The 72,089-nt window shown below is 37.4% G+C and overlaps 2 protein-coding genes and 1 pseudogene across 4 annotated transcripts; 2 read left to right on the top strand and 1 right to left on the bottom strand.

Annotated features, from left to right (window-relative positions):
• Positions 1-7,403: 7,403 nt before the first annotated feature.
• LOC125268191 (uncharacterized protein C14orf132) lies at positions 7,404-10,718 on the top strand. The gene is made up of 2 exons (XM_048190279.1): positions 7,404-7,407; positions 9,740-10,718. The coding sequence occupies exons 1-2, from the start codon at positions 7,404-7,406 to the stop codon at positions 10,006-10,008; spliced, it is 273 nt and encodes a 90-aa protein (XP_048046236.1). The 3' UTR covers positions 10,009-10,718.
• Positions 10,719-17,012: 6,294 nt separating this feature from the next.
• Positions 17,013-21,674, top strand: LOC125268190 (annotated as a pseudogene).
• A 1,363-nt stretch (positions 21,675-23,037) lies between these two features.
• Positions 23,038-63,403, bottom strand: LOC125269389 (cytolytic toxin-alpha-like). 3 transcript variants are annotated; one of them, XM_048192344.1, is made up of 5 exons: positions 63,277-63,403; positions 62,186-62,278; positions 57,387-59,093; positions 55,753-55,847; positions 23,038-24,080 (listed from the first exon to the last, which is right to left on the bottom strand). In XM_048192344.1, the coding sequence occupies exons 2-5, from the start codon at positions 62,274-62,276 to the stop codon at positions 23,757-23,759; spliced, it is 2,217 nt and encodes a 738-aa protein (XP_048048301.1). In that variant the 5' UTR covers positions 62,277-62,278; positions 63,277-63,403; the 3' UTR covers positions 23,038-23,756. The 3 variants fall into 3 exon arrangements, with proteins under 3 accessions (XP_048048301.1, XP_048048299.1, XP_048048300.1); XM_048192342.1 differs by lacking the exons at positions 55,753-55,847; positions 57,387-59,093; positions 62,186-62,278; positions 63,277-63,403 and adding exons at positions 24,189-24,283; positions 26,203-27,921; positions 33,421-33,515; positions 34,266-34,421; XM_048192343.1 differs by lacking the exon at positions 23,038-24,080 and adding an exon at positions 54,546-55,640 and having other exon boundaries at positions 55,749-55,847.
• Positions 63,404-72,089: the final 8,686 nt, after the last annotated feature.

Below are 72,089 nucleotides of genomic sequence, written 5' to 3'. Positions count from 1 at the left end.
CTATTACAGTTTGTATTACCATTTTGAATTAGATTTTATTTTTATATTTTCAGTTTCATTATAATTTTTTAGTAATTTATGTGATTTTGTCATTTTTTTAAATAATATTTACATTCAAAGTTACATTAATTTTTATTTCAGTTTTAATTTTGATTTATTTCCAGTTAGTAATTTTATTGCTTCATCTTCAACTTATTTCATTTATTTAGGTTGAAATTAATTTTTATTTAAGCTTAAATTCTGATTTCCAGTTAGTAATTTTGCTGCTTCAAAATATGCATATTTCATTTATTTATAGGTTACATTTATGTTTATTTCAGCTTTAATTTTTGTTTATTTCCAGTTAGTAATTTTAGTGCTTCAACTTAAACTTATTTAATTTATTTATAAGTTAAATGTATTTTTTTTTATTTCAGCTTTAATTCTGATTTATGTCCAGTTAGTAATTTTACTGCTTCAGCATAAAATTATTTCATTTATGTAGGATAAATTTATTTTTATTTCAGCTTTAATTTTTATTCATTTCCAGTCATTTTACTGCTTCAACTTCAACTTATTAGTTTATTTATAGGTAATTTTTATTTCAGCTTTAATTTTAATTTATATCCACTCAGTAATTTTACTGCTTCAACTTAAACCTATTTAATTTATTTATAGGTTAAATTTATTTTTATTTCAGCTTTAATTTTTATTCATTTCCAGTAATTTTACTGCTTCAACTTATTTAATTTATTTATAGGTAATTTTTATTTCAGCTTTGATTTTAATTTATATCCACTTAGTAATTTTACTGCTTCAACTTAAACTTATTTCATTAAGTTGCAAAGGCAACATTTCTATTTTTCCTTTAGTTCATTTTTTTAATCTAATTTTTATATTTTATTTTATTTCAATTTTATTTCAATACCAAAAATAGTTTATTTTTTAGTAAACTATAATAATGTGAAGATGCATTTAGTTCATGAAGTATCTGGACACTTATAAATATATAAATTTGTATAAACTACATCTATTGTTTTAGCCTGTTTCAATTGCAAAGTGTGTCTGTGCAAATTATCTAATGCAATGGCATTTATATATTTTTAATACATTTTGTGGTCACTGTACAGTGCACAGTACTGTGGGGGTCATGTAAACTGATGCATTTCATGCTGTCAGGTTTATTTATGACCTAGTCATGAATCCAGTACTTGAAAAATGAGAACGGAGCGCTATGAGAACAGGAATTGCTTGCATTAGTAATTTATGAATTGTATTTCAGTGGCGTGCTGTTTGGAGACGCCGCCGCGCCGTAGGGCTGGTTATACTGATGCTTCAGACACACGTTCTGCTCCCTGTGGAGTTTCTCTCATGGAGCTTCGTGTCTTTTTTGTGGATTCAGAACATCTGACGTGACCTTCCTCGGAGCTACAAGAAACCCCATGCGCTGTGACACCATGAACCGTTATAAACACAAGCTCCTGTGAAAGAGCTTGTGTTGAAGTTACCTAAACTATCAATAGGCCTATATTTAGAACTACGTCCGCATACATTACATAGGCACTCAAGCCTCATCATTTATACTTGCTTGAAGCTTGTATCATAAAGACAAAGTTGAATGAAGATCTTTTTGATGAAATCTGAGAGATTTCTGTCCCTTCATTGACTGCCTTTGCAACGACCATTTTGATGCTACAAAAATTTAATAAAGAGATCGTAAATCTAATCCATATGAAATCAAGAGGTTTAGTCCAAATATTCTGATGAAACTCAATCACTTTTTTTTTTTTCATCAGGAGCTCAACCAAACATGAATGACGCACAAGAACAAACCTCTTCAAGCTCAAACGTGCTGCGTAACCATTGAGGTTCATTCTCGTGAGCTGAACACAAAAGTAGCTCCCCTCCACTATAATATGGAAACAACTATTTTATAATTTATAATTTACTGATCACACTGCACAAAAGTGCTGTTCTTCCTTTGTATTTTTGTCTTGTTTTTTCGGTGCAAATGTCTTAAATCAAGATGCATTTGCTGGAGATGCAAAATGGCATAAAATAAGAAGTCTTGTTTTCTGTGAAATTGATCAGTATGAAGCGAGTTTGTGATTAAAACAAGAACAAATCCCTGTCAATGGGCTCAAAAAAAGCAGCTTAATTAAAAGGGAAGATTTCATAACTCATAATTTCATAATTAACATTTTTGTTAAATTTTTTTAGGACACCATTTTATATTTGCACCTCAAGTTAATGTATGTTGATTTAAAGATGTTTAGATATTTGTACTGGAAAATAAAACAAAAATACTGAGGAAGATATTCTTTTTTTTTTTTTTTTTTTTTTTTTTCCCAATTCATGCAACATTTAATGCCATAACTTTGTGAATTTAAGACTTTCTGCTCTAAGACCCTAATTTGTGTAAGGGGCGAATTAAGACTTTTTAGGACCTGCAGAAACCCTGTTTCTAATGTTTAATGTTTATATTATTAAAATATTTTTTATATTTATCCTTTTTTTATTATTTTTATGAAAATTAAGCATATTTACACCTAAATTCTCATTAATGTAATGCAAAAATGTAAACATATAAATACACTTTAAATCTTTATCATGATAGTATTTGTTTCACTACATTTAATTTATACTAATTTTAATAACCTTATATATAGAGTATATAGAGTATAGAGCTATAAAATTAATTAGGAGAGCAGCTTTGATCATTTAATGAGAAATATTTGAGCTCATATTGAGACTTCTGACTTTTCTTGAGCTAATCTGAGCCAAAGTCCCTTTAAGACAAGTCATTTCACTCGGCGGCCATCTTTGAAACGCCTCTCGGGCATCCTGGGCATCATGCAATCTCTTTGAATGGGGAAACATCAAATTCTCCAAAACTGTTCGCCAACCTTACGATTAAATTTCATATTTGAAATCGCCAATGAAATCTAACAACAACCGGCTCATAAATTTCTAAACGCTCGAATCATGACAAAAAATATTATATATTTCTATAGAAACCGGTGATTCTAACGGCCGCTGAAGTGACGCGATGACTTTACCAGTCGGCGATTGGCTCTTATTTAAGAAGGCGGGACTTATTCCGCCATATTGCGCGTTACACTTTCTCCCATTCAAAACAATAAGAGTGACACATCTTATGTTATTCTATAGTCTTTGTCTGAGCTTTGAGACATTACTTAGATCTCATCTGAAGAGTGGTAAATTGAGCAGTAAATTACTTGCTGCACTAACATCCGTACAAACAGCCCGTATAGCAAACTATTGAGTCACAGCGACAAACTGAAGGACAAAACATCCGATTCACAGCAGACCTTCCCACACGACATGCATGAATAATAGATTGAAAATTAATATTTATGAACTTCACAGGTTCTTCTTGTTGAGTCATGTGTCAGTCTAGTTCAGCAATCATCTAATCTTTCCTTTTTTAGACTTTTCTACTTGCCATAGAGACACTTTTCACTATCCTATAAACTTCTGTTCCTACATGTTTCTCATTCAATATTCTTTTTCAATGGGATATAAAAAAAGAAATTCATGAAAACATAAGCATAATAAACAAGCAAGATTATCAGAACAGATCTCTGGCATATTCAAAGGATAAACCACATCTGCATGAAACTCTGAAATTGATATTATTCCTTAGAAATATTCCTGATGCTTCACAGATGTGCCGCCTGCCCTCCGTCTGACTGAGCTGATGTGCGTTCAAGAAAATATCACTTTTACCCTCAAACCTCGTTTTTTCTTCTAGTGGAAGTCGGTCATGTTGTTGCTTGAGGTCTGTTTCCATCTCTTCCTCTTCTCCGCTCTAGTTTCCTGTCAAAAACATCACAACGCCTCACTGGAGATCCTGCTGTTGATCAAGTGAGGTTGAAAACTACACCTTCTGCAAATGAAATTGCCGTAATAATTGTTAAAAAAGGCTTTTCAATCACAGATGATGAAAAAGATGACCCAGACATGCTCTTATTTTCTCTGAAGAGAAAGACTACAATTAAAATGTACAAAGTTTAATCAACTTTCCTGAACTCCCTGAAACGCCTCCATTGTAGTCTTGAGTTTTCTTCGGGAACGAACACGTCACAATATTCCTCATTTAAATAATTCATATGCAGAATAAAGGGGCGGGGCCTGGTTGAGTTAGTTAGTAGAGTGTTGAAACTGGCGGTTATGGTAAGGAGCGGGGTATTTCCCAAACACTCTCGAAGCGCTTGACCAATCACAACACACTGCTCCAGCCGACCAATCAGAGCACATTGTGCTTTTCAGAAGGAGGGGCTTCATAGAGACAGGAACTAAACAGAGTGTTACTGACAGACTGGGAAGAGAGGAGCTGCAACAATGGAGAATTTGGGGAAAATAATGTATTTTTGAACATTCAAGCATGAAAACCTGTTTTAGTAGAGCTCAAAAACAAAATCAAAACTTTGTAAAAGGGTATAATAGATCTATAATAGATTAAGCAGTATGCTAGTATTCTACCCAAACACAGCCGCAGTGTTATACACTCCATGGTATCGCTGCCCTAAAATGACCCTGTTTCTCCCTGAAACAAACCCTCAGTCGTATCTGAGCATGACATGGGAATCAGTTTTAGTGTGTGTGCGTTCGCTAAGAGCTCGTGCAGGGGAACACGACACCTGCTCAGGGCTTTCCAGCACATCCGTGGCCGTCCGTCTGGAAACACATCTTTCCGCCACAGGCTAATGTTCTTCTGAAAGGAAAGCTCTTTTATAAAGTCACAGCAGCATCTTGGTCAAAACACATTAGAGAAGATTCGAGATTTAAACTCATATAAACATTTTACTTCAGTAAAGTCATGTGTAGGCATGATGTAACATACAGTGGCCTCTTCAACACTTTCTTTGATATTTTTCTAATTCATTCAGACATTAAATGTGACTTCATTGTCCAAATACTTTCAGGGCCGCTGTATTTTCACTTGAGTAATTCAGCACAGAAGTAGGTCAATTATATTAGAAAAGCTCATTAGCATGATGAAGAGCTGAATGGTGTGTGGATTTAATTCACATTAAGACCAGAATAGTGACGGCGTCTCTGAAGAAATGCATTTTTCATACGGCTGTAATGAAGCTTTTGTTTAAAGCTCTTTCCACTGTCGTCCGTCCCTTCATGCGCAAGTTACATTTCTATTCCAGCTTTAAAGGCTTAAATATTGAAATGACATTATAAAACTGTGAGTGGGTGTGTTTTATAAAGAACAAGTTTTAATGTTGAATTTTTCCATATCTCCATGAGTTCAGACTGTTCCTTACAACTGTGCATAAATAAAATATTGTTGTTTTTATTAATAATGCATGATAAGGAAGGACAGACGGACAGATAGACAGTTAAATAGATAAACAGATAAATATGGATGGATGAATGGATGGATGGATAGAAAAACATAAATAGGGATGGATGGATGGATGGATGGATGGATGGATGGATGGATGGATGGATGGATGGATGGATGGATGGATGGAAAAATAGAGATTGATGAATGGATGGATAGATGGATGGATGGACAAATAGAGATTGATGAATGGATGGATAGATGATAGACAGATAGTTAAATAGAAAAACAAATGAATAGGGATGGATGTATAGATGCAAGATGGATGGATGGATGGATGGATGGATGGATGGATGGATGGATGGATGGATGGATGACAAAGAGAGATGGATGGATAGATGGATGGATGAATGGATGGATGGATGGATGGATGGATGGATGGATGGATGGATGGATGGATGGATGGATGGATGACAAATAGAGATATGGATGGATGATAGATGATAGATAGTTAAATAGATAAACAGGTAAATAGGGATGGATGGATGGATGGATGGATGGATGGATGGATGGATGGATGGATGGATGGATGACAAATAGAGATATGGATGGATGATAGATGATAGATGATAGATAGTTAAATAGATAAACAGGTAAATAGGGATGGATGATGGATGGATAGAAAAACTTAAATAGGGATGGATGATGGACTGATGGACAAATAAAGAGATGGATGGATGGATGGATAGATGATAGACAGATAGTTAAATAGAAAAACAAATGAATAGGGATGGATGTATAGATGCAAGATAGATAGTTAATTAGAAAAACAGATAAATATAGGGATGGATGGATGGATGGATGGATGGATGGATGACAAATAGAGAGATGGATGGATAATAGATGATAGATAGTTAAATAGATAAACAGGTAAATAGGGATGGATGATGGATGGATAGAAAAACTTAAATAGGGATGGATGATGGACTGATGGACAAATAAAGAGATTGATGGATGGACAAATAGAGATTGATGAATGGATGGATAGATGATAGACAGATAGTTAAATAGAAAAACAAATGAATAGGGATGGATGTATAGATGCAAGATAGATAGTTAAATAGAAAAAACAGATAAATATAGGGATGGATGGATGGATGGATGGATGGATGATGGATGGATGGATGGATGGATGACAAAGAGAGATGGATGGATGGATGACAAATAGAGAGATGGATGGATGATAGATGATAGATAGTTAAATAGATAAACAGGTAAATAGGGATGGATGATGGATGGATAGAAAAACATAAATAGGGATGGATGATGGACTGATGGACAAATAAAGAGATGGATGGATGGTTACATAAAAAAGGGAAATAGGGATAGATAGATAGATAGATAGATAGATAGATAGATAGATAGATAGATAGATAGATAGATAGATAGATAGATAGATAGATAGATAGACAGACCTCAGCAGCTTCCGTCCTTCATGAGTAAAGCGATAATGTTCGGCTTTATCCAACACTCTACAACCCGTTTTACTCCTGCATTTACTAGATTGCCTGGCAGAATCAATAAAGTACAGTGCCGTGATCAGCGAGGTGAACGGTTCACGTCCTCTGTATTGTGTAAACACAGAAGCGTCTCATCATTAGCATGAGATAAACGAGCAGAGTTAGTGTCTCACTCATCAATACTACACTGCTAAAGTCTGACCTCTCAAGAGAGTGCATTAGTGTCTGCCCACTTTTTCACCAGCGTTGGTTCTGAAAGTATTTTTTCCATTCATTTCTCCCATAGGGATTTTTTTTAAAGTCTTCGTTAAAGTGCATTAAAGTGCAAAATTAAGCCATGAACCAAACCAACAAGCAATGAGGAGACTCATTAGAACATTACAAACTTTAATCTGAAGCAAAAAAATATTTGAAAGAACTACAATCCCATGAAGCATTGCAAATGACAAAAAATATTCATGTACATTTCTTGATTATAGAAACTTTTTTTTAAGATTATTGCAAAATATGCACATATAGACAGCTCTTTTAAAGCAATTTCCTTGACTGTTGGAATTTTCTGTACATGCATCAGTACATGCATCATGGGTAATGTAGTTTTTCCTCTGTTAAACACTAATATTTTAAAAATAAGTTGATTTAATGCAAACAGACTGCTTTAACAAAGGCAAATACTATCAATTAACAACCTATATCTTTCAGAAAGACTGTCTTTAAAGGTTTATGCGTTCTCATTAAAAATCTACTTCCCTATTCCTTCCCGAAACCGAATGTTGGCTATTTAATATTGACATGCTTAGCAAATGTTTACATCATTAAAAAGTTTCACCCCTAATAAAATGAATATTACTTTTCAAAAATGCATTTAAATATTCCTGCTTAAAACCACATATAGTTACAGCAATCTACCAGCAGGAGACATACTAATCAGCCAAAGGGCTGCAAACTCTCTATAGCATGTGGTAATAGTGTCTGTGATATGATAATTTGAATGTGAATGAGTGTGAATGATAGTTTATTTAGCCAAGGAAGAAAAGGCTTTCTGGGTTATTTAAAAAAATATCATGATTTACATTTATGCATTTGGCAGATGGTTACACCGCATTCAAGGCACATATTTACATTTTATCAGGGAAAGCAAGAAGTCTTTCTCAGAGGCATCATACTGTATGTACAGTAGAAATGGAACAAGGCTTTTTATTGCTCCAGCAACCTGTGCTGTTGGGCTTTGATTGTCTCAACCAACAAATCACTCTCACTTCCCACTTCCTAAATATTTATGGCATTAATTCAGCCCCAGTTCCCTCTGCAGGCCTCACGCGCATGTGTGGGGAAACACGCTTCTCGTGTCTAACAATTGTCATGAGACAGTTCTCCTTTAACTGTACTATTCAAAACAGATATGAAGATGCTCTGGGAAATATTTTCTGGCAGAACAACAACATTCGTGAGATGTGGTCTGCTCGAATTCAGTTTTCGTGTTGATGTGCTTTGATGATTCAACACATGGTTTTACTCCTCAGTGCCTGCAGCAGGATTTGTTCAGGCTATATAAAGGTATTCCTCAAATGCAATGCATGAAATAAAACTACAAACCCAACAATGTTATTTGTGGTGTTTGCTAAGGCAAGTATCACTATCATTATTACTCATTTAAGTTTAGTGATGTGATCAGTGATGCACCGATACTAAATTTCTCTGCCGATAATCGATTATTAAGTTGGCTTGAGAAAGCTATTTAAAAATGAAATGTTATTTAAACTTACTTCTGAGACTACAATTTCTGACTCTAACTCCTCCTAGAGCTTTGAAGCTAGAACCTCCAAACCTTGGTCAGACCTTCAGACTGTTTTGACATTATCGTTTCTAACTGATCCGACTTATGGTTCTGTCTGATATGTCTGTCTGTCTCAGCTAGCTTTGAAAACTACTAAACTAAATCGAAAATCTATTACAATCTGAAAACCTTCATACTTCAAGCTTTTAAAACTTCTTCAAACTTTCTGGTCAGGCTTTCTCAAGCCAACTTTAAAGTTTGTCTCGACTGACTTTTTTTTATCTAGTTCAGAATGATATCTACCGATATAGTTTGATTTTCTTAAAGAAGAAAAAAAATCTCTCCAAAATAATGCAGTAAACTATACAGGGGACCCTTTCATTTGGTACATTACTATATTATCAGAGTTTAAAATCAAATTCAAATAAATCAAATAAAAATGAAATGTTTTTCTTGTCCCCTTTTGATTGACAGTACCGTGGCTGTTTTTAAACAATTGGCCGATGACCAAAAGTGAAAATAATTGCTTTTATCGGTTGATACCGATTATTGGCCGATACATTGGTGCATCTCTAGATCAAACCTCAAAAAAATTTGAAAAAAAAAAATCCTATGCCTTGCATTAACCTGTTAACAAAGTTATTTGTGGTGTTTGCTAAGGCAAGTATCACTATCATTATTACTCACATTAGTGATGTGTTCAAACTAGACATGCACCGATAATAAATTTATTGCCGATACCGATAACCGATTATTCAGAATGAATAACTTGGGAACATAGGAACACAAAAGCAACTGCATAGCAACCACCCAAAACACCCTAGCAACCACTCAGACCACCCTAACAACCAATTAGAATATCCAGCCAACATATAGCAACATCCTAGCAACCACCCAGACTACACTCTAAAAAATTCTGGGTTGTTTCAACCCAACCCAACCCAACCTTTGGGTTCAAAAAAATTGAGTTAAAAAATTGAAACCAACCTGTTGGGTTTGTCCATATTTTACCCATTAGACTTGTAGCTACCCAGGCTACCCTAGCAACCACCCTGACCACCCAAGCAACTGCATAGCAATGCTCTAGCATAGTTTAAAAATGTACATAAAAATCTAGTTTAAAATCTTGCACAGCATAACCAGTGAAAAGTGACATTGTTGAACTCTCTATCCTTCAGCTTCCAATGATGAGCGGCGCTTTCATGGACGCGTCTCCCATGGACGACTGCAGCACAGAGCACTCGCTCTTCAACTCGTCTGCCAGTGTGAACGCAGCGCCCCCTGCCTCAGCACCGGCACAACAGGAGGAGCAGCAGCACATGTCCAGCGACGCCGTCTGGCTGTGGATAGCCATCATCGCCACCATCGGGAACATCGTAGTCGTTGGAGTCGTTTATGCTTTTACTTTCTAAGGACAGAAGGATCAATAGAAGACTTATGGTGAAGATGCAGTTTCAGTTTTTTTTACTTTTTTTTATGTTCGTATCACCATCCTGAGACCTAGAGCCCTACATGCACGTGGGGGACGAACAGTAGCCGCATTTGCTGTTTTACCCGTTTCACTTGAAATGGGCCTCGCAACAGAAGGGGTCTCTGTTTGTGCTGGAAAAAGAGCCCTGACCCCACTATCACACAGCGAACACATGCCAGGGTCAGAAAATGAAGGGGGCTCGGGCCAAAAATGCCACCAAAATTAATAAAAATGCACCATGATATGGTGAAAAAAATGGTGAAAAACAAAAGTGCTGTTTTCCCAAATATCAGCACATTAGCAAATGTGATATTGATTTTATACAACAATTCAACAAACAATAAGTTGACTTACATTTAAGACACAATATTGTCAATATTGTCTGTTTTTCCTCTATTTTGCCAACAAAAATAGTTCCAAACACTAGAGCCATTGCGCATCTCTGAGCAACACAGTATCAGTTTCGCTTCTGAATGAATCCGCGTTTTTGAACGAATCGCTCTAATGAATGATTCAACAACTCACTCACTTCTGTTCTGTCCTTGAATGAATCAGCCATTTTGAATGAATCGTTTCACTAATGATTCCATGACTAACTTGTTAAAGGGATAGTTCACACAAAAATGAAATTCTTTAATCATTTACTTACCCTCAAGTTGTTCCAAACCTGTATGAGTTTCTTTCTTCTGTTGAACACAAAAGAAGATATTTTAAAGAATGTTGGTAATCAAACAGTTGGCGGTAGCCATTGACTTCCATAGTAGGAGAAAAGGTATGATGGAAGTCAATGGCTACCGCCAACTGTTTGATTACCATCATTCTTTAAAATATCTTCTTTTGTGTTCAGCAGAAGAAAGAAACTCGTACAGGTTTCGAACATTAGGGTTATAATAAATGATGACAAAATTTTCCTTTTTGGGGGGTGAACTATCCCTTTAGACAATGATTTTCCGCCACCTGCTGGCAATTTTAGTATTATTTCATTTTAGCTGAGTGACTGAGATGCGAAGATTGAATGCTGTTTTTGTTTTATGTTATGATTGTAACAATAGTTCTAGTTAAAGAGATAGAATGCGTTTATAATTAGAAAGAGTATGGCTTTCAAAATGGTTAAAAAAAACTAAATTCATATTTTATTTAAATATTAGTAATATTTGAATGGTATTCGAATTTAAAAGGAATCATTTCAATAAGGGGAAAAAAAAAAGCTTTGGCTTGTCTCCTGAGGCACAATGTGCAAAATATCAATGCGCTGAATTAAATTGTTTACTCAAATGTTTATTCTCTGATTGTTTCTTTGAAACGGGACTCCAAATTACAAAGGCCACCTCTGGGGACAAATCAAAGAATTCAGTTCACTGAAAGAATTGGTTCTCCCTAAATGTCCCCAGAGACACAGATGCAGGTCATTAAAGCTGCAGTGGTATTTCTGTGTAGCACCAACCAGGGTTATTATAGTTAACTAAAACCATAAAAAAACAAAAACGTATTTGTTACTTGAATTAAAATAAACATTAAGTGAAATAAAATAGACTTATTTGATAGTCATATATATAGTAGCCATATAATGACTGATTATACAGTATGGCCAACAGTCATGTAATCAGTCAGATCTATATTCGGTTTTCAAATTTATTAATTTCAGATTATTCCAATCTGATAAAGACAATTGAAACATCATGTTATCTCTCATCTGATATAAACATCACATAATTATCCACATCATCACTCTTCCTAAACTGTGAACTGTGCATACTTCTTCAAACTTGAGTAAATGATGAAAAATCATTTAGTCTATTGCTGAAGTCACCATTATTCATTCTAGATAAATGATGTGTTATGTTCAAACAGGACAGATCATGAACACACGGATGCTACTTCGCTCAGTATACAGTAACATAAGATTTCACTGCAAAAAATGCTGTTCTTACTTAGAGTTTTTGTCTTGTTTCTAGTCAAAATATCTTAAAGTATCATTTTCTTGACAAGTAAAAATTATTTTCTTGTTTTCAGGAAAAATAAGTCAAAATTAAGTAAGTTTTTCCTTAAAACAAGCAAAATAATCTGCCAATGGGGTAAGCAAAATAATCTTATTTCAAACCAAGAATAAGCTATATAATCTTGTTTTCAGTTTGGACTAAGATTATTTTGCTTGAGAACTTTAAGATATTTTGACTAAAAACAAGACAAAAATTCTAAGTAAGAACAGCATTTTTTGCAGTGTTACAGTAACATATTATACTCAAAACACAATGTGCATGAATTTCTGCCATTATAATTCATGTTTTACAAGGTTTTGGTGGACTTATTAATTTATTTGTGAAGCCTGTCTGACTGTATTCATGGTATAAAATGATTTAAGCTGTCAACAAATGCGATTTGGAAATTACAGAGAATCTGTAGAAAGTGAAAGCTCAGTTTGTTGTGTATAGTTTATTTAAGAGAACTGTTTTTATTTTTCAAAATAAGATCTGAATGATTCTGTTTCTGTTGTAACTTGAAACATGCCATTTACTATAAAAATTTTAATAGCTAATGTTCTTCAATTTCCCTGTCATCTATTTCGTAATCCAGAAACGATGCACAGATGATAATGTTTGTATCAGCGGCATCTGATGGAGTCTGATGGATAATTTCAGACCTCAGCTGGATGAAATATGAACCCGATATCCTCATTATGAGCCCATATGAATATGATGTTTTCCTTTTTAACAAGCTCTATTTATACACAATATTGGCAGCTGGATCAATCTAGAGTTATTCATGAGCTCTCATATTCCTCAGCTGTCACTCAAATGATCTGATACATGCATGATGGATAATTTAGATTAACATAAATTGCAAACCTCCCAGGATGCATCTGGGCTGACAGCTCTGTATGTTAAATGAGTCCATAAGTACCAGACTTTACTAGTACAGACCGAATCACTGCAAATCTGGTCAGCAAATTTATGTGCGCAAAATAACTGGTTTTAACATTTAAAATAATTTAAATGGTCTGTTGTCCTTCAACTTTTAGCTTGAATAATCTAAAAACTCTCATATTATCAGACTGATGATTATGGCGGTGATTGATTGGCATATTGCAACATGTTTACATCAGTCGTGAAACTTCTGCTAGAAATATTACTGAAAAAAAGAAACTCCTGAAGAAAAACTCTCAATGTGTCCATGATCGTAGCTCTGGGTTCATACAGCAGCACCTCATGATGAGATGATTCATTAAAGCTGTCTGTTTGTGCTGATGTAAGAGTTTCATGTGCTGATGCTACACATTCATTTCAGTCCGTCGGGTTTAATTATATCCAGAAAAATAAATGAAAACCTAATGAAACAATACATGAAATCCAACAGCCAAAACACACATAATCGGCTCATTGGAGGAATGTACAGCTCAAACAAAACAAGAAGAGAGAGAGAATAAACAACAAAAACAAACAAAAAACCCCAGAAATGTCTACTTCATGTGATGATGTCTTTTATAATCGCCTTTGGTCAAGCTTTTGAAAGAAACAAAGGAGAGGTTAGGATTTCTTACAAAGAGGCACAAGTAGGTAAGTAAATAAATCAGTAAAAATTAATAATCATAAATATAAGTAACTGTATTTTACTGATCACAGACAGAAGTTCTGCGCCTTCCAACACTCAATGTTATCCAGCAGGGGGCGCTGATGCTTAAGAAATAACTTTAACCAATATAACCTGTATGACTGCTGAAATTAAGTTCATGTCTATTAAGCCCTAAAAAGGACAAAAACACCATAAAAGTATCACATTGTTGCAACTTCTCTCTTCCCAGTATGACTAGGATACAATTTAAAAAAACACTGCTTAACATGTATGTCATAATAAGAGCATGTCATGTTCATCCCTTTGTCACTCTAACAGAAAAAGCACATTATCTCTCTCTTTAACTCTTTGTCCAACATTTATTGACATAATCAAAAGATTTTTAGTGCTTTGATGCATTTGCATCACCAAGTGCATGTTTATGAGCAGGTAAAAGTACAAAATAGATGCAGATATAATGTATGTAGCTTACACAGCTATGGATGTGTATGTCTGATAGTGTTATTACTTATAAAAAATCACTGAAACAAATCTCTGAAGTTCATAATGTGAAATTGAATGCACGTCTATTCATGTATACAGTGTTTGTCATAAAACATTGTAGGTTTACAGTGTATTTTTATTTAGGTGTAAATTATTGTCCATACAAGATATTGGTATTCTTTATTAGATTTGATTTAGCCCACTTTCCATTCTCAACTGGGTAAGCACATAAAAAGCAAGTAAATAAATTTTTATTAAATAATAGGTTTAAGACATTATCTATGACTGTATAGAATCTGTCAAGATGGCTTTGATTCTATTAGACAAAAGTAAGACTGATCAGGACATGACATTTTCCTGTGCCCCCTCTAATGAATCAAAGTTGGTACATTCTCACTTTTAGAATTCCTATAAAATCAGTTCAGCTTCCTGTTTGTCACCAGGCTGGTCCATTCTCACAACGCACCAGGTACCAAACATTTCAAGTCATTTTAATTCATTTTTATTTAGGTGTAAATTATTGTCCATACCAGATATTGGTATTCTTTATTATATTTGATTAGATTTAATATATGATTTAGTACATTATATATGATTGTATAGAATCTGTCAAGATGGCTTTGAGAAATGAAAAAGCAATATTTTGTTGTTCGGCAGTAAAGATCCTCCTAAGGTTTGTTTAGGTTTATTTATTCCATTATTTAATCATTATTTAAATTCTTCTTTGTCTTGGGTGTGTTATAAATGAACTAATGTTGACGTTATGCTCCTGATGTTCATTGCTGATGCGATAGAGGTAGATTTGAAAAAAATACATTACTGGATTTATATTTATGTATTGTTTAATTTGATTTTGCATGTGTTAATATGGATTTTAATTGACTACCGGAATGCCAGTATATTTTCAGATGCTTTAATCTCTTTTAGTGACATTTGACTTTTCTATTAATACAGAAATAATAACAGAAACAGAACTATGAAAAAGTGTGAAAAAGAATCCAGATAGATAGTTAAATATTCAAAGGCTGTATGTACAGTCATGTGAAAAAGAATGGTTTTATGTATCAGGAAATAAAAAAATATGATTTAATTGCTTGTAAAAACCAACCTTTAGAAGCAATAACCTGAAGTATTTATTTTCTATAAAACTCTGACAGCGTTGTGGAGGAATTTTGGCCCACTCTTTACAGTATTGCTTCAGTTCATTGAGGTTTGCAGGCATTTGTTTATGCACAGCTCTCTTAAGGTCCCGCCCAGCATTTAACTTGGGTTAAGTTTGAGTTCAGTACCTTAATTTTTTCAGCCATTCTGTTGTAGTCTTGATTGTGTGCTTGGGATCATTGTCTTGTTGCATGACCCAATTTTGACCAAGCTTTGGCTGATGGACAGATGGCCTCACATTTGACTCTAGAATACTTTGGTATACAGAGGAGTTCATGGTCCACTCAATGACTGCAAGGTGCCCAGGTCATGTGGCTGCAAAATAAACCTAAATCACCTTCACACCGTGCTTGACAACTGGTATGGGGTGTTTCAGATTCCTCTCGGATTTAATCAAAAATACCTTAAATGGTGATTTGAAGATGAACGAATGTCTTACGGGTTTGGAACAACATGAGGGCAAGTACTTAATGACAGAAATTTCATTTTTGGGTGAACTAACCCTTTTGCCAAATAACTAAGCCCATGCACTGACTCCTTACAATGACAAATAAAGATAAAACCAACCAATATTGTCTTTTTATTTATTGATCAATGCAAAGATGAATATATAATAATCGTGTGTGGCATAAATCCTGGCCATCACAATGCTGTGTTTGGTTTTCACCAAACGTAGCACTGTGAATTATGGCCAAACATCTCCGCTTTGGTCTTGTCTGTCCAAGGGATATTGTTCCAGAAGTCTTGAGGAATGTTTAGATGAAACTTTGCAAACCTAAGCCATGCTGCCATGTTCTTTTTAGAGAGAAGTGATAGGAGAAATTAAGTATTTAAGTATTTCAACTACTGCTTCTCTAAGATCATTGCTGATGTCTTTCCTCCATGTCATTATGTTAACACACAACTGAAAGCTCCAGAACATCAAACTGCTAAAACTTCTGCTTTTATAGAGGTGATCACACTTGCTTATGATCATTTAATCAAAGACATATGATTAGCAGCAGTGCCTGACTGCCACTTAGCCTCTTAATTCCTAAGGGTGTTACTTAGTTTGTCACACATGGCTTCTCCATTTTTTGCATAGCTTTTGTTAAATAAACCAAGACATGGTGTAATATCTCATGTGTTGTTGTTCATCTGAGGTTGTATTTACCTAATTTTAATGCTTGCCAAGGACCCGATGATTTTTTATCATGTCCTGATACTAAAGCCATAGAATTCAAAAGGGTGTACTTTCTTTTTCACATGACTAATAATTTATACTGTATGTGTTCAGTGTTCAAACCGAAATTAAATGTCCACATGAGAATAGCAGCAGCTCTATTGGCCATTAACAAAGTTCATGTCTGTGTATAAACTCTATATCAAGGAATCAGGAAAGTGGAGTTAAGCAGATCATGAAGTTTCTTCTAGCAGTGTTGAAATGGGTGTTTTGGACTGAAAAAAAAAAAAAAAAAAAAAAAAAAAAATCTGGTTTTGGCAGGTAAAATTCAAATCTCTTTGGCTTACTGACATAAAGAAATTACTGAATAAACACTAACTAACTCTCTGCTCATGTGTGTGTGTTTACAGAAGGCATAGTTTGATTTAGTATATTAATGTGTATTAGTGTTAAAGGCGAACAGTTCATTTTATAGGACACCAAAAAGATACATATTTTTTTATTTTTTTTTATTTATTTCATCTAACTGAAGTAAATTGTTTTATATTCATGTTCTGTGTTCACAGAGCACTGCTTTTACAATGAATGTCAATGAGAGGAGAGCGGCCATTAGCTGTCCCACTAATATTGGTGTTGAAGTAGCGAACTCTAACCTGGGGTAAGTAGAAACATAATTTAACTGCTGCACTGAAATGAGAAATTATTTTAAATACTAAGACACATTAGGTTTTGAGGTAAAAGTATGGAAGTGATTATGAATGGTTGAAATTATTGTATTTGACCACTTGTAGATTACTTTTCAAGATTATCTACAAGTAGACCACAGACAGCAGTTATTTACACAGTTTGTAAAAATATATTACAGCAAAATTAAGATATCTAGATTTTTACCTTTGTTTACAATTTTTATTTAGCAAGCAGCATGTCAAAGAAGCATCCCTGCAGACACACAGACTGCTTAAGAGGACTAAAGACCCGCAGCGCGCTTTTCACCAATCAGTGAATGATGTCCTTCAGAGAGCCAAAGACCGACACAAAACCAGCATGAAGAACAAGTACGAGAGCTTATCTGAGGGAAACAAACTAGAAGAGACTCAAACCCTCCTGAACAGGATCTACACACAGCTCTACATCATAAAGGGAGAGAGTGAAGGAGTGAATGAAGAACATGAGGTTTTACAGATGAAGAAAGCAGCCAGAACACAAGACACTCCAATCTACTGCAATGACATCTTTAAACCCTCACATCAACCAGCATGTGAGGAGAAAATCAAGACTGTTCTTACTAAAGGCAACGCTGGAATTGGAAAAACCGTCTCTGTGCAGAAGTTCATTCTGGACTGGACCGAGGGAAAAGCCAATCAGGATGTAGATTTCATGTTTGTGCTTCCATTTCGAGAGCTGAACTTGATTAAAGATCACCAGTACAGTCTTCACAGACTTCTGCTGGACTTTCATCCTGAACTTCAAGATCTGGACTCAAAGATTTATAAGGAGTGTAGAAGTTGTGTTCATCTTTGATGGTCTGGATGAAAGCAGAATCACACTGATGTTTTCAGATGTTGAGAAAGTTTGTGATGTGAATGAGTCTTCATCAGTGGGTGTGTTGATGTCAAACCTCATCAGAGGAGACCTGCTTCCCTCTGCTCTCATCTGGATCACCTCCAGACCAGCAGCAGCCAATCAGATCCCCTCAAAATACATCAACCGTGTGACCGAAATTCAGGGTTTCAATGAGCCTCAGAAGGAGGAATATTTCAGGAAGAGAATCAGGGATGAGCATCAAGCCAGCAGAATCATCTCACACATCAGAAGATCAAGAAGCCTCCACATCATGTGTCACATACCTGTCTTCTGCTGGATCTCAGCCACTGTGCTTCAAAACCTCCTGAAACAAGATGACAGTCCAGAAATCCCTCAAACTCTGACTGAAATGTACATCCACTTCCTGCTGACTCAGATCAACATGAGGAATCAGAAGTATGATGAGAGAAAAACAAAGAAACTCCTGAAGTCCAACAGAGACGTGATTGTGAAACTTGCTGAACTGGCTTTCAAACAGCTGATGAAGGGCAATGTGATGTTCTATGAGGAGGACCTGATTGAGAGCGGCATAGACGTCACTGACGCCTCAGTGTACTCTGGGATTTGCACTGAGATCTTCAAGGAGGAATTTGTGATTCAGCAGAGGAAAGTCTACAGCTTCATTCACCTGAGCTTTCAGGAGTTTCTAGCTGCTTTCTTTGTGTTTTACTCCCATATAGTCAAGATTAAGAAATCACTGAAGTCATTTCTAATTATGTTGTTTGGGTCAAAGGAAATCTCTCTGTATGATCAACTAAAAGCAGCAGTTGATAAATCCTTAGAGAGTAAAAATGGACACCTTGATCTTTTCCTGCAGTTCCTACTGGGCGTCTCACTGGAGTCCAATCAGAGACTCTTACAGGATCTACTGACACACACAGTGAACAGCTCCGAGACCATCAAGAGAATCACACAGTACATTAAAGACAAAATCAAGGGTGATGAACGTCTCTCAGCTGACAGATACATCAATCTGTTCCTCTGTCTGCTGGAAATGAAGGATCAGACCCTGTACAGAGAGATTCAGGAGTTTGTGAGATCAGAGAATCACTCAGTGAATCGACTCTCTCCGTCTCATTGCTCAACAATCGCCTACATGCTTCAGATATCAGAGGAAGTGCTGGATAAGTTTGATCTGAAGAAATACAACACATCAGATGAGGGTAGAAGGAGACTGATACCAGCTGTGGTGAACTGCAGAAAAGCTCTGTGAGTATTCATTTATGTTATTGAAGATGATTTTTTTCTGTTAAGAGAGTAACAGAGTACACATTTATAAACATCTCAGTTAATTAAACAGCTTATCTATTTTTAATAATACTCAACTGTTAGTCAAGGTTATAGTTTAGTTCTCTCTCTGACCCTTACAATGCTCTTTTATTTCATTAATGTTAAACTACGTCTTTGGGACTTTGATGGATTTGATTTGCATGACTCAGTGAGTGTGTTTCTGCTTCTTAGCGAACAAATGAATCTATATCAAGCATTTATGTAACCCTTTTATGCTATATTAATAAAGCGCTCCAAGTTACTGTACCTGTGAGCACTGTCATTTCCCCTCACATACAACACTGTAATGATGGTCATGCGTGCAATTCTCAATTTATTGGTGAATGTTAGAACTCACAATTCTGACTTTATAACTCGCAATTGCAACTTTATATCACGCAGTTCTGACTTTATAACTTGCAATTGTGAGTTTATATCTCTCAATACTGACATTTTAACTTGCAATTGCATATTTATATGAGCAATAGATATAAAAAATAGAGTTGTAAACACAATTGTGAGGGGGAAAAAAATCAGAATTGTAAGATAAAAAGTCACAATTACATTTTTTATTTAATATTCAGTGGCAGAAACAAGCTTCAGTAGATATTTATGTGGCACAAATACAATCATTATTTGTGACATCATCAAAATGAAACCTTCAGGGTTCACTTGAGGGAACTAAACAAATGGTTGGAGTAATGGAATCACAAAAAAGCCATAGGTTCCTTAGGTTAGGGTTAGATGTTCCTACAGTTAATAGGGCCCTGGAAAATGAGTCCTGACCTTTTTAAATGTTTACTTAACGTGTGTTAACAGACCATTGAACTAGGGAACATAGGACACTTTTTCACATGTTCATTATGTTCCATATAAATCTGGGGAACATGCTCCTGTGCTATAGTATGTGCTACTGCAAACATTCAACACACTAGCTGATCTTCTGACAATAACAAAGAGTATAATTACATAGTTTTATGTGTCTTCCTGTCAGCTATAAACCACTGAAATAGATCATGAGAAAATATGAGCAGTGTTTCTGGTCATCCATCCAAGCAACTCTTTTTTTTTTTTTATGTAAAATGAGTTTGACGTCTTTTGTGTTTATAGTGTGGACCATGGAGGAGAGATCAGGATTACAACAGGACCACAGAAATGTAAGACACACACTCAAATACACACATGCCTTAATCATTGTTTTTTTTTATGTTATAAATGTAATAATTTCTCTTCTTGTGTTCAGATGCATGTGATCTCACATTGGATCCAAACACAGCAAACACTCGCCTCGCTCTGTCTGAGAGGAACAGAAAGGTGACACATGTGGAGGAGAAGCAGCCATATCCTGATCATCCAGAGAGATTTGATGAGTGTCTTCAGGTTCTGTGTAGAGAGAGTCTGACTGGACACTGTTACTGGGAGACTGAATGGAGCGGGAGTGAGGTTTATATATCAGTGACGTATAAAGGAATCAAAAGGAAAGGAGGGAGTGATGACTGTTGGTTTGGATACAATGAGAAGTCCTGGAGTCTGGACTGGTTTAATAACAGTTTCACTGTCTCTCACAATAATAAGAGCAGAGAAATATCTGCTCCTTCACGTGTCTCTAACAGAGTAGGAGTGTATCTGAACTGGTCGGCCGGCACTCTGTCCTTCTACAGCGTCTCTGACACACACACACTCACACACTTACACACATTCAACAGCATATTCACTGAACCCCTCTATGCTGGATTTATGGTTGATTATGGTAGTTCAGTGTCTCTGTGTGAGATTAAAAAAAAAAAATCCACTGAAAAACAACTGAGACACACAGATGTATGAAAGAAACATACTCAAACGATCTCTCTATTCCTCACAGAGCTGTAAACTCTTTCTCTCTTCTAATCTTAATTTCAGTGTGTATATAGAAACACACTTTGACTTCAGTCTAAATGAGACACACCACAGACTTCTATTGTGTTTTATAAAGAATGCAGCCCATTCTTTGAATAGGTATGCTGATTGAATTAGGACTTGCAACACTCTAGAGTCCGGGGTGGGCTCCTATACCTGAATACTTCATTTGCATGCTTTGTTTAAGGTCGTCTCCCAGGTGCTTTGTCTCTATCCTTAAGCACTGCCCCCTAAAATGTATATAAACTTCAATGTACACTGCCTTAGTTAGACTTGATGACTGCAGCTACTGACAGCACGTGTTCTCAATAAAGAATCTGCTGAAGATACATCCAAGTCTCCTGGTCTTCACTTCTGAGATTTCCAACAACACCCACTGCTGTGATTGGCTAACATCTTTGCATATGAAAAAAAAAAGTATTAAATGTGGAACACTCTTGAATATTTTTAAAACTTCTTTCTATAACAGCTGTCAAGATTAACGAATCGTGTTAATGCATTATACGTAGATCTGTTTCCATCTCACGAAAGCTTGCATCAATGAGCATTGTAGCCGATGACAGCTGACTGCGTGAATGTGGTGATCTTTGTTATTGCAATGCTATTTCTACACTCTCACGAATGCTTTCATCATAACTAACAATGCTATCATGATGTAAATACAACAAGTGGTTCATTGTGCAGTGTAACAGTGCAGTGCTTTGAGATGTAGTTGTGCTTCGGGTGACCCAAGTTCAAGTCCTGGTTCGGTGACCTTTCTCAGTCTCAATAAATATTTATATACCTTCTAATTAAAACAGTACGGAAGCCCTGAACCGCATGGTGAAAAAAAAAAAAAAAACTTGGTGGGGAAGGAAAAAAACCCCGAAAACGTATCTCGTTATTTCAACATAATAAGTCGTTATAACGACATAATATCTCATTATTTCAACATAATAAGTCGTTATAACGACATTATATCTCGTTATTTCAAGATATTAAGTCGTTATAACAACATAATATCTCGTTATAACGACATAATATCTCGTTATTTCAACATAATAAGTCGTTATAACGAAATAATATCTCATTATTTCAACATAATAAGTCGTTATAACGACATTATATCTCGTTATTTCAAGATTAAGTCTTATAACAACATAATATCTCGTTATTTCAACATAATAAGTCGTTATAACGATAAATCTCGTTATAACGACATAATATCTCGTGTACTAATAAGTCGTTAACGACATAATATCTCGTTATAACGACATAATATCTCGTTATTTCAACATAGTAACTCTTCATTATCTGTCAAGTATGATAAAGGACGTGTACTTATCAACGTCCTCAGTGGTGCAAGTAAAGTATTGGACCATCAGTCTAGCTTTTACTGCGATCGCCGCGGTTTCGAATCCGCCTTTTGCCGAGTTCGTTCTTCTCTAGTTTCACATCACATATCAAAAAAGGCATTTATTTTCAATAAAAATTAAAACTATGTTATAAAAGTGCAAATAACCTGTATAACGAGTGTTTAATAACATTAAAAGTATTTATTGGGCAGGGTTAGCAGCATGTTCGATATTACCCACTAGAGGGCAGAATAAGACAGGGAATCAATTAAAGAATGCAATAGTTATGTTGACCTACTGTTACAATTTGGTGCTCCAAAATCCCAGAGGTTTATCATGGGAATTTGCATTCATCCCAGGCTAACCTTTATTGAGGTTAAATTTATTAGACCATAGTAAATAAAACAATTTACAGTGCAAATGTCAGGGGTGTCAAACTTACAGCCCGGTGTCCAATCTGATTTGAACTATAATAAAACATAGAGATGCACTAGTCCAGGGGCCAAAAACGTTTTTAAGCGGGTTTTTTTTAAATTATTATTCTGGGTTTGCAAACAAACTCATGTTGCTTGATGCCTGCATTAGGTTACCCCTCCCCCCTCCTCATGTATGTGTGTTTGTTTGTTTGTTTGTTTTACATTTCTCTTTCTACCTCATAATTTTCTTTGGCTTTTTTCCTGGTACACATTGCTAATATATAATTAGTTACTTTGAACATAAAAATGAAAATTTGTGAGCAACAACTTGCAACTAAAATAAAAGATCATGAAATACACAGAAAAAAAAAAAAAAAAAAACAGCAAGAAAGGCTTGTGTCAGACCAAATCAAGTTAAACTCTTTGTTGTAATTCTACAAGTACATCAAGATATTTTGTACTTCCACAAGCTACAAAACAGAACAGATGATAAAGAACAGAAATATAACGATAGACATAAATGACATAATAAGATTCAATACATTTTTTTTTCTACCAGAATATTCTCAAATACAATCACTATTTAATCACTGACTCATAAATTCATTTGTTTATTATGGTTCCATTTATCTAAAAAATATTTTTTAATTGTCTGATTGACACACCACTGATTAATTAAAATCTGATACTTCAATCATAATCATCATCCAATCATATTGAATAACCCTGATATATATGAGTATATGATTGCTGTAATTTTTTTTTTTTTAGATTTTCAGATATTTGGAGACTGTCAGCAACAGATAGTTATAGATTAAACAAAGTAGAAACCCAGAGCATCAATTTCATCTCCACTTCTCCCCATAAGGCCATTACACTTTCCAGACTTCACATCAACACTCACAGGTTCACCCAGCTGATCACACTTAACAGAAAATGACTTTCTTTCACCAGTGTTTTTTGCAACCACAAATTCCAAACCCCCACATCTGTTATTTAGACTATTTGGCCACAGTGTTGCAGCAACAACTTTATCATATTCATCAAGTTCAAATGTTTGTCCTTTAGATCCTGCTACATTACCAACTGTCATCTTCTGGCCAGTGTTGAAAGTCACCTCAACTGTGTTCAGTGACACCTAAAAGGTAAAAATGTATTTTATGTGAATCAAGCAACTAAATGAAAACAATGTGATTCAAATAGTATGAATATGAGATAAAATGGAATGAAAACAATCTTCACACACCTTGCTGTAAGTAATGCTGATCTTCTTAATGCTGCTGGAAAAGCTCTTAAAGGAGAATGGATCACCTCCTGTCCCACCCACAGTCACATCTTGTGCTGAAAGGAATCAAGAGGGGAAAAATCTGCTACAAATTACTACATTCATGCAGTAGCAGAATACGGTGGTCAGTCCTGTTTTAGAGTGGTAAATAGGGTAAAAATTCACACAGTTCTATTAATAATGATAGTGTCAACAGAATTCAATAACTGAACTGATTCACGACTGCATTTTCAGTAAACCTGCACTGTTTTGAACAGAACTGCACTGGACAACTAGTTGTCTGGCAAGTCAAACAACAGGACAGCCTTTATATTTCTCAGGAGGGCTGGTGGGTAGGCTGACTGGGTGTTAAAGATTAACATCAAATAGTTTCAAGTTCCATGTCGCTTGCAACAACCAACACGTCCCAGTATTAATGCTCTAGATAAATTATTTGTTATTAAAGCATCTATTTTCACAAACCACCATTAATTTTAACAGAAAAGCAAAAATACTGAATGCACGATTTGGCATGACAGTCAATACAAATAATAAATAACAATTGTCTTAACTAATGCAGCAGAATCCTGCATTTGGACCAGACCCAGTTCCAGAATGAAATCACAGAGGGTGCTTTATGGTTTATCACTGTCTGTCATCGCAATTTTGAAAGTGAATCCCACATTCATACACAAATGGGCCTTAAAACAAAAGTTTTATTCAAATTCTGAATATACTATATATATTAATTACTGCCAACCAGAAGCAATCTTTAAGGGTAAAAGTGATCATGGAAGTTTTTTAAGCTTTAGAGTTAACAAAAAACAACAACAAAAAAGTTCCTTCTTTTTTTTTTTTTTTTTTGTATATTTATCTTGTAGTCAGATAGTTGGCTAAATTTGCTAAGATATCCAAAGTTTGGAGCAGAGGGGCAGCAGGGTTTATGATTAAATGTAAAAGGTCATCAGCATAAAGAGAAATTTTGTGAACCAATCTATGACGTGCAATTCCTTCAAAACCATTGTGGCTATTAAGCCTGATAGCTAAAAGTTTTAAGACTAGATTAAAGACACGTAAATACATGTTCAAGGTGGAAACATAAAACTTTGGCCAGAATAAAATCTACATTGAAAAGTGATATTGGTTTGAGGTGAAATTCATGTCTAATGTGAAGACAGAAAAGAGGCTTGACATCAATTGTTCAGTGGCAGACGGGGACTAAAAAGGCATTTCTAGCACAGAGCGGGCCACCACATCTGGTCTGTAATAAATCACACCATAACACATCAACTCATTGCTGAGCATCACAGGGCTCATCCAGGGTGTTTCCCTTCCTTCGGCCTGAGATGCTGGGATAAGCTCCAGCCATCCCGTGACCCTACAGAAAACGCGGTATAAAAAATGGATGAATGGATGGGTGGATGACACTGACCTAACCACAATATAAAGCACACTAGAGTGAAATCAACAAGTTTTACCATGTTCAAGTCAGAGGATGATAACTCTCCCACTTTGAGAATTACGAAAAATTTTCTAAGATGAGTGACATTACTGAAAGGCTACCATGAAAGCCAGGTCACATTCACAATATGCACATATTCACTCTTTATCGTTTGCTTGAAATGACGAAAACTGACACATTAATGTTTCAATGTCTCTGTTTGTCATATTCGCAATTAGGGTTTACATTAGGAATTTTCTGACGAATAACGTAAATGACATTCAAATCAGTAAAATTTTCCAATGGTAAGCAGTTTGCATATCTACATATTACTGTAGGTTGTTTAATATATTTTATCATAAAACAGTTGGTCAGTCCCTGTATTCATTCATATAGTAGCAGCTAGAATACTGTATATAAGCCACGGTGTGAATGAGACAGTTTGAGAGTCACTCCTGTCCTGTTATTAAATACAGTTGTCAAACCCAAACACTGACTGTGTGAATGTAGCCAATGAAAAAATATTATTCATGAATATGTGCGGATGACACTTACCTGCAGACGGTATGGAGCGGACAGTATCACTGGCTTCACTAACTCCCACTTTACCCACTGTCCTGTACCGGATCAAATACTGCTTTCCGTATTCCAATCCAGTCAGAGTAAAGTCTTCATCAGCTGTGTTTATGAAAAGCCACTGTTCATCAGCACCAGAATCTGCTTTTACCTCCTTGTACTCTACTCTGTACTGCACTGTTACTCCACTTGGAGACTTCTGCAGTTTCAGGGACACACTTTGGTCCTGGACATCCTGCACTATCGGTGGGGGTGGCTTTGTCACAGGCCGGAACTGTTTGTCTGTCAGATTCCCTTTTTCGTACAAATAGACAGAGGAGCCTGGATTGGAGGGATCGGAGACAGCAGAAATAATGAAGCGGATTCTCTTTTCATCTTTATTGGCTTCTGAAAAACCTCTGAAGAGAGATAAGTTCTCTCTCATTTTTCTTATTACATCAGGATCATTGAACCATTTTCCGACAGATGCCTCAGACAGCATATTTTTGTTTCCATCCAACTCTTTAAACTTATCAGATTTCAGGAACTCAATCAGGGCTGAAAGATACGGGTCTTCATACTTCAGAGACGTGAAGGTCAAGCACACCACAAAGTCAATATCAGGATCAAGGAGGATGGTGTTCAGATCATCAGAGTCTTCAATTTTGATCTGCTCCAGCTTCCTGGTGTGAGAACTCAAGAGGTTAAGTTCAGAATTTGCATCATGTAACCACTGGTTAAGCTTGTCAGCATTAAAAGGGGAGCTGTAGTGGATCTTCAGGATATCTCCCAGTTTCTCCTCCTCCTCTCCTCCTCCTCGAATAGCAGGCAAGACCCTGGCCACTGCTTTCTGGAGCACTGTATTGTAAATGCTAAATGAGTCCTGAAATGAGTGCAGCCTCTCTTGAATGTCACTGAAAACATTTACCTCTGTTCTTCTGGACAGGTCATTGCATGTTCTCTCTACCTCTACCAGCTCCTCCATTATATCTTCAGTGCTGGAAACCAGACGTGTGCTGATTTCTCTCTCTAACTGAGCGGCTTTTTTGTCTAATAAATGAAGAGGATATAGCCAGACTTTTATTGGAACTGCATTCTTTGGATTCTCCTTAAGCAGATTGGGGAGCTGCTTGTACAAATTCAGGGCCTCCATGTATGTGGTGGGGTTCTGCTCAAGATGGAAGTCACCATGAAATGTGCAAGTGATATTCTCAGCGGTTTTCTTTTCACCATCTGTCATTTTTACAGATCCTTCTCCCTCAATAGAAAATCCAGGAATCTTCTTTACCATGACATTCAGTTTTCCCTCAATGTCCTGCTTGCTTTCACCTTCTGAAGACATCTGATCAAACACCATGAAGGCCTGAGCTCCGTACAGAACAGCCGTGACCACATGAGTTGCAGTTTTCTGTTCAAACACCTGGGGGTAGGTGATCTGGCCCAGTTGGGTCATAGTGAGCTGTTCGAATCTGGAGGTATCACTATAATACATTGTAACTCGTGACTGTTTGTTTGAGGATTTGGTGTCACGCAGGTATTTGGCAGATCCTCCTACCTCCACCAGCCCCCCCAGAAAGCTGGCCTTCAGGGAAGCACTTATATCCAGGAGACTGGATTTACTAGAGAGAGAATCAGAGCTACTGAACTTCAAATCTGTCATGAGCTGTGGACGACTGTCCAAATCTTCACTCAATGATTTCTTATCCCACAGAGTAACACCTGAAATGAGAAGAAGCTTTAACAGTTGTGTATGAAAGTGATGTAGTGTTGAAGTAAATGTGCAGGTCTTATATGTATAATACAGTTTTAAACTGATTTAACCCTCTGGCCCTCTTCGTTTAGGTGTCACACTTACCTTCTTTACGGTCAAAAGTGACCGAAGCCTTGGAAAGTAACTTTTTTGTTCCTCAGGAAAACCAATGTAATATATTCTTGTTCTATAATATTTTTTGATTATTATATAAAATTTTGAGGGTATTTTATGATACTATGCAATATTTATACAATTTTTATTAACTATTTTTCCCCATTGAAAATAATAAAAAAAAAAAAATTCTAACATATTTTTAAATTATTTTTCAATTAAAGCAGTATTTCATGTTAAAATAGAGACAAGGCATTTAAAATAAATTTTTTTGAAGGTAGATTAGTGCCATTTGGTGAGAGTAAAAAAAGAAAAACTTATGCAATGCCATGTCGTAACCACTAGATTCCCATAGAGCTCTATATAAAATTCTCTAGTGGTTTTTGGACACAAACACTTATTTTTATTAAGTTTTGGATATGGATTTAAACTTAGACATTCTCAAAGACTACTTTTTGTCAAGGTTTAGATTTTTATTTTTTTTTATGTTGATTTGAAGCGTCGGTTTTTGCATTAATTTTACTAGTCAAACCTGAACATAGAGGGCGCCACTTTGTTACACGTAACATCAAAATTCAATAAAAAATAACAAAAATGAACAGGTGTGTTTTATAACAGCTTAAAAAATCTGTGTTTGATCTGATTTCATCCTCTTATTTGAGTTTTGGCTCAATTTTACCATACTATTACAGCCACACTGGTTCATTTGTATGTGTATAATGGTGTGTTGTGTGTGTGTTTGTCTGTGAATGTGTGTAAGTGAGTGGGTGTTTCTATTTTGTACTCTTGGTGTTTTAGAGTGTAACCCCTTTCTTGCAGTTCATTTTTTACTGCTTTGTGGCTGAATTTTTGCTTTTATTTCACACATTTGCATAAACTTGCTCTGTCTTATAGTTGTGCTGGTTCATATATATATGTGTGTGGGGGGAGGGGGGTGGGGGGGTGGTTGTGTCTATTTTGCACTCTTGGCATTTCAGAGTGTCCCCCCTTCAGTGCTGCACACTTTGTTTCTGCACAGTGTCTGATTTGTAGTTTGTACCAACAAAAGATTCTCTGAGTTGTTGTATTTTTTCGTATTTCCCATTCATTTCCTATGTCGGTCATTTTTGACCGAAAAGAAGGTAAGTGTGACTATTTTTTTTACGATGCCTTAACATGTCCGAATCATGTCCTTGATTTTTTTGTGTGTTCATATTGGTAATGCTACAAAAGTCACCAAGTGTCATCTCATTCCGACAAAGCTACAATTTTTAACAATTCAAAATATAAAATATTTCGGTCAGAAATGACCGAAGAAGGCCAGAGGGTTGCGTTAGGGACAGGGTTGGCCTGTATGTGTTTGTTGGGCCCTAGGCGAGATCATGAAAATGGTGCCATGAGAGTAAAAGTTGTCACAACATCAAAACTATATGCAGTAAGGCGACTGGCTAAGACACACATGGAGAACAGCTCCGAGGTATGGTGTATGTTTTAACCTTTTAAAATTGCCTTATGTGTTAAATGTGGTCATATTACGTGTGATTTTTTCCCCCAAACCAGTTCAGTGGAAATCCCACCCTGCAACCAATTTCATTGGCTGAGGTTACAGTGACAGGTAGGTTTAGGGATCAGTATTTGGTGTAGGCAATCATTACTGTGATTGACATGGCTAATGAAATCTTTAGAATTGGCTTCAGAACGGAATTTCCATTGAACTGGTTTGAGGGGAAAATCATGCGTCTATTACGACCCTCTGCTACTTATACCAAAAAACGTATGAGAGATTTTCTAGAATGTCCTTATATTACAATAAGTAGCATTTAAATGCTAACTTTAAATCAAAACCACTTTTTTGCAACAGAGATGATTTAATAGCAGTTCTGACTTAAATGGTGTTACATGTGCCCTGGTCGGTGTTCATCAGCTTGGTTATATGGACTCCATTTCCCACAATTCCCCATCTAGGAAATAATCACACGCTCACACCTGTTTCCCATCAGTGACACTTTATAAGCTGCTCTCTAAAACATACACGGCTGAGTATTGTTTTGCCCTGAACTGTCTGCTCGCTGCTACATGACCTGAGAGGATGTTCCAGTCAGAGCCCTGGAGGGCTTTTTTTGAGCTCCCTGCCTATACTGTCATGGCCCTAGTGGCCAATGCTAACCTCTCTGTGCTTCATGTTTCAGTTTCTCCTGTTCAGCCATGATGGTTTCCAGTGCTACCTGAGCTGTAGTGGTGGTCATCTGCTCCGGGGTCTTCAAGGCTGTCTACCTGGTCATCTGTCCAGTCTGGGGGACTCAAGACTGTCTGAGCTGCAGTGGTGGTCATCTGCTCCGCAGCAGGGGTCTTCAAGCCCGTCTGAGCTGCAGTGGTGGTCATCTGTTCTGCAGCAGGGGTCTTCAAGTCTGTCTACCTGGTCATCTGTCCAGTCGTGGGGGACTTCAAGACTGTCTGAGCTGCAGTGGTGGTCATCTGCTCCGCAGCAGGGGTCTTCAAGCCCGTCTGAGCTGCAGTGGTGGTCGTCTGCTCCACAGCAGGAGTTTTCAAGCCCGTCTGAGCTGCAGTGGTGGTCATCTGCTCCGCCGCAGGGGTCTTCAAGCCCATCTGACCTGCAGTGGTGGTCATCTGCTCCGCAGCAGGGGTATTCAAGCCCGTCTGAGCTGCAGTGGTGGTCATCTGCTCCGCCGCAGGGGTCTTCAAGCCCATCTGACCTGCAGTGGTGGTCATCTGCTCCACCATGGGGGTCTTCAAGCCCATCTGACCTGCAGTGGTGGTCATCTGCTCCACCGCAGGGGTCTTCAAGCCCATCTGAGCTGCAGTGGTGGACATCTGCCCGGACAGGCCTATGGGGGTCTTCGAGTCTGTCTACCTGGTCGTCTGTCCAGTCTTCTTTGCCCTGGTGGTCTGTTACATATGCCCTGGTCTATGTTCATCAACTTGGTTATATGGACTCCATTTACCACAATTCCCCATCTAGGAACTAATCACACACTCACACCTTTTTCGCCTTTTGGCTTGCTTAGTTGGGGACACTTGATATTTGATATTCAACAGTGCTATGATCTGTCTGCACTGACACCATTTTCTTTAAGATCTGCTGTGCAGCCAAAATTATATACCAATTATCACTGTAAAGCTGCATTGTAAAAAGCACTATATAAATAAAGGTGACTTGACCTTTTTTCCATCAGTGACTCTTTATAAGCTGCACTCTAAAACACACACATGGAGTATTGTTTAGCCCTTTGTTTGCATTCTGTCTGTTCCTTGTCCTACCTAGCTTTGCCTATGTTTTTGACCCTGGACTGATTCCTTGTTTATGATCATTTGCTGCCTGCCTTGACCTTTGCCTTTGTATTGGACTACTCTTTTGCCTTGCCTTCCTGTTTCTGTTTGCTGGCATTTGACCTACTACCTGTACGACTACGCTTTCCTATAATAAAGCCTGCACGTGGATCTCCAACTCCGTTGTCCCGTTCCCATCCATTACAAATGGTTAGTTCACCCAAAAATGAAAATTCTGTCATTAATTACTCACCCTCATGTCTTTCCAAACCCATAAGACTTTTTTTTTTTCATCTTCCGAACACAAATTAAGACATTTTTGATGACAGAATGCTGTCAGATTTCCTTCCATAGACTGCCTTTGCAACTACCTTTTGACACTTCAAAAAATTCTTAAAGAGGTCAGAAAACTAATCCATATAAATCAAGCGGTTTAGTCCAAATTTTCTGAAGAGAGCTTGTTAGCTTGTTACAGCAAACAGATTTAATTTAGGCTTTTACTCTCATGTAAACATTGATCAGCAAATGTAAGCAGAAGCTCAACTTACTGTGAATAACACAAGGACAAACCTCTTCTGGAAGCTCAAACATGCTGCGTAACCATTGAGGTTTGTTGTTGTGTGTTATTTATGGTCAAAATTCTGAGAAATTTTCTCATTATTATGATGTACAGAATCATATTTTTTACTGAAGTGTGGCAGGTACAAAAACTGCACAGATGTCTCCTCTTCTGCCTCAAAATTCCACCCACATGCCACTTGATTGACACGCCTCATTTGAATTTGATTTATCATTTGCAATGTCGGTTTGAGCATTTGATTTATCATTTGACTATTTAATTATAGCTTTAATTATGACAGGTTTATACTGAATTGATAAAGAAAATTAAATAAATTATTTTTAATTTTATTTTTTGTACAGTTCATGCTTCCCTGAATGAAAGAAAATTAAATTGCATATGAGCATTTGATTTCTCATTTGAGCAACCATTTTGAGAGTTTGATTTATTATTTGATTTATTATTTGTTTTTTCATTTTAATTTTGGTAGGAAAAAAATAATTTGATTTTACAGTGTGAATAACTTCAGTCATTTCAAGTGGGTAACCATGATCTTCACGTAAACATTAATTATAAATTATGCATTATTCACATTAATTATGAGGCTGTATATAAAGTAGTTGTTCTTAGTAGCTTTCTGGGAGGTATGGAAAAAAATAGTAATTACTGATTAGCTAATGATCTACCTTATTTAGTGCTATTACTTACAAATTCTGGGAAAGAAAAAACCCTCAAAAATAACGTGTTTTTAGGTAAGTTAGCATGTCACATCACTCTGAGGAGTTTTTGGTATTATTATTTTATTTTGGTAGTATTATTTACAGGATTAGATTAACTTGAGGGTGAGCAAATAATGACAGAGTTTTCATTTTTGGGTGAACAATCCCTTTAACCCCTCACGTTACTCTTTGAGGACTATTTGAAGATCTGTGCAAGATGCACCCATGTGTAATATTTAAAACAAGCCTCATAATGGCACTTGATGCACTCGATGCATTTGCTCGAGAAAGAAAACTGAATTTTTGACATTTTTATGCCTTTATATTGGTGAGACCGGAAACAACAGGGCAGAAAGAGAGAGGAACAGGATCAACACAGGCTATTGCTCTGGCAATGTGCACCTCTAATCCTGCCACTTAAGTACTGTAATTTAGCAATTGTATGTTCTGTTTTCATTCAGATTTCTGTTACATTTGTTAATTTTCTAGTTTGTTAATTGTTTCATTTCTCCTTGTGTGCCTGCCTGTTTGTCTCCTTGGTGACTGATTAATTAGTGTCTTCAGATCAGGTGTGTCTAGTTAGTTTCTCCCTTTGTCTGCTGTGTATATAAGCCTTCAGTTTGAGTTCCTTGTCCTGTATTGTCTTAATTTAGAGTGTTCATGTTTCTTTGGTTCTCCTGTTATCTCCTGAGTTTAATTAAAGACTTTGTATCTGCAATTCCTCATGTGGTAACTAGAACACACCAGAACCGTTACAGCAATTGGGTGAAAAAAGGGAACAAAACATTAAATATAAAAGTATACAGCACCTGGAATGAAGGAATCCTTGCGGCAGTCATACAGCATACCAGGAAACAGAGGTCTTCCTAGGGCTGCCACTTCAATTGGCTCTGATTCCATGACTCTAATAAATAAAGAAATGAGTAAAAAAAAAAATAATAATAATAATTATATTTATAAATTGTCAACTTTATTATTTTAAAATTCTTAAGGCAAGTTTTTAATTTAAAGTCAGGTAACTGGTAACAGGTTAGCAGGTACACATAAAATTTGAACTTCTATGAATTTACTTTCTTTTTTTAAAGATACCATTTAATTGTATTCATTTTATTCTCACTTTTTTTTTTTTAAATCCCTTATGTATACATGATTTTTTTTTTTTTTTTTTTTTTATATCCAAGGTAACACACTAAAATAGCCTACTGTTCCTTCTAGGGATGTCACAATTCTCAATATAATATTAACGCCACACTTGCAATGCTGGAGTAAGATTTCACACCTTAGCGTGCAAATAATTACTAATTCCTTTAGAAGGATGTAGGAACACATGAGTCAATACTATCCAAAACCCTGCAAAAACCTCAAAATTTGCAATGACTTCGGTCATTAGAGTTACCATGCTTTTTTTACTTTAAAGTGATCCAAATTAGTAATTAGTAATTAGAAAGTAAATCTTTCCTTTAACGAATTCAGTGATATTTCTCTCTTTTTATCTTATTTATTTATTTTTTTACAGGAGTCTATTTTTCTCTGCCCATGCTGTATTTGCATTTGATTCTAATGATTTTTGAATCTGCACAGAAATATTGTTGTTGAGGTCTAAACAGCTCAATCTTTTGGTGACTATTTGCATGTTGATAAAGTCTTGACTCACCTGGAGTTTCTGTGCGTCTTCGGTATGTAAAGAGATGTTTTCTTCTGAAGCCCACAGGGTTTCTGTGGTTATATTTATACTCCCATTATTTATGTAATGTTTAACCAAGGGAAAATATTCCACAGTGTCACGTGTAGCTGCAGGCAAATAGACAAAGAAGAAGGTAATCCAAAACACACACCTTGACATAATCAATACCGGACAACTAAATGAAGACAGGAAGTAACTTAAATACACAATCTAAATGACAAACAGCTGTGAGAGTGATTAGTGTCTATGGTGAATGATGAGTGGCAGGATCTAGGAACAAAGCAGCACATGACAACCAAAACAAATGGGACAAGACAGTGACTTTGACACACAAAAATTGTAAAGAAGCGGGACTCAGGGTAGGATCCATGTGCAAGCTTTTATTAAACAGAGTTCTTAGTCAGACAGGCAATGGTAGAAGAAACAGCAAACAGGTATGGCAGAGAGCTAGTGATGGGACATTTGAACCAAGGCTTCGGAGCTTGTGTCGAGCATAAATGGGCATGCCAGATGAAGCGTCGATTCGAGGCTTGTGTTGGGAATGTAGAAATAACGTGACCGATGACAAACGAGGCCTCGGTTTGTGTGGAATACGTCATCGGTTCGGTTTGAGTGTCGCTTCCAGATAAAGGGGGTTCGAAACACATGCCACCTTGTGGGTGTTTCAGGAGTAGTAGAACCAGAAGTAGTAGTAGAGTGTCGGAGAGTCAGAGTTAAAGGGTTGTGTCATTGTTGTTATTGTATTATTAGAGCTATATTATTACATTATATTAGGTTATATTAGGTTTGTATAATTTATGAATAATTAATTATCTCTCTGTGTATGTATCTGTGTGTGTGTGTGTGTGTGTGTGTGTGTGTGTCTGAGCCAGTTGTCTCTGCACAAGTAAAGTCAGACAGAGAAGATACATATTTTATTTTATACCCAGGCAATGCACAAATGTCTGTTCAGGTCATAGGCTCAGGATTCATTTTGCCTGCTATTTCTTTGCACAGTAGCTAGGTGTCACTAGTGAGCAATGCTGAATGAAGCTTCGGGTAATGAACCTTTTGGTGAAGCAATGGGTTGCGAAGCCTCAGTGCTTCATGAGGCTTCATTTGCCCATCACTACAGAGAGCAGGCAGAATCGTAGTCGGAGAACAGGCAATAGGTCAGGGCGGGCAGATGACAATCATAAGTCCAAGACAGAGCAGATAATCCAAAGGACAGGCAGCAGAGAATCGTACTTGGGAAACAGACAGGATCAGTAACAGGCAGACTAACACAATGACAAATGCTCAGAATTGCAACCAGAGTATACAAGACCTTGCAATGAGTGTGAGGAAGTGGCTTAAATAGTCCAGGTAATGTCCTGCAGCTGGGTGTGGTGATTAGTGATTGGTGGAGTGAGTGCAGGTGATTGCCAGGGAGGATGATGGGAAATGAAGTCCGGGAATGACTGGAACTGTGACAGAAATTCAATAGAAATATGCTATTGCCCATTCTCATGAAATGCTGTACACCTGGGGTATGTTTCCCAAAAGCATTGTTAGCCAACTATTTCGAAACATTTAACCCTTGGGCAGGGGCAGATCTATTATTTATTTAATTATTTAACCCATTTGTGCCCATTTTTTTTCTGAATTGTTTCATGCATATAGTTGTGTTAATAATGTCCTATGTGAACATGTTCTGCATTTATTTTCCCCAGGTTTTTTTTTTTTTTTTTTTTTTTTTTTTCATGAAAATTGTATTTGAATGTGCGGCAACTATAGTTGCTGGTGGGCAAATGTGTTGTATGTACCCCCTCAATGTCAAATTTAAATAGGAGGAGAAAATCTAACTCAAAATAACTGCTTTCAACAGATCAATCTTTATTCATAAAAAAAAAAATTATGTATAAAAGTCGAGCATTTGATGCGAACCCAAAAAAACTGCATCTTGCTTATAATGTTTTGAATATGAAAACACAACAAACAACAAATCCATTCGTTTTAAAGTGGTGGAACATGCTACGTCAGTTAAGCTTTTTTTCGTAAGTTGAATAGGGAAGGCATTGGACATAGCGTAAGCTTTTTGAACTGCGAGAGGTGTTACACTTTCTTTGTAATTTGAATACGGAAGCCTGAGGGAAGCTAGATATTCTTCATTACTTGTTAAATATGGATATTTTTCTTACACAAATGCATCGCTTTGCTTCAGAAGGCCTTTATTAACCCCCCGGAACTGTGTGTAGTATACATGTTTATGATGGATAGATGTGGATGGAGACACTTTCTTGAGCTTCATTCTTGTTGGTCCTGTTCACTGCCATTATAAAGCTTGGAGCAATCAGGACATTTTTAATATAACTCTGTGTTCATCAGAAAGAAGAAAGTCATATACACCTAGGATGGTTTGAGAGTGAGTAAAGTTTGGGGTAATTTTCATTTGAAAATGAACTAATTCTTTAATAATGCAGGCCCAGTAATATTGCTGGGAATTGCGAGGCCTCCCTTAGCCTTGGGAAATTGTAAACAAACAGAGATAAACAGGAGTGCAGGTGAGTGAATATGGATAACTGAGTGATACTGTCCTTTTCCTTTGCAGAGGTAGTTGGCTGGTGACTGACTGGAGCAGAGAAGACACCGCCGGGCACTGCTATTTCGTAACACTGTCAAGACCAGACAAAGGGAATAGAGCCCATTATAATCAGTGATAGTGATGCTACACTGGATGCAGCACGACACAACAACACAACAAAACGTCACTTCTGTTATGAAAGACAAATGGACTGGCAATGGTCTGTCACATGACTCGATAATGGTCGCGTCTAATTAAAACACAGTGTAACAGTGGTCAATAGTTCAGATTCTGGTGTGCTGTTATTTGTGTGCAGCCCAACTGACCCATCCTTCAAACACATTCTCTGTCATTACACTCACTGCATGTGCAACTGTCCAAACCCATTAATGACATATAACTTAACAATTATTAGTTATTAGTCATGTGCCTCAACAAGTAAAGTCATAACATAATGATGCATTTTCAAATCATTAGTTAATGAATAATTAAATCAGACAATCAATAATAGTCTTAATGAATAAATCCAAATGGAACAGGAACTCACAGGACTACGTATAAAGCAAATGACACAGAACAATGAACTGATGAAACTATATAAATACACATAGTGTCAGGGTTGTGTATGTTTTGAGTTGGTTTTGATCTCTTTCCCTCTTCTGTCCATGTATGAGTTTGTTTATTGTTTCAGTTCTCCTCATTTGCCAGTCTGTTTGTACCTGGTTACTGATTAATTAGTGTCTTCAGTTCAGGTGTGTCTAGTTAATTAGTCTTGTTTAGTCCTCTGTTTTCTGTGTATATATGCCCTTAATTTCAGTCTGTTCCTTGTATCGTTTTTTTTTTTTTATTATCCTATATGGGGTTGTGAGTTACTTCCTTGTTCCTTGTTCATTGTTCATTGTACTCCATTAAATGTCCTTGAAGATATCTCCTTCGTCATGTGTTTGAATACTGCAACACCAGTCCTAACAATAGGGAACTTATTAACTAAAACTGAAGCAGGTGTAACTAATTAAGAACGATAGGAACTAATGACAATGAAAATATGGCAGAGAAACACAGGGAACAGAATGAAAACCAAACCAAAACATAATGAGACTGTTACACCATTATGGTGTTCAGAGTTTGCTTTAGTTGGGCTCTTGACCTTTGATTTTGACTTAAGACACTATTGTTATGACAAAAAAGAAGACGAAATACTGGGGATAATCTGTTGGGTATTTATTGGTGGTGAAATAATGAAGTATCCTCGTTCACAGACAGTTTTTACAGTTCACATTCCAGGGAACAATGTACTGTGACCTTCCTGTCAGGCTGTCGCTCCCCACGCATTTTTACACAACGTATTCAGGCAGCTTACATTCTACAGACATCAGTTATCAGAATTATTTTACTGACCATTCTCATTAAATACTGTACATCTGGGGTGTGTTTCCCAAAAGCATAATTCGCCAACTATCCCAAAACATTTCAAGCCGTGAAAGCGAACTGAATCCATTACAGACAGGAAGGGCAGTGGAACATGAAAAACGCCTAAAAGGCCAAATACGCAGAAATATATAAAAATTCCAAGGTGTAGTGATTTTTACTCCATTCACCTGTGACGTAGTGATTTTTGATCATGTGTCACTTAAGGTGTGGTTATGAGTGTATCAGATGACCCCTCCCCCTTTTGTAATACGGGGCACCAGTTAAGAATACTATCTTAACAATTTAAGAACACTCCAAAGGAGCTGTTCAATAATTCAGAATTAATATAAAATGGAGGGAGTCGGTCAACTGATTTATCTGAAGGATTTGTGAGTCTGGTCAACTAGTAGAATCTTTGATCATCAACACAAGGAAGACACAGTTATAATAAAATCAATGAAATTTATTAACAATAAACATGCAAGAGTAAATACCACAACGATTAATAATGAAATAATGAATATGCACTTCTAAGAGATAGTAAAATAATAATCAAAGGAGAATACTGAATTAAATCAAAGAAACAAATAAATGAAGTGAACACAGAATGGATAAATGCAATGCTGTTGAACTGAATGTAGGATGGAAGAGAATCGTATGGGAATGCTTATGGGAGCCACCTAATGGCTCTGGTAAAATGGTGATAAATAATTGCTTATTTATCATTCAACAAATAATATCCCTATTATTTGTAACAAACTGACCTCAAATAACTTATCTAAACAGGTTAGAAAAACATATGCTGCATGTATAAACTAATGCCAAGGTCTCTAGAAAAGAGGATTGGTAAGTTTATATTTACATTCCACACAGTCGGGTGATCAATCCGGTAGCAGAGACGTCTTCCACTGATGATGCAGGCTGCGTGCAGTGGGAGGGCGCGGAGTTGCGATCCTGGGCTGGAGGATGCTGAATTTCAGTTGCCCCAAGAGGGTCCTTTAGGATGGACTGGGCAGCTGGGTCAGATGAATCTTCACAGGTTCCTTTGCAGGCTGGCTGCGTCGCTGAGGAGCCGTGTGGTACAAGGCAATGTTTGCCGATGCAGAGGTCCTTTGCGGACTGGGCTGCGCTGCTGTAGGAGCCGTAAGGGTCAGATGAAGTCCCTCAATGCTGGGCCCTTTTTGCAGCTAGAGTGCAGCTGAAAGCAATGTAAAAGGTTTTGCTCGCGAAAAGCTTCACCTTAACCGTCTTGTAGTCTCTTTCCTCGTCAGGTCAGAAACTCAGGACGTGGAGTGTCTGTTAATGTCTCCTTCCCCGTCGAGCTGGAAACGCAGAACAAGGGTGTGTCTACCCGGGGGACATATTTATCCCTTTCTGATGAGGAGGAGATTGAAATGTGGCGCCTTGCCGATCCTGGAGTGTGATTGGCTACTGTTATTTGAAGCAGCCCCGGTGTTGCCCACCCTAGTGTGGAACTCATTTGCATAGCATAAAGTACAGTGTTAAAATAGTGTCTTTAACATTTTACCCATGCATTATTTCTTTACCAAACCTCTTTAAAATTATTAAAGGCATCGTAGGGAACAGATAGACACCAAACACGATATGAAATGGTTAAATCATCATCCATGCATTTGTTTATCTGTTAACCAGAGGTGGGTAGAGTTTCCAAAAACTGTACTCAAGTAAAAGTACAAGTACTTATAGAAATATTTACTCAAAGTAAAAGTGAAAGTAATAATCCTAATAGTTACTTGAGTAAGAGTAAAAAAGTATCCAATAAAAATCTTACTCAAGTAGCTCGTTACTAGTTACTTTTATTATATATATATATATATATATATATATATATATATATATATATATATATATATATATATACACACACAATAGCATGTTATTATTTAAATAGATATTTAATTTATTATCATAATTAGATATCTTTGCAACAAACAAACATAGAAGAGACAAGCATTATTTCTAGCATCTGTAACCCGAATGTATCGTTACTATATTAATAACGTATACAGCTAACGTTACATTTTAAAGAAGAGAGAAAACTCTTTACATGTGCTCGCGCTCATATCTGAACTTGACACAAACAATGATCAAATACACATTGACGGATCTTCTTCGGTCTGTTCTCCAAAATGTAATCAAATGTATATTCAGCAGGCGCATGTAAACTGCTTAACTGTGTCAACGCAAAGCGTTCATTTTCAAGACGAACAGGTCGCTGGCGCCGCCATTGCGCAATAGTAGCCTATATGTATAAATTAAGATATATGCCCATAAAAACAGTAAAGAAATACTACATACTTTTGTTATAGTGACGTAATAATCTGTTTGGTTGTAAAATGTCGGCTATTGGCTGTATCATGAAGTAAAATCAAATGAAATCGATAGGCCTACCTGTGGAATTGTTCACAGACAGCATACGCAGCTCAACTAATAAAGGTCTTCATCGCTGGCAAACAATTGGATGCATTTGCAGATTTGCTTTTAATGGACTACTTGCACAGCTACTTCCGCTTTCTACTTATTACGGCTCGAGCGTTTCCGGTCAGCGTTCAGCGCACTTATATACAGAGAGCTTCTTGTGAAAACGCAGATTATTACTACATTTTAGGGCTGCGAAATGTTTTTTAAACAATTAATCATATTCTCTGCATTAACATTAATTATCTTCAACCTGCTGAAATGTTTATTAATATATTTCCCTTCCAAATGCGCATTCTGAATAACAAATAAATATATTTCCCCACTAACCTTCCGCCGTCAAGTGTTCGTCTTCTCATTAGCAGTGTTTTTCTCTTACTCATCATATTTCATACCTGTTAAATTTACATTTAAATGAATTTGACTGATAAACACAGGAAGTGCATTGTTTTACTATGGTAAGTGTAGTAACGATGGGTGACAACGCATTATCACGATGGCAAGACAAACAAAAAAAAGTTAAAACTGCTCTTTTATTCCAGTGTTTGAAATAGTTAATGAATGTGATAACTGCTTTAACGGTGTTATTGAGTAATCTTAAAGAATAACGCAATGACAGCGCAACTACCTTGAATATTAGGATTTTTGGCATAAATGTGTGAATTACATAAATAGTTGTCAGAAAAAATGGCACAGAATAGAGACTAAAATATTATGTTCATTCTGATCTTTTTTATCACGTCTCACACTGCAGCGTCGCAATCACTAGTAGAGCGCTGACACCCTGTGGCAGGCCTGGACTGGTAATCTGGCATACCGGGCAAATGCCCGGTGAGCCGACGCACTTGAGGGCGGGGCCGCTATATGATATGATTTTTTTTAATAAACATAAAATTGGCCAACGACCGGCCCATAAAGCAGGGACAGCGGCCCATTGGTTCATTTTCCATACTGACACTGGTCTGGCCCAATCACATCTCTTAACAGACTCCAGCCCGTCCCCTCTGTTTCGCCAGAACATCTGTGGATTAGGAGGATGGAGAAACAAAAGCGCAAGTGCAAGGGGGGTGCGGAGAAGTTGCGGGCAAAAAAATCTAAAAATTTAGAGGTTGATGCTTCAACGTGCAAAAATTACTGGCATGTTTAGTGCGGTTACTGTAGCTTCAGTTTCCAAACCTACAGTACCTGACGTGCAAAAAAAGGTGAACATAGAAGAACATGGAGGAGACACCTGTAAGGCAGAGGAGCAGCAGGTGTCTGACAGTGAAGCCAATGAGGGACAGAGTAAGCAGGAGAGTATAATAGAAGCGGTAAGCAGGGTAGTTACATGATTAACAGCGAGGGACTCATGATGCGACGACGACGACGATGATGCTTAAATGAATGAATATTATAAGACAACATAATCGTCGTCGTTATTATAAAGTCAGACTGTCACCTACTGCACTGGTCACTCAGTCAGCTAAAGTCAAATAGCACAGCAAAAGTTATTTTGCACTGTTTTTTGTAGTTAGCAGTGCCCTTGTAGCTATCAGAGTTCACTTATGCAGTAACGGCCTTTCTCATAGAAAAACCTGAAATGATGCAATTAGATTTTTCAAAAAAAAAAAAAAAAATTCAGGTTATTATTATAATGTAATATTACTGATGATGTGTTTATTTCACAACGAGACTATAGGTGTCTATTTATAGCTGTTAGTCGTGATGATGGTCTACTAGATCTCACTTTTCAGCTATAAAAAGTTATGTTTTGTAGCTCTTGTACCCTATTACTCTGGTATGAACACTTGGTTGTTTATGGCAAGTGAATAACATGAATATCATTTTATTAGGACGTTTTTTGTGAGTAATTTGGTAGTATAGTTTTCTTTTTCATTGTTTTTAATGGGGAGTATCTAAACAATGAGAGGTAAATGTTTGACACTTAAACAGGGGTTTGTGCTCTTTAAAACAAAGTATATTTATAATTGTAAATTATAGTTTTTCTGCTGTCTGTTTCATTGGAAAATTGTTTTTTAAAAAATTCTTTATAGAATTATCAGTATTCTACATCCACGTTCTAAGGGTTAACTAGCTTTTATATCATGGAGCACATTGTCTATGTAGAAATCCTACTCTTACTAAGTGTACTTTTAATAACTCTACCAATTAATTGTAATACTCTGGTGGGTGGTGTCCGACCGATTGTGGTGGGCCGGTCTGAGCAAAAATGCCAGGGCCATTTTTGTGTCCCAGTCCAGCCCTGCCCTGTGGTGAAAGAATCACAGCTTATGTTGGATTAAAACTTAAAGTTCCGTTGAGTTTGGAAAGGTCTGTACACGGTAATCATCAGAATCTCTTCTCTTGTCTCTGAATATGTCTGGAATTTAAAATCATCCCGAGGACTCTCGTTTTAAGAGGGGTTTAGTTATCTATGTGATAACGGCGCATTGAAAATATATATAACCGGAAACAACTGAGCCGTAATATTTCAAACCGGATGTGCGTCACGAGGCTCAGTGCAAGTAGTCCATTGACTGTAGGTCCACTGCCACTTCATCCGCTCCGAGTGAGAAACCGCTTCAAACGATTCAGCGCGTGCAGGAACTGAACAAATCATTCAAACTGATTCGCGAATCAATTTAGACAGCTTTACCAACTTGTTTGATCAAGTCTTTGAACAGAATCGACTCAAAAGAGTGATTCATTTGTGAATGGGGCATCGTTCATGAAAAAAGAGACAGCAACATAAAATACGCATTTCTTAACATTTACAGTATTGAATTAAAATAAAGTAACGAGAGGAACGTTGCCCATTGTAGCGAAGTAAAAGTACAGATTTTTCATTACAAATGTACTCAAGTTAAAGTAAAAGTACCCACATTTTAATCTACTCTAAAAAGTACACATTTCCCAAAAAACTACTCAAGTACATGTAACGAAGTAAATGTACTTCGTTACTACCCACCTCTGCTGTTAACAGGTCTGTCCCATGACCTGTTGTTTTAGCAGTCAGTAACCATTAACATAAACTGTGCTTTGCATGAAGATGGAGTGGATGTGATGCAGTTTAGATCAAATTAAGGCCTCCAAACATAGGTATGAATGGATTTAGATAGATCTCTGTGGTCTCTCTTTATTTCAGTCTCTGCTGCTCCATCCAGGAGGTCCTGAAGGAATTTTTATGGCAGTCCTTGCCTAAACCTTAGGAATGAGTTTAATGGTTCAATGTGTCGTCCAATGAGAAGTCTTCTCCTTGGTTTTGGTGGGTGCAGAAGGTCCCCCTTCCTGTTCTGGAAGAGGTGTCTGGTAGTTGTCCCAACATCTTATCTGATGTTGCTGAACATTTATTAATGTTCATTCACCAAAGATCCAATCACGGTGTGGCACATCTTCCTACACACAAGCAGTTAGAGAGGGGCCCTGTCGTAAACTGGTCCCTGGAATGCCATCTTGACTGGTGTTCACAACAGTGTTGTCATCGTATCTAGCAAAGTTAGCTAATTAAATTCAACTTCATTTTTTTCGCAGATAATCATGAAGGTACAAAATAGGGAATACAAGATTTTCAGTACTGATGTGTTTCCAGTTACCTATATTAAATTAGCTCAAAACTATTAAGCCACTTTAGCCAACATTATAAATGGTCAGGTAAAAAACAGGGTTGCCAGATTGGTTTGTTTTCCAGCCCAGTAATTGTTTAAAATCCACAAATAATTTGATAATAAACGCCTAAATATTATCTATAATAAACAGTAGAAACAAATTCATAACTTGTCTCAGCAAAATTCTCACTATGAAATAAATTATTTAAATGTTCTTTCAGAGGTTATATAGGAGGCTACGTTGAACATTGCAACTTTTCTATTTCTTTCGTATGTAAAATTTTGTAAAATAACAAAATTCCACCTCCCCAAGCCCATTTATTCACACATGGTGCAACCCAAAATCAACCAAATGGGTGGAAAACTGTCCAATCTGGCAACATTTATTAAGAATACTGGTGTAAAGTGTAAGGCAGAGGTGTCAAACTCAGTTTTTGCAGGGCTGCGACCCTCCGGGAACTGAGTTTGACACCTGTGCCTTACACTTTACACCAGTATTCTTAATAAATGTAAATTCTTAATAAATCTGTAAATGCAGCCCCTAACGCATCATTTGTATTGACTACATGAATGTAGTCAATACAAATGATGCGTTAGGGGCTGCGTTTACAGATTTACTAAACTCCTTTGGGGTCAAACAAAATGTCACTGGACCCACTCACCGTTTTAATCATACACTAGATTTAATTATATCACATGGAATCAATCCTACCGATATAGAAATTCTACCGCAAAGTGATGATGTTTCTGATCACTACCTTGTAACTGGCGTACTGCATACTGATGATATTTGTCATATTGCGCCGCGAAATCGATTAGGCAGTACAATTCTCCCGACAACTATAGATAAACTTCACATAATAATCTGCCTGATCTGTCTCAGCTGCTCAGTGTACCTAAACACAGAAATGATCTCGAGAAAATGACTAGCAGCACCATTTTCACTGGTACATTAGATACTGTTGCACCGATGAGATTTAAAAAGGTTAGAGAGAAAAATGCTGTACCATGGTACAACAGTATTACTCACGGTATCAAGAGAGAAACTCGGTAATCTAGAACACAAATGGAGACAAACTCGTTTAGAGGTCTTCAGAATCGCGTGGAAAGACAGCTCGTCCCGTTATAGAAAGACTCTAAAAGCAGCCAGGGCCGAGCATCTCCGCAAACTTATAGAAAATAACCAAAACAATCCACGGTTCTTGTTTAGTACAGTGGCTAGATTAACAAATAAACAGACATCACCAGAACAAAACATTTCATTACAATTTAGTAGTGATGACTTTAAATGAAGTTCATCAGATGATTTTCAGGATAATTCAACAGAAGATAATATTACAGTTCACTTGGGTCCCAGCACACACAGGTATTGAGGGCAATGAGAAAGCAGATGAATTGGCAAAAGAAGCAATTAAAGCAGAACAAGTTGAAGTACATATTCCTCTCAGCAAATCAGAATTTAAAACTCTATATTAAAGAGTTTTCATAAACTCTGGCAAGACAAATGGGATAAGGAGGGAAAAGGTAGGCATTTATATAGTATTCAGCAGACTGTAACAGTTAAAAAGATCAGTTCACTCTCAAGACAGGAGGAAATCTGGTTAACCAGGCTAAGGTTGGGACATACAGGACTGAATAGCGGCCTACGTATAATAGGGAAACATGAGACAGGAATGTGCCCATATTGTACAGAAACAGAAACCGTGAAGCATGTACTTCTGACCTGTAGACAGTATTCTGAAGAGAGAGAAATATCTAAGAGGGTACGAGGAATTCCGTTACTTTGACAAACCTGTTGAGTCTACCTGAAACACAGGCAGTTACCAAAGCAGTGATAGAGTTCCTAAAAGAAACACATTTAGCAAGAAGAATTTAGCCTATTATATTTATTTATTTATTGAGTTATATTTTATTATTGATTTATTTATTACTAGTCTTCTTCTGGAGGCTGAGCTGAGGTGGAAGCTGGAGGAGCTAAACACACAGCGCCAGCTGAAGCTTGAGCTCTGATCCTCTGGGAAGGTTTTTTTTTTTTTTCTTCTCCCTCACGACCCAATGTGATCACCCCTCAGTCCAGTAGATGGCGGTAATGCACAAAGATTGCAAACTGCCAATAAAATTCACTAAAGAAGAAGAAGAAGACAGGGTGGAAGGAAATGAGATTGTAGATACTCTGGCAAAAGGATCAATAAAACATGAAATAGTTGATGTACAAGTACCATTATGTAGAGCAGAAATTAAAACCATTATTAAGGGATATGTAAACAAAATATGGCAAGAATATTGGGACATAGCTGATACTGGACGGCATCTGTATAGTATACAAAAACAAGTAGGTATAAGTGTTAGGCAGAGCAGGAATCCAAAAGAAGGAAAGATAGTTACACATCTTAGAATAGGTCATGCTGGTCTAAATTTTACATTACATAGAATAGGAAAACACCCCACTGGTCTTTGCAATCACTGCAACTCACAAGAGACAGTAAAACACATTTTAATGGATTGTAAAAGATATGAAGAAGAAAGAAGGGAATTAGAAATACAAGTTGGAAAACAAAACATGACATTAGAAAATCTTCTAGGGAAAACAATGCCTGGGAAAATATTCAGTCCTCTAATGTGTTATTTGGAAAGTACTGGGTTAAGTAAAAGAATTTGATATGAATATTTAGGTTTTTTTTTTGTTTTGTTTTGTTTTTTTCCATTAGTTTAAGTCCTTCCTTTTTTGTCAAGCTGTTGCCCACACTCCAGTCCAGTAGGTGGCGGTAAATGCACCTTAAGTTGGTTTGCCATCCGCCAATAAAAATCAAAAGAAGAAGAAGAAGAAGAAGACAGGATTGTGTGAAGGATGTCAAGAAGAGGAAACAGTTGAGCATATAATCATGACTTGTAGGAGATATGAAGTTCATAGTGAGATGATGAGGAATAAATTTAAGGTGTTAGGGGAGCAGGAGTTCACGGTAAAAAGGTTATTGAGCACAAAAGACAGGGAACATATTAGGGATGTCCAGATCCGATCACGTGATCGGAAATCGGGCCCGATCATGTGGTTTCAGACTCGATCGGAATCGGACGTTACCTCCCGATCAGGACTCGGATATATATGTATCCATGGGTTTCAAAGACGTCACTTCCGCTATGCCCGCCGCCATATTTGTGTCCGGTCACAGCTGCGCGCTCTGTTTAAGTCTATGGTGACAGCAGCTACAACTACCAGAGGAAGGCCAACGAAACACTCTCAGAAGGTTCACAACAAATTTACAATATGTCTGGGATATGTGGTGCTGTTAGCCGTTTCAACAGCCGTCAGAACTACACATTTATTTGATCCCAAAGGAGTTAGATCGGCAGCATTATTGGCTTCATTCAGAAAGGACCATACCACTGGCAGCCAAACAGCAATGCACAACATTAATAACTGCTGGGACTGTAATTTACATAAGATTATAATTGTATACAATATTGTATTAAAATATTGTGAATTCTAGTTGCTGTGTTTCGGCGTGTTATTACAGGATGAATCACGACACGAGCTGACTACATTACTTAGTTCAAGTAGGCTACATGCGTGCATGATTTTGTGCAAATATAAGTTGTAATTTTATGTCTATCTTGTATAAATATATATGAATTACCCTATATAGGATGTGTTCCGTTGAGTTAATTAACTTTATTTACGGGTTTTTATTCTCTTCAGCTTCAGCGTGCGCAGCTCAAACAGCAATGATTAAGTCATTAAAATGTTTACAGTAATATTAAAACTTTCATATTTTTTAAAAAAAATATACATTATTTTTAATAACTAGCTCTTATATTATATTCAGCAACACATGGTTTGATTAATAAGGATCACGAACAATAACAGATTTTTTTCTCAAATCATCTCATTTTGATAGTATTATTTGAGCTGCGCGCGCTGAATGAACATCCGCAAAATGAAGCGCTTTAAGTTAATTAACTCAACGGAACACATCCTATATAGGGTAATTCATATATACTTATACAAGATAGACATGAAATTACAACTTATATTTGCACAAAATCATGCACGCATGTACTTGAACTATGTAGTCAGCTCGTGTCATGAATTTGTTCATCCTGTAATAACAAGCCGAAACACAGCAACTAGAATTCACAATATTTTAATACAATATTGTATACAATTATAATCTTATGTAAATGACAGTCCCAGCAGTTATTAATGTTGTGCATTGCTGTTTGGCTGCCAGTGGTATGGTCTTTTCTGAATGAAGCCAATAATTCTTCCGATCTAACTCCTTTGGGATCAAATAAATTTGCAGTTCTGACGACTGTTGAAACGGCTAACAGCACCAGATATCCCAGACATATTGTAAATTTGTTGTGAACCTTCTGAGAGTGTTTCGTTGGCCTTCCTCTGTAGTTGTAGCTGCTGTCACCATAGACTTAAACAGAGCGCGCAGCTGTGACCGGACACAAATATGGCGGCGATAGAATACAGTGACGTCACATGAAACCCATGGATATATATTCTCATTATTTTTAACACATCTATAGTGATGCGGTGGCACAGAGTTAGGCCTGTTTCACACTGCAAGCGTAAGCGGCGCGTGAGCAGCGCATATTTTTTTCAGCGTGCATGTCAACCAACGGATGCATTCACACAGGCAGCAGGAGCAGCTCGTAAAGCGTCAGGCAGGAGCGTCGCGTAAGCAGCAGTGCCGCGATCGTCTCGGCACCGAGTCTATCCCTGCGTCTCAATCAGCTCCCTAGCTCTTTAGGTCGTGAATCAGTATATAATGAAAGTGAATGTGGCTGATACCCTGATCAGTGCCCTGACTACTGAACTAGGGAGCTGATTGAGACACACGCTGCGCTGCTGACGCGTAATTAAAGTGAAAGCACACTTTTGATGGACAAAATAAATATAATTTCACACAAAAAGTGTTCAAAATGCACACAATACGCATTTCTAATGTGTTTTAACAAGAATTTGAGTATGACAGAAAAGAAAATTAAGAATCAAAAATAATAATAGAAGATTTACTTATTACTTATTTACTTATTTTATTATTCAGTTTGGGTTAAAGTATGGTGTATTATAAACAACTAAAGTAAACTAGCCAGAAAATATGATATATATAAACATTATTTTAGTTATTACACAGACTGCAGCATACCCAAATCAAACCAAATATATTTGTTTTTATATTAGCCTTTTTTATATTTACTGTTGCACTAAAGTGAAGTGAAGTGAACAATTTATGTTATTTATTACTTGATTGTTCAAGCTACCTCACAGAAGTGCTCTGTTTGTAATTAAATAAAAAATAAGGAACGTCTTGGATCTGTTTTTTTTTTCGCTCTTCTTTATTCTTTTTTTGATGTATTATAGAAGTATCGGATCGGGACTCGGTATCGGCAGATACTCAAAATCAAATGACTCGGACTCGGACTCAAGGGCAAAAAAACCTGATCGGGACATCCCTAGAACATATCAGATTACTGATGACTTTTTTAAGAGAATCAGGAGTATTCAGTAGGATTTGAAGTTAAATTAGTAGAATGTGAGGGAGGAATTACAAAAGGATATTAGTAGTGTATAAAAAACAGAACTAGTTTTGGATAATTAAAATATTTTTTTTTCTCTCTCTTGTGGGGTGGGGTGGGGTGGGTTAAAATTGAGTGGGAAATAGAAGGTAAGGAATAAGATTGTAAACCTATTATCTGGTCCACACTCTGGAGCAGAAGGGGGCGGTAATGCACCAATAAGCTGGATGCCAACCGCCATAAAACAGGAAAGAAGAAGAACACACATTGCTGAGTATTGTGTCTGCCTTGTTTCCGTGTGTTCCTTGTGTTGCCTACCCTACCCTGTGTTTTGATCCTGGACTGATTCCTTGTATGATGATGGTTTGCTGCCTGTCTTGACCTCTGCCTGTGTTTTGGATTACTCTTTTGCCTTGCCCTCTTGTATCTGTTTGCTGGTGTTCAACTCACTGCCTGTAAGACTACGCTCTTCCTGTTTTATTAAAGGCTGCATTTGGATCTCCAACTCCGTTGTCACTGTAAGGAACCCTCCATCGGCCCAAAAACGGAATCCGACGGCCTGGGTGAAGGTTAACGCGTGTATGCCTTTTCAGCGCCTCTGTTAAGTTCACTTAATTTCACTCGTTTAATCTGACTCCAATTTCAAATGATTATTTCTCTTAGGTTGTGTTTCCAATTAGAAATTAATCATTTGTTATGTATTAATTTAGATATTTGATTATTCTGGGTATCTCTTATTTTCAATTATTCTTTCATTACAGACCCATATCACTTAGAAAAGTCACTTTGGCCGTTTTAGTGCTTTTCACGATCACAAACTCGCCAGTTCTGATCTTAGTCAGAGGGTGCAGAGGTTACTAATGCATTTTAGTTGAACCGCCACATGCTTGTTCATACAAAAACACAGTTTTCTTAGTCACGATACTGCAACTTGCTAAGCCAGTTGATAAACAAAAATCAAAAGGTCCCATGATGTGCCCACATGCTCCCTTCATTGAGCCTTTAGTTTTAATCCATCCTGACGCAGATTTGCGGAAATATGGACTCCAATAATCTACTGGTCATAATGATTTCAGAAGAATCCAGAGTAAATCAAATATAACATTTTATTTATCAAGTAAAAATGTCAATTTCATAGTTTTACAATTAGAAACCAATTCAGAAATAATGAATGCATAACATCAATTGAAATGCATATACACACAGTGGTGGACTAGTGTTCGAAGACACTTGTCCATCACTGCGTGGGGGTTTCTGGCTACAGAAGATCCCGCATGACTGCTTTGCACTTTACCTTTTATACCAGGACCGGAACAAAAGGATTGTAAATTTTTATTACACCAATACCTGTTTTGGGGGAGAGGAGTGGGTTTTCACAAAAGGCACCACCCAAAAGAGGACAGAATTTTCCTTAGTTTTCAATCTTCTTCATAATACCAGTGACTGCTGTGAAATTGAGACCATTTTACCAATTGCACTGAGACATTTCAGAATCAGAAGAAAGAGCTTTATTGCCAGGTATGTTGTTTACACATACTAGGAATTTGTTTTAGTGACAGAAGCTCCACAGTGCAACAGAGTGACAGCGACAAGACACATAATAAAAAGAATAAAATAATATACAAATTTACAAGATAGACAAAGTGCAAAAAAAATACATATTATAGACAACTGTATGTACAGTTATGTGTGCAAATTGAGATATAAATAAATGTTTTAAGTAAATAATGTGTAATAGTGTTGTGTGTTCCATGTTTGTCAAGTGTTCATGAGATGGATTGCTTGAGGGAAGAAACTGTTCCTGTGTCGATCACTGGCGCGTGAACTGGAACGCGTCTTACAGAAATGAACCGAACTCAGCGTATAGGCTGCTTGCCTCGCAGTCACAGACATGAGAAATATATCTATAGAAAGCATGAAATATCTACTTTAACGAAAACTAAATAATTCAAATCGAAAAGAAATAGGCTACTCTGTTTATGTAGAATAAACCGAATGAATTGTGCATTCTCTCTCTAAGCGCGTCCATGAGGAGATGAGGAGAGTCAATGTCAACTTCATCTTTGCCGCCGACACTGATTCAGAAAACATTACTTTATTAATAAACAATTAAAATGTCTCCTTGCTGTTTTGGTCACATTCATAAGACCAATATCGATTCATAAATCCCAGGCTATATGCTTTTTTCAGTTGATGAATAAACAGTAGCTACATAGTGCGCCTCCCACCCAATAAATAGCAATAGGCTGAAAGCTTTGTGTTGCTTTTGATATGGAAGTCTCAGATTTAAAATCCTGTCCATTTCATTGAGAAATTCAAGCAATAAATGCCGTTTTGGTGCTCTTTAATGTGGCGTCATAGATCGTTGTAGCTTCTGGGTACTCGCCTGTGCATTATCAAACACATAGCAAACGATTCGTGCCAGTTTCATTTTTGTTCTGGATCCATTGCTCTGCTGCTACATTGGAGCGCACTCGCCACCAACTGGACAGGGGTGTGAATTACAGTTACAATTTACAATAGATCACCCTCAGTGTAATCTGTCAACGTGACGGACGGCCTTCAGATTTTTCCGTCAATGTTAAAAAAATTCCGTCAATGACGGATAATTTTTGGTTAACGCGAACCTCTGGTAGACGCTCACCAGAATGAACGAGCAAAACTCCCGCGGCGAATAGAATGGCTTGCAGTTAATGAAGAGTGTTTTAAGATCTGGACAGCACATCTTCTTTAACACCGTTACATCTGAACACCACCTTTAGTTGATGTAAAAGCACGTCCCGCCGCCGCGCGATTTCCCTGTTGATTCTGCGTCGCGATCTGATCTAAACAGCTGAAAGCCCAGCAGACTTAACACGCTGTCCGGAATGGCATCGTTCAGCCAGGTTTCTGTGAAGCACAGAGCAGTAGTGATGGGCAGATCGAGGCTTCATGAAACACTGAAGCAGCTGAATCAAATGTGCCGTAATGATTCGAGGCTTCGAAACAATCTGACACCCGTCTCCACGGTGACCCCTAGTGGGCAGAGCAGTGCAAATGAATTTCACAAGTTTTATTTAAAGTAAAATCAATTAAATGGAATTAACTAATCATCTAATAAGATTAAATATAGAGTGTCTGTATAATTTGTGTTCTTTTATCAATTTTAAAGGCTTGTTTATCTGTTCCATGGCTCAAGCTAAACAGGCCAATAAGAGATTAATAACTACCATTATTCATTTTAATTATTCTAATGTATAATTAAAACATCTACAAATGTATAAAACTGATCGGAGATCAGGTAAAACCATAGGGTAAAGCCCTAGACACTTGTTCAATAGTTCTCAGTGAATCTGCATGATTCATGGGCTCACTTTATCATCGCCCTCTATCGGTGAACCACTGAAATTTCGAACTGTTTCGAAACAGTGATGACGTAATGAAGCCTCGTTTACTAAAATCACGTGACTTTGGCAGTTTGATACACGCTCCGAATCACTGATTCGAAACAAAAAGATTCATGAAGCTTCGGAGCTTCATGAAGCAGTGTTTCGAAATCGGCCATCACTACAGAGCAGCCGAGTTCGAAAAATCCTTATTTTTCCGGGAGAGCAAAAGGAGTTAGTCCGTTTTGTTGGGCAGAGAGCGGAGATTCGCCAGATGGATGCTAGGCAGCGGCGTTCTTAATCCGCGCTGTCTGAGCTTCACGAGGGCGCCGGCGCGCTTCCCCCGTCTGCGCGTCCTGAAGCGTCTAAACAGAGCTGCCGCTCCGCCGACTACAACGTTCAACAAAACGTCTGAATAATCGAAATCCGGTAAAAGATTTTGTGGTGTGTACTGCCGAATGTTCAGCAGTTCATCCCTGGTAAAACTGATGGTGTTTGAAAAACAGAAAACAGGACAAACTAACAAAAACAGAACAAACACTGAAGAGCTAAGCACTGTGGCTGCCATGCGCGGCGCCATCTTTTTTTCATTTAAAATGATACCAAACATAAAAAGGGCAAAACAATAGATACATAAGTTACATTATATGTCTTGAAGAATTTTCAGTGACTTGAGTCAGGGGGAAGGGAAGGTATGTGTGTGTGTGTGTGTGTGTGTGTGTGTGTGTGTGTGGTGGGGGAGGCGATGAATTTTGTTGTTAGTGATTTCAATAATTTCAATAATTGGTAACAGCTCTATAGAGTGTCTTACTATTCTAATTATAATTATTGATTAAAAATAAAGGCATTTTTCAGGCAGTAAATGTGGATCTTTAAGATGAATTTGAGGAGTGCTGGTCTGGTCTTGGTCTTGGTCTTGATACACACTGGTCTTGGTCTCGGTTTAGATGGTCTTGACTACAACACTAATTAAAAGTATTCTGCTGTTGGAGAGTGTTGTGATTTAAACTACAGCAGTGCTCAGTGCATTAAATCATTTACCAGATTAACGAAGTTCAAAATGAATTAAACTCATATTGCCAAAAATGACTAAAAATTACTTTAGCAAATAATACAATTTTCTTGTCCTTAATAATCAACATAATGCAGGGGAAACTGTAATATGAACTGCACCAGTGCTAAACTGCTCAGTGCATAATATAGACCTAATTAACAACACAAACAAGTATAAATCAAACTCACAAAGACTGTCAACATTTTTTTTTTCCATGCACCATTTTATTATATTCATGTATGTGGTTACAGTCAAATCATATTAAACAGTGAAATCACTCCAGAACTCTGTCCTGTCTTGAGACGGTGATGTGAGCTCCACTAACAGCTCCACTAACAGCTCCACTAACTTCACTCCTATTGGCTGTTGCTCCCAATTGCTGCACATTTGCATAAAGTTCAACTTTTGTGAACTCATGTTGCTTGATGCCTGCATTAGGTTGCCTTATGTATGTCTTTTTTGTTGTTGTTTTTTTTCTACATTTCTCTTTCTACCTCATAATTTTCTTTGGCTTTTGTCCTGGACACACATTGATACACACTGTTAATATATAATTAGTTACTTTGAACATAAAAATGAAAATTTGTGAGCAACAACTTTGTGAGCAACTAAAATAAAAGATCATGAAATACACACACACACAAAAAAAAAAAAAAAAAAAAAAAAAAAAAACGGCTTGTGTCAGACAAAATCAAGTTAAACTCTTTGTTGTAATTCTACAAGTACATCAAGATATTTTGTACTTCCACAAGCTACAAAACAGAACAGATGATAAAGAACAGAAATATAACGATAGACATAAATGACAGAATAAGATTCAATACATTTTTTTTCTACCAGAATATTCTCAAATACAATCACTATTTAATCACTGACTCATAAATTAATTTGTTTATTTTGGTTCCATTTACCTAAAAAATATATTTTAATTGTCTGATTCACACACCACTGATTAATTCAAAATCTGATACTTCAATCATAACCAATCATGTCCAATCATATTGAATAACCCTGATATATATGAGTATATGATTGCTGTTTAGATGTCATTTTTTTTAGATGTTCAGATATTTGGAGACTGTCAGCAACAGATAGCTTGAGCTTAAACAAAGTAGAAACCCAGAGCATCAATTTCATCTCCGCTTCTCCCCATAAAGCCATAACACCTTCCAGACTTCACATCAACACTCACAGGTTCACCCAGTTGATCACACTTAACAGAAAATGACTTTCTTTCACCAGTGTTTTTTGCAACCACAAATTCCAAACCCCCACACATGTTATTTTGAATATTTGGCCACAGTGTTGCAGCAACAACTTTATCATATTCATCAAGTTCAAATGTTTGTCCTTTAGATCCTGCTACATTACCAACTGTCATCTTCTGGCCAGTGTTGAAAGTCACCTCAACTGTGTTCAGTGTCATCTAAAAGGTAAAAATGTATTTTATGTGAATCAAGCAACTAAATGAAAACAATGTGATTCAAATAGCAGGAATATGAGATAAAATGGAATGAAAACAATCTTCACACACCTCACTGTAAGTGATGCTGATCTTCTGAATGCTGCTGGAAAAGCTCTTAAAGGAGAATGGATCACCTCCTTTCCCACCCACAGTCACATCTTGTGCTGAAAGGAATCAAGAGGGGAAAAAACTGCTACAAATTACTACATTCATGCAGCAGCAGAATACGGTGGTCAGTCCTGTTTTAGAGTGGTAAATAGGGTACAAATTCACACAGTTCTATTAATAATGAGAGTGACAACAGAATTCAATAACTGAACTGATTCATGACTGCATTTTCAGTAAACCTGCGCTGTTTTGAACAGAACTACACTGGACATCTGTAGTTGTCTGGCAAGTCAAACAACAGGACAGCCTTTATATTTCTCAGGAGGGCTGGTGGGTAGGCTGACTGGGTGTTAAAGATTTCCATCTAACAGTTTCAATTTCCATGTCGCTTGCAACAACCAACACGTCCCAGCTTAATGCTCTGGATAAATAATTTGTTATTAAAGCGTCTATGTTCACAAGCCACCATTAATTTTAACAGAAAAGCAAACATACTTTATGCATGATTTGGCATGGCAGTCAATGCAAATAATTAATAACAATTGTCTTAACTAATGCAGCAGAATCCTGCATTTGGACCAGACCCAGTTCCAGAATGAAATCACAGAGGGTGCTTTATGGTTTATCACTGTCTGTCATCGCAATTTTGAGAGTGAATCCACATTTATACACAAATGGGCCTTAAAACAAAAGTTTTATTCAAATTCTGAATATACTATATATATTAATTACTGCCTAGACAGCATGCAGAGAGCACTCCCTTTAAAATAACTAAAGAAAAAAACAGTTATTTGAAACAACCAGAAGCAATCTTTAAGGGTAAAAGTGATCATGGAAGTTTTTAAGCTTCAGAGTTAACAAAAAAGTTCCCTTTTTTCTTTTTCTTTTTTTTCCCCTGTTTTTTGTATATTTATCTTGTAGTCAGATAATTGGCTAAATTTGCTAAGTTATCAAAAGTGAGATGCTGGGATAAGCTCCAGCCATCCCGTGACCCAACAAAAGATACGCGGTATAAAAAAATGGATGTGTGGATGACACTGACCTAACCACAATATAAAGCACACTAGAGTGAAATCAACATGTTTTACCATGTTCAAGTCAGAGAATGATAACTCTCCCACTTTGAGAATAACGACAAGTGAAATTACTGAAAGGCTACCATGAAAGCCAGGTCACATTCACAATATGCACATATTCACTCTTTATCATTTGCTTGATATGACGAAAACTGACACATTAATGTTTCAATGTCTTTGTTTGTCATATTCACAATTAGGATTTACATTAGGAATTTTCTGACGAATAACGTAAATGACATTCAAATCAGTGAAATTTGCCAATGGTAAGCATTTTGCATATCTACATATTATTACTGTAGGTTGTTTAACATATTTTATCATAAAACAGTTGGCCAGTCCCTGTATTCATTCATATAGTAGCAGCTGGAATACTGTATATAAGCCACGGTGTGAATGGGACAGTTTGAGAGTCACTCCTGTCCTGTTATTAAATTCAGTTGTCAAACCCAAACACTGACTGTGTGAATGTAGCCAATGAAAAAATATTATTCATGAATATGTGCGGATGACACTTACCTGCAGACGGTATGGGGCTGACAGTATCACTGGCTTCACTCACTCCCACTTTACCCACTGTCCTGTACCGGATCAAATACTGCTTTCCGGATTCCAATCCAGTCAGAGTAAAGTCTTCATCAGCTGTGTTTATGAAAAGCCACTGTTCATCAGCACCAGAATCTGCTTTTACCTCCTTGTACTCTACTCTGTACTGCACTGTTACTCCACTTGGAGATTTCTGCAGTTTCAGGGACACACTTTGGTCCTGGACATCCTGCACTATCGGTGGGGGCGGCTTTGACACGGGCTTGAACTGTGGGTCTGTCAGATTTCCTTTTTCGTACAAATAGATAGAGGAGCCTGGATTGGAGGGATCAGAGACAGCAGAAATAATGAAGCGGATTCTCTTTTCATCTTTATTGGCTTCTGAAAAACCTCTGAAGAGAGATAAGTTCTCTCTCATTTTTCTTATTACATCAGGATCATTGAACCATTTTCCGACAGATGCCTCAGACAGCATATTTTTGTTTCCATCCAACTCTTTAAACTTATCAGATTTCAGGAACTCAATCAGGGCTGAAAGATACGGGTCTTCATACTTCAGAGACGTGAAGGTCAAGCACACCACAACGTCAATATCAGGATCAAGGAGGATGGTGTTCAGACCATCAGAGTCTTCAATTTTGATCTTCTCCAGCTTCCTGGTGTGAGAACTCAAGAGGTTAAGTTCAGAATTTGCATCATGTAACCACTGGTTAAGCTTGTCAGCATTAAAAGGGGAGCTGTAGTGGATCTCCAAGATGTCTGCCAGTTTCTCCTCCTCCTCTCCTCCTCCTCGAATAGCAGGCAGGACCCTGGCCACTGCTTTTTGAAGCACTGTCTTGTAAATGCTAAATGAGTTCTGAAATGAGTGCAGCCTCTCTTGAATGTCACTGAAAACATTTACCTCTGTTCTTCTGGACAGATCGTTGTATGTTCTCTCTACCTCTTCCAGCTCCTCCATTATATCTGCAGTGTTGGAAACCAGACGTGTGCTGATTTCTCTCTCTAACTGAGCAGCTTCTTTGTCTAATAAATGAAGAGGATATAGCCAGACTTTTATTGGTACTCCATCCTTCAGCATTGTGGGGAGCTGATTGTACAATTTCAGGGCCTCCATGTATGTGGTGGGGTTCTGCTCAAGTTGAAAGTCACCATGAAATGTGCAGTTGATATTCTCAGCGGTTTTCTTTTCACCATCTGTCATTTTTACAGATCCTTCTCCCTCAATAGAAAATCCAGGAATCTTCTTTACCATGACATTCAGTTTTCCCTCAATCTCCTGCTTGCTTTCACCTTCTGAAGACATCAGATCAAACACCATGAAGGCATGAGCTCCGTACAGAACAGCCGTGACCACATGAGTTGCAGTTTTCTGGTCAAACACCTGGGGGTAGGTGATCTGGCCCAGTTGGGTCATAGTGAGCTGTTCAAATTTGGAGGTTACACTATAATGCATTGTAACTCGGGACTGTTTGTTTGAGGATGTGGTGTCACGCAGGTATTTGGCAGATCCTCCTACCTCCACCAGCCCCCCCATAAAGCTGGCCTTCAGGGAAGCACTTATATCCATGAGACTGGATTTACTAGAGAGAGAATCAGAGCTACTGAACTTCAAATCTGTCATGGGCTGCGGACGACTGTCCAAATCTTCACTCAATGATTTCTTATCCCAAAGAGTAACACCTGAAACGAGAATTGGCTTTAACAGTTGTGTATGAAAGTTATGTAGTGTTGAAGTAAATGTGTAGGTCTTATATCTATAATATAGTTTTAAACTGATTTAATAGTTGTGTTAGGGATAGGGTTGGCCTGTATGTGTTTGTGGGGCCCTTGGTGAGATCATGAAAATGGTGCCATCAGAGTAAACGTTGTCACAACATCAAAACTATATGCAGTGTGGCAACAGGCCAAGACACACATGGAGAACAGCTTCCTCCTTAAATTAACCTGGTTGCGAGGGACTCAGTGTGTGTGCCCAGAGAAGACAACGCACTCAAAAGTAGGCCATACGACAAGAAAGGATGAGGTGGCGTCTGTAGGGAGAGCGGGAGGGGAGCGGGACAAGTTCTAAATCAACACTAAATTATGGTAAGACAAAAGGTCTAAACCACCGGAGGCCGATTTAGGTAAATAAATAAAAAGGAAGAGGAGAAACATGCAAAAGATAAAGACATGGATGCAGCTATTACTAATATCGTAATAATAGTACGCAAATAATAAAATATAGGGCCTATCACAAATGTTATTGCTTGCTATGCCATTACACATTGGGCAACAACATTCATTTTTCTGTCCAATTAGCTTACATAACCAGACAGTAAAATGTGATTTTGTAACAATGTAACTTTTTTGTAACAATGTAACAAACATAATATTGTAAAGTTGTGCAGTTTTGGGGGATTTATGTTTTTTTTTTTTTTGTTATTCATTTGCCTCAATTTGTAACAATTTAAGTATATATATTTTTATAAAACAGCAAACTTTTTAGGTTAAATCCACTTTAAAGAAGATCTGCATTTCTCAATTTCATTTACGGCCAAAAAAGACAAAAAAATACATGAAAAAATGGGCCTGGGTTTAGTGGACGATTGCTGCCATCTACTGCCAGTTAAAAAAAAGAGAACAATACAATTAAATTAAAAGTGGGCTGGTCTAAGGCATGAAACTCCAGGGCTAAAAATGAGTCCCACTCCGGCCCTACCCTCCAACCAATTTCATTGGCTGAGGTTACAGTGACAGGTAGGTTTAGGGATCAGTATTTGGTGTAGGCAATCATTACTGTGTTTGACATGGCCAATGAAATCTTTAGAACTGGCTTCAGGGCGGGATTTCCATTGAACTGGTTTGGGGGGAAAATCACGTGTCTATTACAACCCTCTGCTACTTATACCAAAAAAAACGGAAATAAATGCTGTTAGATTAGCAAAATGCGTTGGAGAGCTTTTCTAGAATGTCATTATATTACAATAAGTAGCATTTAAATGTTAACTTTAAATCAAAAACACTTTAAACAATTTGTAACAGAAAGGATTTTATAGCAGTACTGACTTAAAGGGTTAGTTCACCCAAAAATGAAAATTCTGTCATTGATTACTCACCCTCAAGTCTTTCCAAACCAAAAAGACATCTTGACATCTTGTCATCTTCAGAACACAAATTAAGACATTTTTGATGACAGAATGCTGTCAGATTTCCTTCCATAGACTGCCTTTGCAACTACCAACTACCACTTTGACTTTGTCTTTGTCATTCTTGTGTGTTACGCAGCATGTTGGAGCTTACGGAAGTGGTTTGTTCTTGTGTGTTATTCACGGTCATAATTATGAGAAAGTTTCTCATTATTATGATGTATAGAATCATATTTTTTACTGAAGTGTGGCAGTTACCCAAACTGCACACAAGAAAGTCTCCTCTTCTGCCTCAAAACTCCACCCACATGCCACTTGATTGACACACCTCATTTGAATTTGATTTATCATTTAAGCATTGAATTATAGATGTAATTATGACAGGTTTATACTGAATTGATAATGAAAATTAAATATCAAATACAAATTATTATTATTATCTTTTTTGTACAGTTCATGCTTCCCTGAATAAAAAAATAAATAAAAAAATTGCATTTGAACATTTGATTTCTTGTTTGAGCAGCCCTTTGAATTATTATTTGATCAATTTAAGCATTTGTTTTTTTTTTTTCATTTTAATTTTGGTAGGAAAAAACTAATTTGATTTTACAGTGTGAATAACTTGAGTCATTACAAGTGGGTAACCATGATCTTCACGTAAACATTAATTATACATTATGCATTATTCACATTAATTATGAGCTTGTATATACAGTAGTTGTTCTTAGTAGCTTTCTGGGAGGGAAAATGGTAATTACTGATAATCTACCTTATTTAGTTTTATTATTTTTATCTATTACTATAGTTTTATCTATTACTTACAAATTCATTAATCCATGTTTCTTATTAGGTAAAAGGGTTACCAGGTCTAAAGTGTTACCAGGTTTCCAGCATCTTTAGTGCTTGGAGCCCTAAATAGGAATAGGTAAAAACATCAGAGTTCGGGCCTAGTGAATTGTTGATCACCAGAAAGGTTTCAATTAGTATAACAAGCAAATTAGCTATAACAAGTATTTGTTTGTTATATATATATGTATATGTGTGATACCTATGGAAATTCTGGGAAAGAAATAAACCTCAGAAATAACGTGTTTTTAGCTAAGTTAGCATGTCACATCAGTCTGATGAGTATTTGAAGATAAGACACAACGTACAGTGTTGTTGGTCATGTTAAAGGGATAGTTTTCTTTAAAACATCTTCTTTAGTGTTCAACAGAAGAAAGAAACTCATACAGGATTAGATTAACTTGAGGGTGAGCAAATAATGACAGAATTTAAATTTTTGGGTGAACAATCTCTCTCTCTCTTAACCCCTCATGTCACTCTTTGAGGATTATTTAAAGATTTGTGCAAGATGCACCCATGTGTTTTCGCTAATAATTAAAACAAGCCTCATAATGGCACTTGATGCACTCGATGCATTTGCTCGAGAAAGAAGAATTTTTGGCCTTTTTATGCCTTTAAATTGGTAAGACAGGAAACAACAGGGCAGAGAGAGAGAGAGAGAGAGAGGGAGAGAGAGAGGGGGGGACAGGATCAGCACAGCCTATTGCTCTGGCATCGTGCACCTCTAATCCTGCCACTTAAGTAATTTAGCAATTGGGTGAAAAAAGGGAACAAAAAACATTAAAAATAAAAGTACAGCACCTGGAATGAAGGAATCCTTGCGGCAGTCATACAGCATTCCAGGAAACAAAGGTCTTCCTAGGGCTGCCACTTCGATTGGCTCTGATTCCATGGCTTTAATAAATAAAAGAAATGGGTAAAAAAAAAAAAAAGTATTTATAAATTGTCACCTTTATTATTCTAAAATTCTTAAGGCAAGTTTTTAATTTAAATTTAAGTTGGGTAACTGGTAACAGGTTAGATACACATAAAATGTTGAACTTTTATGAATTAACTTTCATGTTTTTAAAGATACCATTTAACTGTATTCATTTTATTAGTTCTCACGAAATTTTAAAATCCCTTATGTATATATGTATATGTGATATAATTCAGTTTTAAAAAAATATATATGTCCAAGGTAACACACTAGAATAGCCTACTGTTCCTTCTAGGGATGTTCACGATTCTCAATATAATATTAAACCATTTCAATACGTTTCAATACGCAGTTGTGAGTTGCATGTTTTGGTTTTGCATTTAAATAATTTCTGTGCATTTTATTTCTCTCTGAACTGGCTCTGAGTCTACGCGCTGACATGAGTAAATATCCAATCCCTATGGAATAAAGTTAGGGGGTTTAGCCACGCTTGCAATGTAAGATTTCACACTTTAGCATCCAAATAGTTAGTAATTCCTTTAGAAGGATGTGTGAACACATGAGTCAATACTATCCATAACCTTACAAAAACCTCAAAAGCTCGCAATGACTTCAGTCATTAGAGTTACGATGCTTTTTTACTTTAGAGTACTGATCCAAATAATTAATAATTCCTTCTGAAGGATTTGGTAATACTTCAGTCTTTACTAATGGGTTACCATGATCTTCACTTTAGAATTAATTATACATTATGCATAATTCACATTAACTATGAACCTGTATATAGAGGTTGTTAGTCCTCTGGGAGGTGTGAAAATAGTTATTCATTAGCTAATAGTGAACTACCACATTCAACTAAGCACTATTACTTACTAATTTATTAATCAGAGTTTCTTGTTAGTTAATAGTAGTTAATAGAATATTAATAGTGCATTACTCATTTGTTCCTGTGAGTTATTCATTAATGACTTACCTGGAGTTTCTGTGTGTCTTCGGTATGTAAAGAGATGTTGTCTTCTGAAGCCCACTGGTTTTCTGTAGTTATATTTATACTCCCATTATTTATGGAATGTTTAACTGAAGGAAAACATTCCACAGAAATTCCATAGAAATATGATACCGTCCATTCTCATGAAATACTGTATATCTGGTTTGTGTTTCTGATTGTTAGCCAACTATTTCGAAACATTTAACCCTCGGGCAGGGTCAGATCTATTAATTATATCTATTATGTCATGCATATAGCTGTGTTAATAATGTCCTATGTGAACATGTTCTGCATTTATTTTCCCCAGGTTTTTTTTTTTTTTTTTTTTTTTTTTTTTTCATGAAAATGGTAACACTTTATATTAAGGTTCTCTTTGTAAAGGGTTTATAAAGGTATTTGTTAATGAATAATACGTCATTTACAAATGCATTATAAATCATTAATAATGCAGTTATAACTGCTTGAATAAAAAGGGCGACTTTAACGCAATACCTGACAAATTGTGAGCCGTTTTTAACTGACATGTTATAAATGCTTAATAAATGTATTTATCAACACTTATTTAACTCAAAACCAGATTTCTGGTTTATTTCATCCACAGCAGTGTATAAAATCTGATTTCTTCTTTTTTTAAGATGAAATTCCAACTTTACTTTTGAAAATAAAACATAAGATAATAACCATAATGTGATGAGATATTAATAATAAAAAAATTAATTCCAGTATTAGTTAACTGTGAGCCTTAATGTAGGGTGAACACTTGTGAACCATTTATTAATGAGTTATAAACATTAATAACCTGTGAAAGTGAACCTTGAAGTAAAGTGGAAACCTGTAACTCATGAATAAATGGTTCATTAAGAGAGCCCGCTCCAGTCCATGAATCCTCTCCAGAGACTGATCCAGGCCATGGGTTCACTCCTGAGCCTGCTTCAACCTATGAGTCCAGTCCAGAGGTCCCAGAACCCAACCTCGTGGGTCATGGACTTACTGTCTGCCTGGATACGACCACAGATGTCATCCATGAGTTCCTTGTCAGCCCTGAAACGACCACGGAGGTCGTCCCTGAGTTTTCTGCCTGCCTCAACATGACCGCATAGGTCATAGCAGAACTGTCTGTTTGTCCCAACACAATCACAGAGGTTGTTCCTGTACTGTCTGCTCCCCGCTACACGACCAGAGAGGACGTTCCAGTCAAAGGCCTGGAGGGCTTTTCTGAGCCCCCTGCCTGTACTATCATGGCCCCAGTGCTATGATCTGCTGTTGTGGTTGTCTGCTCCGCTGTGGGGGTCTTCAACCCCATCTGAGTTGCAGTGGTGGTCGTCTGCTCCGCCGTGGGGGTCTTCAATTCTGTTGCCCTGGTCGTCTGCCCTGTTTCAGTTTCCAGGCCGTCTTCCTTTCCATGGACCTGTTTTTTGTGTTTTTTTGACCCAGGACTGATTCCTTGTATGATGATAGTTTGCTGCCTGTCTTGACCTCTGAATGGCATCTACGCTAATATTAGTCTTTCTGTTTATCCCGAGGTTTACCATAGTCAACCGAATCCGGGTCGTATCCAGGTGAGATCAAGGACCTGCACCTTGACACGACCACAACGCAGCCCTGAAGTATCAGCAAGGATTGAGTCAACGAGATCTTCCACTGTGAAGGACTCATCGACACGACAGCCAGTGCCACAGTTCCTCAACAAACCGTCCATACCGGCGTGATGAATATGATCCTCAACTGGATGGAACTGAAATAAATACTTTGAATGTTGTGATCCCATCGGCCTTATGATAGCTACCTGAATCGTAACAAAGCACTGTTCGCCAGAGGAGAACTTGCCCCTCGACTAAGCCTGGTTTCTCCCAAGGTTTTTTTCTCCATTTTAACACCTATTTGCCACCTGATGCCACCTGTTGGCGTTTGGGTTCCTTGCCGCTGTCGCATTGGTATCATTAATGTCTTTGTGACAACCAAATGCAATCAAGTATAATTTACTACTACTACGTTTGTTGACTTGTCCTATATTTAGTCACATTGTCAGGTACATTATACATATATTATCTTTCTCTTTTATGGGAACATGTCAATGTCAAAATTAATATTCAGATATTTTATAAGGACCCCCTGGCATTACGTCAAGGACCACTAGGGGTCCATGGACCCCTGGTTGAGAAACACTGCCCTAGTCTTCTCTTAAAAATACATTTTTATTAAGCTAAAATCTACATATAGTTCCCAACGAAAGATGCTCACCTGTCACAAGCTAGAACACACATGATAATTTGAAGCTGCTAGTATAATAAATTATATAGCCTACTACTACCTACTACTACTACTACTACTAATAATAATAATAATAAGATTAGATTGCAGCATTTTTTTTTATAATGAAGATAACTGAACTCAAAAATGTAGAAGAACAAACAGTAAGCTATATATAGTAAGCTACAGTTATAGAAAACTAGACGTGACAATAATATGTTAGCCTACTCTTTCAGGGTTAGATCACTAAGCATCCGTGTTCTGGCATGTGACAGGAGTTGGCATTAGTGAGCATCTAATAAAGCCTTGCTACTTTCATGAGAAGAAGTCACGCAGTTACCACTGTTCTGACATGCTCTGAAGTGAAATGTTGTGCTTAATGTTACATATTGGATGGGTAAGCTAACTGAGGTGACATTGCAGACTATGTTTTTCAAGTGTTTATTATATGTGTAATCACTGTGTTAGTTTGTATATTATATGTGCTGTGTTAGTTTGTTGTTATCTTAAACAAATAACCGCTCCAGCGCTCCCGCTTCTGTCACGCAGAGACACTGTGTGGATGGCCAAATACTAAAGTTACAGTATCCTTTATTATGATATCAAGAATAATTATGAATTACTTATTAATATTTCAACAGTAAAATGTCACCAGGAAAAAAAATAATGATGATGATCTTCTGTGTGTGCTTTAATAAATACATGATTCACGTGTGTTCACTTTATATTAAAGTTCATTTTCACAGGTTATTAATGCCATTGTCCCTTGTTCCTTGTTCATTGTACTCAATTAAATGTTCTTGAAGATATCTCCTTAGTCATGCGTTTGAATCGGTTTGAATACTGCAACACCAGTCGTGACAATAGGGAGCTTATTAACTAAAACTGTTCACAGGTTTACACTTTACATTAAGGTGCAATTTCACAGGTTATTAATGTTCAGAAATCATGAATAAATGGTTCACATGTGTTCACTTTACATTAAGGTTCACTTTCACATGTTATTAATGTTCATAACTCATGAATAAATGTTCCTTGTTCCTTGTACCTTGTACCTTGTTCCTTGTTCCTTGTACCTTGTTCCTTGTTCATTGTTCATTGTTCATTGTTTAATGTTCTTGAAGATATCTCCTTCGTCGTGCATTTGAATACTGCAACACCAGTCATGAGGGAGCTTAACTAAAACTAAACTGAAGCAGGTTTCCACTTTACATGTGTTCACTTTACATTAAGGTTATATATAATTGTAGTGGCCGTTTGTCAAACAAACAAAAAAAAAAACTCAAATCAAACTTTCAAACGACAACTTCTAGCATCCTGGGCAGGTAATGTACGCAGGCAAGCAATGAGTCTACTTCCAAACTGGATTCAGGATTTTGTGGCTGGTTTATTTGTTCCAACTGAGCAAGCAATACAGCATTTCTCACGCTGGTAAAAAACCATATGCCCATCACCCAGATGCCTACAGGTAACTAACTACTTCCTGCCTATATTCACCTTTGCCTGTGCCCACTACTGCCCCCAGGTGTCTAAAGCAAACATTATAATGATTAAACTAACCAAAAATAAAGACTAAACAAACAACAAAAGAATTTTACCAAAATATATTACTAATGTGAGCAAAAATCATAATAATAAACATTATTAATTAACAAAATTACCACTACTGAAAACAAACTAATGTAGCTCCAACACTCCGGCCCCTAATTGTGCTTTATCACAATTACTGAACTCTCAGAACGGAGCTACACACTATGTATTCTAACTATAACAGGCACAGATGTCTTGCTGCACCTGCAAGAAAAAGAAACAGGAAGAGAATGATAGAGACAGATGAAGAGAAAGAGAGAGTCAGTTCATGTGATCACACTGCCGCCTCCAGCAGCAGGCACAGCTTCGTCACAGGCCTCTCTAAGATGCTGGTCTTCGTTTGGAGGCGGACAGAGCGCACAACGCCATTCACATCTGATCTGGCATCCAAAACTTTCCCCATCATCCAAGATCCTCTTGAAGCTGTAGCGTCTGCCACAAGAACAACATCTCCAGGTGCAAGGTTTCTTCTTAGTGCTGTCCATTTTTGTCTCTGTTGCATCAATGGCAGATACTCAGAAATCCATCTCTTCCAGAAGAGTTCCGCCATGTACTGTATCTGCTTCCATCTTTTTCTGACATACAGATCATTTCTTTCAAACAATCCTGGTGGCATAATTGGTATACCTTTCAACAACAGAACGTGATTCGGTGTCAAAGCTTCCAGGTCATTTGGATCATCTGAGGCCCTCGTAATAGGCCTATCATTCAATATTGCTTCGACTTCGCAAAAAAAATGTTTGGAGTGCTTCATCATCCATGGTCTGCTGTTTAAGGACTGAGGTAAGAACACTCTTCACTGAGCGAATCAGGCGCTCCCAAACGCCACCTTGATGGGAAGCTGATGGGGTGTTAAATCTCCATTCTATGCCTTCCTGAAGAAAGGCTCTTTGAATTTTACCATGATTCAGAGCGGTCAGACTCTCCTTGAGCTCACGACTGGCTCCAACAAAGTTAGTTCCATTGTCAGACCGAAAAGTTGAAACTGGGCCTCGTCTGCAGATGAACCTTCTCACTGAATTTATACAAGAATCTGTATCCAATGTGTATGCTACTTCCAAGTGTACAGCACGACTGGTCATACAGGTGAAGAGCACTCCGTATCTTTTGAGAAGACTTCTGCTTCTCTTAACTTCAATGGGCCCAAAATAATCAATGCCAACATGAGTGAAAGGGGCTTCATCAGGCAACACTCTTTCAGCAGGTAAGTCCGCCATTTTTTGTTCAAGGAGTCTTCCTCTGTTGCGTCTGCAAACAACACAATCTGATATGACCTTTCTGGCAGCAGAGTTTGCATTTATAATCCAATACTTCCGCATTAAACTGGACAACATATAATTTCTTCCAGCATGACCTATCTGCTGATGAATGTGGCGCAGAATTAGTGTGGATACATGCAGGTCCTTTGACAGTATAGCAGGACGCTTGGATTCCACTGGCAGTGAGGCTTTGCTTAACCGACCACCCACTCTGAGAATCTCACCCTCCATCACTGGATCCAATCTGTACAGTGAACTGTCCTTGGATATGGATTTCACACCACTCTGCAACGAGGTAATTTCATCCTTAAACCGTTGATGTTGTACATACCGGATGATTGACAGCTCTGCCCTGATCACATCTTGAGGTGTCAGACTCTGTCCTTTGAGCGTAGCCTTAAAGCTCTGCATTTGGCTTTCCACCTGTTGATGACAGTCTATAGTGTCCATAGTGAGATCAGCAGAGGCATAAAGCTCCTTTCTCTTATGTCCCAATAACACAAGAGTATCCTTGATCTTAAGAAACCAAGCTACAGCCTTCTGCAATCTCTTCCAAGATGAAAAGTAATGAATCAGGTGGCTCGTAGCATTGTCTGTGTCTTTAACAACAGCATTCACTGTCAAGTCCCTTTTGATCTCAGGGTCAGCGCCAGGAATCACCTGAAGATCCACATCTAATTTAGGCCACCCATCCTTGAACTTACGAAGGAAATCAGGTCCCATCATCCATCTCCTACTGTTCAGGAGATCTTCTGCCCTCATTCCTCTTGACGCTTCATCTGCTGGATTTTCCTTTGATCCCACATATCTCCATTGATCAACATCAGTTGCCCCTCTGATGACTGAAATTCTGTTGGCGACAAAGGTATAGAATCGCCGGTTTTCATTTGATATATATTTAAGGACTGTTGTACTGTCGGTCCAGAAAACTGACTTCTCCAGCCTAAGTTGCAACTCCTTCCGTAGCATACGGTCTATTCTAACAGCGAGGACTGCAGCTGTTAGCTCCAGGCGAGGAATTGTTGTCTGTTTCAGCGGAGCAACTCTGGCCTTCCCCATCATAAATGCAACATGCACTTTATTATCCACTTCCAATCTTAAATAAGAGACGGCTCCATACCCAACCTCACTGGCATCAGAGAAGTGGTGAAGCTGTACAGTGACAGGGTTGCCAAAGTCATTAGGCTTAATACAACGATCAATCTTAAACTTTGCCACCTTGTGGAGATCTTCCAACCAGCCAGCCCATTGCTTAGCGAGAACATGGGGAATATCTTCGTCCCATCCAAGATTTCTTTTACAGAGTTCCTGCAGTAACAACTTAGCCATCATGCTGAATGGAGCAAGGAAGCCCAATGGATCATAGAGAGAGCTGACCACCGAAAGAATTCCTCTTCTCGTCTGTGGTTGATCCTGTGCTGAGGCCTTAAATCCAAATTGGTCAGTCTCAACATACCATTGTAGTCCTAATGTACGTTCAACAGGAAGTTGATCTGTATCCAAATCCAGCTCCCTCATGTCCTTTGCTCTGTGGCCTTCGCTAACAGAGCGCAACACTGCACGACTATTGCTGACCCACTTTGAGAGAGTGAATCCTCCTTTCTTACAAAGTGCAGTTAAATCCTGAATCATTTTCCTAGCCTCCTCTTCTGAGGCCATTGAACGGAGGCAATCATCGACATAAAAATTGTTTTTCACTGTACTCACAACCTCTAGAGGGAAGTGTTCTGCGTGGTCATCTGCAGTTCTCCTCAAGGCATAATTGGCACAGCTTGGCGATGATGCAGCTCCAAATAGATGTACCTTCATACGGTATTCCTGCGAAGCCTGTGTAGTGTCACCACCTGGCCACCAGAGGAAGCGGAGAAAGTTAACATGCTTATTTGAGACATGAACCTGGTGAAACATAGATTGGATATCAGCCACTATTGCAATAGGCTCCTGCCTAAATCGGACTAAAACTCCAATGAGGCTGTTGGTGAGATCGGGGCCTTGCAAAAGCTGGCTATTGAGCGATGTTCCTTTGTACGAGGCTGCACAGTCAAAAACAACTCTTAGCTTGCCCTTCTGAGGATGATACACCCCGTGGTGAGGGATATACCATACTTTCCCATTGCTCTGTGTCAGCTGGTCAAGAGGAACTAGCTCTGCATGTCGCTGTGTTATTATTTCATTTAGGAACGTGGTATATTCCTCCTTAAAAACACTGTTCTTGTCAAACTTTCTTTTCAGGCTACATAAACGCTGCTCTGCTATATAACGATTGTCTGGCAGGATTACATTTTCTTTTCTGAATGGCAAGTCAATGCAATAATGACCTCCAATTAGTTTTGCCGTTCTACTGACAATATCCATGAACTTAATATCTTCTCTGGACATTTCAATCTGCTCTTCTGATGATGTCTCATTAAAGTCATGGTGATATTGCTTAACAAGCATTTCTTGCAGGTGTTCAACAGAGATGCGATTTGCTGTTACAGCAAAACCGCCACTCTTACCTCTACAGCTTCCACCATGAAGAGGACCATTAACGACCCAGCCAACCCTGGTTCTGACAGCATATGGGCCCCCATCTTGGCTATTTATTACTTCCCATGGCTCCAAAACCTTAGGGGTGTCAGTTCCAATAAGCAGATCTACACTTGCATGAATGTCATGGAGTATTACATCCTTCAAATACGGCCATGGATCAATATCTGCTTGCCGTGGAATATTAAGTGTAGACACAGGTATGGTTCTTTGAGTCAAAACATCAGGAAGCTCTATAAAATCTTCAGCACCCAAGCCAGACACTTCAAGACCTGTCAAAACATGAGCATTCACAACCTTTCGTTGGCCCATTGTTCTCAACAAAATGCTTGTCTTCCTACCTCGCAAATGTAACCTTTTCGCCATGGTTTCTGTACAGAAGGTGCCAGAACTACCAGGATCCAGAAAAGCATATGTCTGCATGATCTTATTAGTCAATTTGCTTCTGACTTTTACTGCAACAATAGAGAAGGTAGAATCATCTTCTACACCGGCCCCAATATGGCCACACGTCTGAAAAGTTACAGATGAATCACTTGGAAGGCTCACAGGATGTTTGGCTTGTTCTACAGCTGTACCTTTATCCTGTCTTTCTATATGAAGGACACCGGGGTGCGGCTGATGACATACATGGCAATCCAATCGACTCCTACAATCCTTGCTTGTGTGGCCTACCTTTAGGCAACCAAAACAAATACCCTTGCCCTTAATGAAGTTGATCTTGTCCCGGTGCGTCTTGGCTCTAAACTGTGAACACTGACCTAGTGTGTGGTTTCTCTGCAGGCAAAATAAACAGCAATGAGTGGAGGGTGTGCTATGTTCTGCAGGCCGTGCCATAGCTTCTTCCCTCACAGGAGTGACATTTGTAACGTAGCTGCTTCCCTTCCTTCTTTGTCGTAGCTGGCTGACACAGGAAGCCTTGACATTAGGAAGTTGAGGATCTTGAATGTTTCCAAAAACTGGATCTAAAGCAATTTTCACTTGTCTCTCAATAAAATTTACAAGATCAATGAATGTAGCTCTCTGTCCACTTCCTTCTTGCAGATCACATGCAATATTCCTCCATTTTTCTCTTAGTTTATAAGGAAGTTTTAAAATGATACTCCGCATGTTAGATGGTAAATCCAATTCCCTCATATACATTACTTGTTCTGTTAGATTTGCACATCC

The sequence above is a fragment of the Megalobrama amblycephala genome, linkage group LG5 (genome assembly GCF_018812025.1).
Source record: "Megalobrama amblycephala isolate DHTTF-2021 linkage group LG5, ASM1881202v1, whole genome shotgun sequence".
NCBI lineage: Eukaryota > Metazoa > Chordata > Actinopteri > Cypriniformes > Xenocyprididae > Megalobrama > Megalobrama amblycephala.
The sequence above is the reverse complement of the archived record's forward strand: the minus strand, read 5'-3'. Positions and strand labels throughout refer to the sequence as shown.

Coding starts and splice junctions, on each gene's coding strand:
- LOC125269389 (XM_048192342.1), bottom strand. CDS start 33,511: ATGGAATCAGAGCCAATTGAAGTGGCAGCCCTAGGAAGACCTCTGTTT. Junction 27,922..33,420: donor CAAGGATTCCTTCATTCCAG/GTGCTGTATACT, acceptor TTCTCATTTCAG/GTGTTACTCTGTGGGATAAG. Junction 24,081..24,188: donor TCAGCATTACTTACAGCAAG/GTGTGTGAAGAT, acceptor TTTACCTTTTAG/GTGTCACTGAACACAGTTGA.